Raw genomic sequence first — 58680 nt, 5'->3', positions numbered from 1 at the left:
ATAAACCCGAGTTGCGGAAATCTAGTTTGTCTACAAGAAAGGCAAACATCAGACATGGGGGCAAAAAAATCGCATTTGGGAGTCCGAAGGCAACGGAATAGGGGCTTCACCTCATCCGTACTATTGGAAGAAAATGGGTCTAACTTCGAGCTCCATTTTTGTTTTCTGGAATCGTTTTGTGTCATGAGAGGATCCCCAAAATTTTGTAGACTCTCTGGTAGCACACCCGCGCATTCTTCGGTTTTGAGCCATTCGTTTGCCTGCAAATTCTTCCATGCGTCTCCAAAAGATTGGTATTCCACCGTCCAGCAACACTGCCCTCTATATGGTATATTGTTTGATTCACCTTCTGTTGTTGCTGTTTCCCCCTTATCACTGTTCTGAATTGCAAGTTCTGAGACTTGATGGCTGGTGGCTGTGCTGGATTGAATCTCTGTGCAATTTTTTGCAAATAGACTGTATTCATCTTTCTGCATATCCTTATGATTTTCTTGCGCTTTCTCAGTGCTGAGCTCCATGCACGCATGCATTGATTGCCTGATGTGCTTTTGGGCACCAAACACATGTGATTGTTTTGCGGGAAAACCGCCGGAATTATACAGCCATTTGTCTGATTTCACTAGATAACGGCACAACGGCTCAGAAAAGAGAAACCCGCACTGCCTGCCATACCAACGAAAGAATTCCCCTTCAGTTTTTCGGCGTCCCTTTCTGATCTGTTGAGTTGTCCTGGCCTTGTGCTTGCTAATCAGTGGGCCCAACGCGGCTGATTTTGCTTTTTCTGTGTGAAAGAGGTAATGTGGAGAATTTGACTCCGGAGCGCAAGTGTCAAACCGATGTTTTATGTGGTAATTTTGGAGGCATGGTTCGACTGAGGCGACAACCGTACTGTCCTTGGAACAAGATAACAGACTGCAGATAGTCCTACTCTCAGCGCCTGTAGCAAGCCCGTCAGGATGCATAGTCTTGCTCGTACCAACCACTCTTCTGAAGTAAGCTTGGCTTCTCGATAGGCTGAGGTGCAGTAGAAAGGACAATGTACAGCTCGAAGCACGAGGTGCACGGGAGGCGGGCAATAAAGGAAGCGTAGAGTCTGCAACAGCCTAAGCTGGGCAAGTACTTTCACGCCTTGCACGAGTAGCAGCAGGCGCGTTAGTGTACGGGCACTTCAATAACTGATGCAAATTCTGTCTCCACCGTTCTAAGCCAGAAGACTTCCTCGATAATCCTTTCCAGTAGGTAGAGTGATATCTACAGTTATATAGAGCTGCCGCTGTACTGATTTATAACGCTCTACGGGCTGCCACTGATGATGCTGAAAGCAGGAGACAAGGTTTCTTGGAAGGGTTCCTCGCCCATTAGTGAAGGAAGTTTTTATTTCTTCTTGCATGGATTCGAGCTTTCTGAATGTTTAGTAATATCAGGACCCTGTGTTTTGCTGCTTCGACCAAATAGTTGCATATTTATACCATGCATACTGCGGTAGTGGGTGCTCGGGGGCAAGACATGGGAAAAAAACGCGACAAATTCTGCAAAGGCAAGCGGGAAAAATTATCCACGGCTCAGGGTCCTGATTTTTACAAGTAGGTTTAAAAAAGAGCAAAAGTTTGATAAGTGTGCTTTTGGGTCAAGTGGTTGCCGAGTGACAGCCGCCCTCCTTAGGTGCAGCTTATATCGCTTTGCATCAGCTGCTTGTTTAAATTGCAAATGATATGATTGAAACGTCAACTGCTTTTATCTTTTGGCGTCATATTTTTGACTGAGGGGTAATTGAAGCTTCCCGTACCATGCTTTCTCTACTTTCTTAGTTAGTTGGCAGTTAGTAGGAGAGCTAGTGGAGCCTTCATGCTCGATGAATTTACCTCGATGGCTTTGCGTGGAATCTTTATTTTTAGTAAAACCTCTGGTATTCAAATTTTTTTTAGGATTGTGGCGGCTGTGAAGAATTTTTTAATGAATGCGCTCTGTGTTTTTTGCCAACTTATGCGACAGTGCTGTGTTCATGAACCAGGTGCGTAGGCCGTTGAGACGCTCAAAATGCAACACTCCTTACACACGCTTTACTGGCCTAACTATTGCCGCTGCAAAAATACTGGAAGCGTATGCTAAGAGGTGCTGTAAAGCGTCCATGGGTTTATGAAGTGCACGCCTACGTTCAACACACAAGGAGTAAAATTCAAGTTGCTGTCTTACTTTACCTGTTAAATGTAAGCTTTCACCTCCTTGCATCATAAGCTTTAATCTTTCACTCTTCATATCTTCGAAGTGTTTTATTCTGCGTTTCGTTCATATGAAATGCAAAGCTTCATTTCTGAAAATAATCAAGTTCTCCTGTGCTTTTACCTTCTGTCTTCTGTCTTTCAGTTCTTTGTGCTGTCATTTCCTTTCACCCGTTTAATATGTTGCCGATTTCCGTTAAATCCTGGCATTCAACTTGCTCTGACTTCTTCTTTGAAGGCACTACTTACTTGTACGAGTCCGGGAGCCTACAATAATGTCTGAATTCTGAAATGGCAAATTTGGCCTCAGAATACAGCCCTATTTGCCAGTACATTTATGCTCAAAGCTGTTGAGGAAGCTCTGTAGTAGTTTAGATGATGGTACGGCATTGCTGTTTCTGCAAACACTGGTCCGCAAACTAAACGCCTACACGTGCAGAGCATCACCACAGAACAAGGTTTCCATATGTGTAATGAACACGGCCTCCACTCACTCCTACAAGACATTCTGCTCGTTGGTCAAGTGCTTCCAGACCCAAATTTGGTCGAGAAGCCCAAGTAGATTCTTAAAAAAGCAAAGAATTAAATCTGTCTCTCTTCGTTTCTCTCTGAGGCCTTAGGTGGCCCTCGGCATGCGTGTGTCCGGTTACGCCGCACCGGTGACACACGTAGCCCCTATCCCTGATAATCCAGCCAAACAACATAGACTGTTACAAGAGCTAATCATTCGTCACGGGTTGCAGTCTTACGTGTTGGGCTCGTGCGACAGTGTTGTGCCACGCACTACAATGTGCAACACTAGTATGAGGAATATTTTCATGGCCCAAATAAAGAGTGTAATGGGGACACTACAGCATGAGTATGAGGCACCGAGTGCGAGGACTCCAGTGGGCGTTACTGGCTGCAAGCAGAGATGGAGGAGGCACGTCTGCGCGGAAGCGCTTCAACTTAGTTCCAGGAATATCATAAGCATCATTCAATTCAGTATATGTCATAACTGACATAACTAGAAGCTGTTATTGTGCGAAGATTCCTACTCCTTGGACATTCAGCGCTAGTGCCCTGTAGTTGGGCCCCGGATTTGAGGCCGGCAATGGACGCTGAAGCTGCAGTGCGCAGTGCGGCTGCGCAGGGACTTCAAAAAAAATATCTATGTATTGACATAGGTACCTCTTCAGCTACTGGACCAGGCATAACGACCTTTCGACCCTTTCAATATAAAAATGGCGAGAGAAGTATCAGCCGAGCTGGGCGTAGCTCACTGCAATCTTGGGGCTGCTCCGGAGTAGAATCTTCCTAAATTGTGCTTGTAGACTTGAATGCTTTTAATAATTATTTCAATGGATATAGCAGTCCACCAGGTATAAACGCAGTTTACTGTAACATTTTGTGCTTTCATCTGTAATATTACGCATCTACATATGCGATTTCTGCCTCAACTGGCTCCAGAACGAACAACATATATATGATGCATTGGTGAGAATGGGGCCAAAACAGCCACAACGGCAAGTGCGCGCTGCTAAAGGTCTCGTTTTAGAGCAGCTATGCGAGAATTTTTGGGGGGGAAATATTGTTGTATTTCGTCGCAAAGGTGAGCACGCGAAATGCGCCGTAGAAAACGGCTTTAGAAAATGAATAGTCATCACATAATGCTGTGAGGTGCACTACTCACTTGTCGACGATGTTTGGAGTGCGAGATGACCCAGGATGCTCCATGCAAGGCAGAGTTGGGCGTTGGCGCACCTGGCTGAAAAGACGACTCAGCGATACACTAGTGGAGCTTTTCACACGCATATAAGACAACTACAGTGAAATTTACCAAATTCTGTTTGTTTTATGGTACGAACACCCAAAGCCCAACACCCAGTCAAGTGACAAATGGCTCATGATGCGTGAAAGGACTCGAAGGTTTCCCAAGTCTCAACAGTAGCGTTTTCCATGATTTTCATAGATGTTTAGAAGACGCAGTGTGCGTTATTCGAGCTCTTGAACTTCTTTGCATGATTTTATAAGCCCACTTGTGCGTGAGCCTCGCTGCCCAGCTCTTGTCATTTTTTACACAGGGGGGTCTGTACCGATAAAACAGCTGTCTGCGCCCGCATGCAGGATATATGTCACCAACCCTTGTCGACAGCAAGAAACAGCAACGCGTCTACAGAGGTAGAGATAGCAAATTGGCAGCTTTTGCTTTAGCTTTACCTCAGTAGACACGTTGCTGTTTCCCGTTCTATGACAAAGTTAGCAATTCATTTGCTGGCTCAGCCCACAAGATTACGACATGGACGCCTTCGTCGACAAGTTTTAGCGCTTCACACCTCATAAGAAACAAATTTAGACTAAAACGACTCTGAATAGCACTTGCAAGATATTCGTAATAAAACATTTAGTTTAATATGAGGATATTGAAATCAGAGCTAAATTACCGCGAGTCGTATCTCTCCCAGGTTGAGCATAGAAAGTGAAGTAGCAGTGTTCGCCCGCAAAGTCTACTGTGAGATAAGTATTTTAATCGTCAGCATCTAGTAGAGGCTCTGGAAATTTTCCAGGCGCCAAGCTTCGTACAAACCTCGCGGCTGGCTCACCATCAGGAATTTAATGGTGCTCTATCAGCGTCCACTGGGAGCGTTTGCTTCTGCACATAGTGTAGTGCACAGCGCCTACTGCTGCGACTACGCTGCTACCTGCCCCCTCGAGCAGGGCCTATGATCGGCACCTAACATTGGCCCATTTCCTTGAAACAGTAGCTTATATATATATCGAAATACAGTTATTCTTAAGTTTCCAAAATCTGTTGTTGTTCAATTCGCCCCACTCGGGGTGCTCGCCTCCTAGGCCCTGTGGGGAGGATGTCTGCTGTCGGCGCCTACTGCTGCGACTACGCTGCTTCCTGCCCCTCGAGCAGGTCTACAAACTACGTCTAGCGTAGCCCCATTTCTCGGACTCTGCAGCTTTATTCCATCGAAATACGACAATTCTTAAGTGTTTCAAATCTGTCTGGTCTGTTCGCACCCCTTCTGGGAGCTCACCTCCTAGGCCCTATGGGGAGGAGGTCCGCACTGGCGCCGGCGCTACCGCCAGCCCCAGTCTCCACACAACTTCCGCACATTTCACGTATTCATTAGAACTAACTGACAGTTTTTCTTATTTTTTCCCCTTGGGAGGGTCCTGTCCTCCTCCAGTGTTGCGACCCCTTGTAGGTCGCTAGCTAGCTATCATCTCTAGGACATTAGCCAGCCCCATTGTAGTGCCTGTGCACTACATCTGCCCTGGTGCCGGCGCTATCGCCAGCCCCAGTCTCCACGCATTTTCAGGCACCTCTAGTGTATGCACGTTAATTTGCAGACAAATTTCTTTACTGTGATCCTAGTAGGAGGGTCCTGTCCTCCTCCAGTGTTGCGACCCCTTGTAGGTCGTTAGCTAGCTATCTTCTGTAGGTCACCAGCAAGCCCTATTGTGGTGCCTGTGCACTACACATAGTCTTCAACGAGGGCCAACTTCATTCCTCCCAAGTCGGGGCCCTTGATTAGTCTCTCGTTCTGTTACAGGCTAGTCGTTCATAAAAAGCTCAGGCTACTGCTCCGCTAGCAATGAGTGAAGGCCTCTGCAAAACACTTTGCTGCACCTACTCATGCACCCTTGGAGCCACGGGACAGGACAACACCACGAAAAGTCAGGGTAGCGCGTTGGCAATTTTAGTAGTGCCAAGATGAACGAGCCAAGAGGAAAAAGCATAACTTAGTCAATGCTGCACTAGCAGGAATGCATGCCGATATCGGATCGAATTGACTTGAAGAAGCTCGCAACACCCAGGGTCGCCGGCGTGCATACAAGGGTGCTGTTGCGTCTTTGTGAAGAAGTTCACTATGCTGTTGACTTGGGGTGCTTTCGATAAGCTGCCGTAATGTACTCTAATATCGTCACAGTGCGATGCCGTTTTACAGGACCCACTTCCGTTCTTGTTTGTTTCACCATGCCGTATCACAGAGCTAAAGATTTAAACTTCTGCGTGCCAAAACCCATCTGTTTCCGCTGGCATCATTTTTGTGAGTTTGGGGACACTTCGTATCTGCGTTGTTGACGCCTCTGGCGGTTCCTCTACTGTTGGGAGATTGATTCCTGTGGTCTTCTTGCTGCATCGTGTTCCAATGATACGACACTATTTTTTAATACACTCGCTGGCACCTAGTAGGTAGCGGCAGTCTGTTTAAGCCGCTCCGTCCACCACTCTGCACATTTCAAATATCCAGATCAGACGGCTTCAGGCGCGATCATTCATCTCAGGGTTCACCTGGCAGACGCTTCTGACTGTGTCCCGGATCTGTTTGAAAACGGCAAAAATACGTGAACACTATTTACTAAAAAAGCATTGCGCAGCAGTGGAATGCAAATAAGAGCTGCTGGCGCTGTGGCCAAAGAACGTGGCCCTGAAAAGCTGATTCTACTTTCTGTAGGCGGGGCGCTTGAGGAAGCCATAAAGCGAATGGTGCAATGGCACCCTGTGCTAAGGGCTGAAGTCTGATTTCGATGAGTTCCTGGACCAAGTACGCTATAGCTACTTGCGTGCATCGACGGATAAGTACAGTCCAACATCACGGTCTAATAATTTTTACTACTTAAGCATTTATAGATGTACGCACAAGAACCCGAACGAATTCACAGCATAAAATGTCGAATTTTGGGGTGAAATTATGCCCAAGAGGCGCGTTGTTGGCAGAGGAACGCGCTTTCATGTCGCTCACATTTTTATTAGGCTCTTGTCCTAAAACTTTTTTTATTTCATAGCTGTAGTGTACATCGCCTACTGGTGCGACTACGTTGCTACCTGCCCTACGAGTAGGGGCCTATGATAACCGTCTGCGTGCCACGCATTTCCTTGAAACAGCAGTCCAGACATCACGAAATTCAGTTATTTTTGGTTTTTCAAAATCCGTTTTCTTGAAAATCCCTCCTACTCGGGGTTTTCGCCTCCTAGGCCCTGTGGGGAGGAGGCCTGGACCAGTGCCAGCGCTATCGCCAGCCCCAATCTTCAGGTATTTACAGACACGTCTAGTGTATTCATGCTAAATTCCCGATATATTGTCTTACTTTGATACTAGTAAGAAGGTCCTGTCCTCGTTCAGCGTTATGACCTCTTGTAGGTCGCCAGCTAGCTATCTTCTTACGGTTACCAGCAAGCCTTATTGTAGTGCCTGTGCAGTACAATAGCTTCATGCTCCTAAAGCTTCGAAGCTAGCAAGTGCCGTCTACGGAAATGTGTTGTAATGGTTACGGTAAATGGATTGAGCAGCTGATAGCGATTGCACTGCAATAAAGCCTAGGTTTTCAAAGAATAGAGCTTCATCATCTACGCTACTAAATGCAGAATATATCCTGCTTCCCACTCCTCATTCTCCTTCTGCGTAGTTTGACGCTCGATGGTATCGCCTGTCGTCAGGCCTCGTCGCCGTAACCCAATTTCGGGGCTATATGCAGTTCTCATCCCCCAATATCTACTTTTTACTCTTGGTTCAGTAGGCATTTATACTTCCCGATCGAGAAACGTACCATTCCTTCCATGAGTTACGTGAGGCAGAACTAATTGTTGGAAATTTGCAGCCCGTGCGCTCACGCCGAGAGCTCACGGAAATTTAAGGTAACTCTGTGCAGCTAGTACTGGCAAACGATTATCTGGCCTCTGCTGCTACGGCCTCAGCATTAGGCCGACGCAAAGCCCGCCAGAGGAGCCCTCCACTATAGCTCAAAAGCTCTCGCAACGTGCGCGTGGCATTGAACACAGCCAGAGTGGGAAGATCTTATCTCGCCATATGTAGGCTCTAGGCTGCAAGCTAGCACCAATAAAAGGGTCATGCGACGCTTTCTGCGTGAGCCGGGTCGAGTTTGGGGATAAGAGTCCCCTTTCGAGCGCCCCTGGTTGCGCTGTGTATGTGCAAAGACCAAACTGAATCCAGCAAAGTCAACACAAAGCGGATTAAAGAAAAGTGTGTTGGTTACCATTTAAAGAAGGGGGCTGATCTCCTCACGAAGGCCTTCGGTGCGCAATGAACCAAACTGCAGACACAGCGTCGTCAACCAGTGGTCCGGGGACTTCTGGTTTGTACTACATGTTGATCCGAGTCCAACAGTCAAATATTTGGATACCAGGGATATTTAATAACTTGTGTGGTCTCATGAAAAAATGTACTTGATAACGTATGTGGCCTTATGAAAAAATGTCAAGATCGCTACATGTTCTGAAGCAGGGACAACTGTCGGCTGCGCCTGCAGTGGATAACCCCACACATGGTGGTGTCCCGCTAGTGTTACCGTGAAAAACAGCAACTGGGTCCCGCATCTGTTGTGTGCACGTGTACTTCTCCAGCAGCAGGAGAGGGCTCCAAGAAACGTTGTGCAGTCTTGGGACTTCTACGTTTCTTTCGAATAGTGTTGAAGATGATGAAAGCTGCGCTGTTGAACGCAATTGTGCCCGATGAATTCAGTCGCTTTACCTAGCTGATGCGATCCGTTCGACCCGTTCGTCGTTCCATGCGAGCATGCATGTCACGAGTGATGCTGGCGACACTACAAATTCTGTAAAAAAGGCCTGATGACTTTTCTTGCTCCAAAGTAGCCCGATAACGCCGCTTTACTAGCATGTCTTCGAAGTGGCAGCGCAAACTTCAGATTCGGCGGCTCCCTTATGCCTCCGGGCACCACATGCGCTAATGGTATCCCTTATAGCAGCGCAGATCTCTTGTATGCAGTGTTTGATCATTTATGTTCCCCAGCTTGGGATCAGAGAGGTCAAGACTGACGACATAATTGCGATTATTTGTGATCATGGCTCTTCGGAAAACGCCAGCCTTGCCCTGTGCTTGATGCTTAACTTTTTCCATGTAAAATACCTCCACGCACGTGAGATTTCACACTTGTTGCCTGCTCAACACTGCGTCACAATTTATTCAGAACACCTAAGAGGATCTGCACGGTACGAGTCTCAGCTCCATTTGGCCTCACCTTCCCAATAACGAAAAAATAGTGGTATCGTCCTTATTTTCTGTTTTGTATTGCAGACTTTTTCGAGGTGCATTAGTGGAAATCCTTTTAGGCTAAGTTATTGCAGTTTTAGTAGCCAAAGTCGTAAGGCAGCGTAGATGTCTCCAGTCTTCCGGGCAGTGCTACATTTGGCAAGCGTGCCTTTGCTCGAATCTGCTGTAAAAACGTCTCTTGTTTATGAAGGAACTGTTTCTGTGTTGATCCAATTCCAAGACAGCCAAACCCCAGCATCCTTACAGCGGAAGCACGCAACCACCGCCGAAATCGTCACCACGCGTGTACGATCCGTTGTTGGTTGTTTGTCTTCACGCTACGTTGGGACAGTAAGCATTGTCGAACCTTAGGAGTCTACCCACAACATGTATACACATTTTTTTATAGCTTTCCTTTTCATAGCCGCATCGCGTCACTTCCTGCATAAATTTATGTTTTAGCTGCCCCCTCAGTATATGCACGGGCTGTACAGGGTAGAATCCTCACCATGCTTAGTGTGACACTCTGTGCCCAGGTCCGCCTTGCCTTACGGAACCCCAGAGATACGCGTAGCGCACGACCTCTCTGACTCTGAGTTAGCTGCATCTAAGAAGTATGCTTTCGCTTCAGCTTCTGATGATTACGTTTAAAATTGTTTAAACTTGACGATCGAAGCAAACAATATCTCGGCACAGCAGTACTCCAGCTCTGGGGCAGAGCTGGTTCACTAAACGGAGCTGAATTACTACAAGAAGGAAAGGACGCCTTTGGCCCGGAAGCGCAGTCGAGATCCCATCGGTAAATTCAGCCACAGCTATCATGTCAAAGCGTCACTGCTTTAGAACAGCAACTTAACAACTGCTTCGTGCTCAAGGGATCATACAGCCCGCAAATAACATCCACCACAAGGCCTCACAGGAAGTCCAACGCCGATTTGGGAACACTTTGGTGCTTCAGGTATGAATTGCTTTAAAAGATGGAATGTATTTTGGAAAGGCCTACAGGGATGCTACTATTACAGCAGATGGAAGTGGCGACGGCGAAACATCGCGCGGCGCCGCCCAGTATGAGCGCCCCACACACAAGTCCTCCTAGCCTACAACCATCATACCTACTACTGCAAAGTAACACAAACATAGTGGGAGACTAAATAATTCGACATGCGAGTGAAAAGCTGCAGCGTGCAGCCCGCAGTTCTCGCTGCACGCAAATATATGTGATGCGGCGTGTTCGTACAGGTGTAACGTTACCCTTCAAAACACGATTGACTGTTCTAGGCATTAAAAGTTATAGAAGGTACATGGAGGTGTAGTTATGTGGAAATTTTATCCAAAGGTTATTAACGGTTGAGGACGCAAGCCGACAGTTGCTGGTGCTCCGTGCACGCCGCACCTCCCCCACGCGTCTCCTCTCGCGGGCACCCCCTACTCCGGTGATGAGTAGCAGCAGCCAATGTGTGTGTGCACTCACAACAAGGATTCCCCTGTCGAGCTGACTGAAATCTTGTTGTGTATCGTTTAATCCTTGCCATTATCCTACTATTCGAAGATGGTGTGCCGCATGGGCATCAACGGCTTCGGCCGCATTGGGCGGTTGGTCTTCCGTGCCGCAATGGCCAACCCAAATGTGGTAAGACTCGGGACATAGTGCTGTTCGGTGTGTAGCTGCTGTCTTTTGTGATGTTCTCGCTCCAGTGGACAACTAGTCATATAGCATGGTCACTTGAGCACACTGTATATGCCTCGCGCTGCCCTATAAGAATTGCATGCACAGGGTCCTCTAGTACGGGAAGTACACGTGATTCTCATGCTTCCTATCTAGCTTACAGGATTAGTGTCGTGTCTGAGTGTTGTGTCTGACTTTCTGGGCTCAGGAGGTCGTTGCGCTGAACGATCCCTTCATGGATGTCCAGTATATGGCTTACCAGCTGAAGTTCGACTCCGTCCACGGCAGATATCCTGGAGAAGTGACAGTGAAGGACGGCAACCTGGTTGTTGAGGGCAAGACTATCCAGGTCTTTGCCGAGAAGGACCCTGCGGCCATTCCTTGGGGGAAGGTTGGTGCGCACTATATCTGCGAGTCAACTGGAGTCTTCACGAACAAGGAGAAGGCGGGACTTCACGTTAGCGGAGGTGCAAGGAAGGTAATTATTTCTGCGCCACCTAAGGACGATACTCCGATGTTTGTGATGGGTGTCAACCATGAAGAGTACACATCGTCTCACCAGGTGGTATCCAACGCATCTTGCACAACCAACTGCTTGGCTCCCTTGGCAAAGGTTGTGCACGAAAAGTTCGGCATCGTCGAGGGCCTGATGACAACAGTGCACGCGATGACTGCAAACCAGCTGACTGTTGATGGGCCGTCGAAGGGAGGGAAAGACTGGAGGGCAGGACGCTGCGCTGGCAGCAACATTATCCCAGCCAGCACCGGCGCGGCAAAGGCCGTGGGCAAAGTTATCCCCTCACTGAACGGCAAGCTTACTGGGATGGCTTTCCGCGTTCCTGTCCCCGATGTGTCAGTTGTTGATCTCACATGCAGACTGGCAAAGCCTGCAAAGTATGAGGACATTGTGGCTGCCATTCGAGCGGCTGCCGAGGGCCCACTAAAGGGTATTTTGGGGGTTACAGAGGATGAGGTTGTGTCCCAGGATTTCTGTGGCGACAAACGCTCTTCCATTTTCGATGTTAAGGCCGGCATCCAACTCAATGACAACTTCGTCAAGCTCGTTTCATGGTATGACAACGAGTGGGGTTATTCCAACCGTCTCGTTGACCTTGCAGTCTACATGTCCCAGAAAGACGGCAACTGAATTTGCCGGTTGTGAATGGTACTTTGTGTGTTACTGCGCGAAGCCCTGGCAGTCGCCCAATGGCTGGGTAGTGCTGCCGCCCGCTGCGTGACCCAAACTTTGCAGAGAACAATACTTTAAGTGACTGGAACGGCATCGTTCCGCTGGTAGCTCCTGCCAGGGTGCATAGTCGAGCCGCGTTGTACCTAGTTTGCCCCGCTGGGGATAGGAGCGGCGGGGAGGGGTGCGGCAGCGTTTGCTATGAGTACCGTTGCGTACGCTGATCATTATCAGCTGGCAATGTGGGAGGTGCTGCGGGGTATCGAAATTTATATTACACTTACGGAGCCTTCGCTGCAGTCGGCTTCGCATCCTTCCAGGTTGAGTAGCCACTAGCCCTCCAGCCCGTCGGACTGACAGGGCCACGTTACGGGACTGCACATTTGTCAGGCTCGCCGCAAAACAAAGTAGGGCGGCTCACTGTGCACGCTACGGACCTGCATCGGGCAATGCTTACTTGCCGGGGTTCTCATGATTGTAGTGGCAACCTCTCGTGTAGTGCTAGACACCGAACTGTAGTTAGAAGCTCCCTCTAATGTGCATCACTTCGTTAACCGCTCTTCAACTGTAAACAGTAACGATAGACCAGTTTAGCAAGCGAGTCCCGCAACGAGGAGAATAATGGTGGCACAGCTGCTGCAGTCAGGGGAACTGATGTCGGCTCCGCACCAATCGCAACACAAAAGTTCTGCCTTCGAGCTCTTCTGTGTGACTGGTATGTCCCCAAGGCCGGGGTCCAATACGGCCTGGAGCACGACTTTCACTGCGCGCCAGCTGGCTTAGCTGTAGTCCAGCGTCTGCATTTCATCAAGCGCGGTGGGCCCTACAGCCTTCTCCGGAACATTCCAGGGGAATGATTCTTCGTCAGCTGCGGTCTGTAAGTCGTCTCGTCGACCCTCAGCTATTCCCACATCGAGGTGCTGCGTGGGCTCTGGGCTCAAGTCCTCTGCCATGAGAGAAAAATCTGCGTTTACTTCATCTGCATCTACACTTTGCTGCACGTCATCTCCTGCACCAAAGTGCTGCGTAACACCTTCACTTGCATGCGCAACGTCACCAGAACTCAATGACGCCGTGTGATTGTGGAATGCTGCAGCCAAGTCATTAAAATAAGCCACTGCTGATACTGAGCGTGCCTCTGATGTCTCCAAGTAAGCAGCTGCCCTGAAGAATGGCTTTGAACGAGCGAAGTCCAGTAGGGACTGTGGCTGGATTTTCCCTGACACCAGGTCCACAAGCCTTCCTGCTGTCTTGCGTATAATTTCCAGTACTTGGAACATATAACGTAGGGATGAGTTGATGCGCGCACCAACAAGCGACCACAGCCTGAGGGCACCATGGGCGCCGTTTTTGGCGAAGAACGAGCACGTGGACAAAAAGGGAAGCATTGCACCAATAGCCGCACTAGACACCTGCGATCCAAGCTGATACACTTCTTTGCAATCCATCACACTTCCACTGAATTGCTGTACTGCGCGAGCAACGCTTGCTCTTGTCGCGGACGGAGCCCACACAGCATTTAGCAAATCCCTGAGCGCAAGCACTTGTGCCGTTACGCGCTGTGCATATTCTCTCGCCTGATTAATAAACGCATCCACTGGGAACCTTCCAGCGGAGCCATACTGCGAAGCTGGCAAATGCGCCGGGCTGAAACCCCCCTGCATCCCCTTCTGCATGCTTTCGGCTTCGCAGAAAGCCATAACGCTCTGGATAAATTTGCTGAGCTCCGTCAGAGCACTCGTAAGATTCTCCACGGGCACAACAACCTCCACAGTCTCGCCTCCCCAGCCAGAACCAGCTGAGGAGCGTTGCAACACGGCGCCGACATGTTGCTGTAGCTCCTGTACAGCTCGCCCTGTGTTCGACACCTTCCATAAGCCAGATGATGCGCTTGCTGTGAGCGTGGAACTGCTCGTATGACCCTCTACTTGCCCATTCTGTGTCGGGTGCACCCGCGCACGCTGCTGAACGAGTCCCCCAGCTGGAACTGCCAGAGAAGTGCTACGGGCAGCCACTGGAACCACGGAAGGCTGGGGCTGCAGCTGTGCAGATTGAGAAGCTGGCTGCGCTGAAGGAAGAGCTTGCCACCAAGCACCTTGTTGTAAATGCTGGCCTGAAAGAACCATACAACACGCACAGAGAGCCTGTCCCAAAACGTACGAGTCCAGCTTACCTGAACGGCGCTTGCGAAACCTAGAAATCAAATACGGCGCGACAAGTCATACAAGGCATCTACTACGCAGCATGCACACTCTTGAAGTGCAAACCGGACCGTTCTGCTGGGATGGTGTCCAATTAGGCCATGACTGCCCGGCGCTCTCAGCAGGGCAGAGGTGCACAAGCGCCCAAGAAGCTACTGCCGCTGCTAGTTTCATTGCCCAATTCGAGAAAAGCTTCTGCAATGGGAAAAGAAAAGGTCTCCACCGGAAGAAGCAGCCTATCAGCTTCGCTGGTTGCGGCAGTTGGAAAAAGCAACCCAGCCCATCACGGAATCAGAGTCAGAGAGCAACCTGGCGTGAATCACTTGGAATAAACAGATCGAAATTATTACAGTCAGGGGCAAACGTGCTCTATAGCCTCCAAAAGTATTTTGTCTCAAAAATTGGGCTCTGCGCACCCATAGGGATCGAGTGTCGAACAAGCAAACCCCACAAGGCCCTCGCATTCAACTAAGAGACCCTCTGAGACTGCTTCTCCCCTCATCCAACAGATAAATTATATACAGGCACTATTTGCAATAAAGCAAAAGCAACTCCAAGCTTGGGGAAGCAGTCGCGGAGGCAGCAGCACCGCACCATCTGCCATGGTGTGCTCCCCTCACCAGTGAGCCTGTGGGCAGCGCCCTCATGTCAACCGAACAGTAGAGCAGAATTCGACGGTTTAATCGCTCAACAACTTTGGTTGTTAAGGCATTGTCTGCAGTGCAATTGAGGAAAGAAGCAGGGAATTCGCCGCCGTGGCGGAATACAAACAGCACAATACTCCTCCACCGGTCCGATGCGAATGCGAAGCGATGTGAAGATTTGCAGCAACTGCTCCAGCATACATATCCTACTGTCAGACTGTAGTTTGTTTCGATAGGCAGCAATGTGATCCTGACAGTATTGGCCGTTTTGGAATTAAAACAGGTCGCAAGTGCGCTGATGTTCTGGAGAAGCCTTCCCCGGAAGCAGATAGTAGGCAATGCTTTACTCAGTTGTTTGATAGCTTGCTGCTCAGTTATTTGTAGTACGCTGAAAACACGAACTGTGTTGTGGACCTCTCGTACAGCTAGTGAATCTCTGCCTCGCAGGAGCACTTGAATGGATCAAAAGGATCACTATGCTTTTGTGCGCTTGAGGCGATCCAGTGGATCACTATCCTTTTGTACATTACCGCAAAAATCGTTTTGCGCGTGTGGACTACAGTATTTGCTCCCTCCTCTTTTTTGCCGGATGCTATCCGTTTGCCCTAGCCTCTAAAGAGTGGGAGTGCGGAGTGCAGCCTGCAATGCAAATGCTGCGGTTACGTGCATTTTATCAACTCCACTATCGAAGGGAAGGGACGCCAACATTGAGGTGCACTGTACCCACTTCAGCTAACTGCCGCTTGGCGGGCTGTTGTCTTCTTAGCTGCAGGTAGCTGATGTCACTTTCGGGACGCAGATGTGCCAGGAATTTTTATTGTGAAAGTACATCAAATACGCTGCTGGTGCTGGTGCTTCTGTTCACAGCTTTCTTCAAGAAATAGCCACTACACCAGTTGCCTCTGCTTGTGGTCTTTGCGTACGGTCCATCGGCTGCTGAAGTTGTTTTTACCGTGAGCACTATCATTTGCAAAGGAGGGAACTGAAGAACAAGCTGAAGCCCTGAGGGCTAGGGCGGCACTTTTCTTCAAAGGAAACTGGAGGTCTAAAGAGACATTTCTCGTGGACGGTTTGTTTGACATCATATTTTAAAATGAGGAATCCACCTCCAGCAGAGACGCAGGACGAATTCGAATATTCCTAGCAGTATGCAATGGATGTCTCATTGTGCATGTAGAGGGCACTCGGTGCTGCATCCACTACTGGCATAACTATCCAATCTGCGTTTTCCAGTGGCTCGTAACAAACTGGGCACGTGTGGGCGTGGCTCCGAAGCTGTTTGTAAATATATTCCTGAGCAGACAAAGCTCGTTCACATTAGAATAAAATTACTGGGGACTGACCTGCTTAATTGCTGCGAGGAAGGCAGGCGCTGAACCCCTTGGCTTTGCTTTTAGAGGAGCCTCTTCCATGGCTGTACTTACGTTTACTGGAAAGTGGCAAAAGGGACACACGGCGCAGTGATCGCCTGCGAGAAGAAGTCCCGAGGCTCCACAAATAGGTGCAAAACTCTGCAAACAGTTCATATTGTGTCATGAAAAGCTTCCGGTAGAACCGTTATTTCGTGCTACATGAAGCTTCATGCGGGTAGTTCTGTAGTAGGAATTTGGTAAAGCAGAAAACGTGTCATTCCCTTCAACGAACCTTGCAAGTGGAGCACTGCATTGCATCCTCGTTAATATCAGCATCGCACTTTAGGCAGGGCGTAGAACGCTTTCGTGTGGAGTCCGGTTGTTTCAGCCTTAGAATGCGCTCGACTGCTCTACGGTGGCAACCTGGTATTTGGGATTTAACTTCTGGGCGAAGTAATGATGCACCTGCGACGGAAGAAGCTGAGGCAGGAAATCCTGCAGCAGCCCCGGTGAGCAGGGTTGAAGTCAGGATCGACGCCGCCTGGTTTCCGAAACTGTCACACAAAATGCAGGGAAAACACTGCCATAAAATCGCAGGAGGAATGGAAGCAAAGGGTCAAATCATGGGTGAAAGCAGGACAGCACGCTCTTGCTGTCGCATTCTGTAAGCCTGTCCGCTTATGCAGAAGAACTGGCCGAGTTTCCTAACAGAACGACGCAGGCTGTCAGCCTGTGGAAAGAACAGGGCTTTTCCGTTTCGGTGTATATTCCCCTGTGTTGCTGGCAACTCGCAAGAGAAGCAAATACAGTTGGTCCGCAAAAAAGGGGCACTGAAGGTGACTCAGCTTATCAACTAGCTGGCAGCAAATAAACCAAAATAGAGGCAAAGTTTCGTAGGGCCGATATGAGAGTTCAATTCCATTTGTGGCAGCCAACGGACCCCAGAAATAGCCACAGAAGCAAAGCAGTGCTCCGAAACTTACTCTGTAATATACGCCGAAGCTCTCATAAGTAGCAATGCAGCGCCGTACTGATCCCCCTGCTTCAGTAGGCCAGGAACTAGCAAAAATGAATGAAGAAGTGCGAACTGGTGAAGAACGCAGAAGTAAGCTTGTTGCTGCTTCAACTTTGGACAGGTCTGTTTACCAACAAAAATATTCGATGCAATACTTGAAAAAAGGCCTCCGTTGGCTTTCCTGAGAATCTGTAATGCTTCAAATAGGCTTGCATGAGCTGCTCGAAAAAGTCCTTGCATCTGCTGATGCCGAGCTAGGGCCAAAGCGCTATGTGCCACCTCGCACGGCTCGCCCACATGGACAGCTAGCCTATTGAATAGCGTATGATGGGCAATGAGGAAGATCTTTTGTGTGCAAAAGAGGATATTTCTCACTTTGGCACCATGAATTTAACTTATGCTCCTAGCGCTTTATATTTTGGGTGGTTCAAGAACGTGTTTTCTTGCGGCGTACGCGGCAAGGTAACATTGGAGCTCACCGCCGGAGTGAGTCGAGTTTCCCAATAGAACTTTCCTTGTCCTCTGAAGATGGATATGATAACCATAGCACAGTCGAAAGCTCTCAAGCGCGCAGAAGGAGGACGTGAGCATTCGGCCACAAATAAAAAGGAAAACCCGAGGAATTCTAAATATTGAGGGGTGGACATACGAAGACCTTACTAGAAAGTTCTGCTTTCAGTCTCTCCAGGAGCTGCGAGTCTCCAGTCTTGGCAACAAGTTCCACAGCTTGTGGCCAAGCTAGTTCCCCAGCCTGAATGCTCGCCGTGACGAACATGTGCGCACACTTGTTTCCTTCTACAGCAGCTACAGAGAAAGCCAGCATTTCCAAAGTAGCCGTCAAAAAATGAGGCGCACTACATGCCTACGTGATCCCATATAAAGCACCTGAATGTACAACTCAAGGGCTTCCTGGGGTCGTTGAGCTAAGGCTCTGTGCGAAGCTGCTTCACTGAACAGTCCATGGCGCTCCAACAAAACAGATGCCCGCAAGTGCAGATCGACTGCACCCGTTTCGCCTAGAGCCTAAGTCATACGAAACTAGCACATAGCAGACCACCTTTAAAGCCAAGACTTCACATAAGCGGGAAGGTCCAACCGTGTACTTGATGCTGACCTCCGCAAAGCTCTCCAAGAGCTGAGCTAAAAGCTGGCAAGAACCAAAATGTCCCGTGGGAGTGTACGTGCTCCTGGTCTGATACGAACATGACGTACATGTGCCAAGGCAGAGATATGCTGGCTCTCTTCAGCAAGGGCTATTGCAGCTTCCACATTTCCGCTAACACAAAGCATTTCCACAGCCCCTTGGAAGTCAGTGCGTACCCTGCATATGCAACGATTTAATGATAGGCATTAGGAAGCCATCAAAATAACCGTCAATAGCTGAAACAAAGTTGCGGTTCTTTGGGGGCGCAGGCAAATGCTGCAGGCAAATGCTTATATTGTGCATTTGCCTGCGTCGCCCAAAGAACACTAACTTTGTTAAGCAGCCACAAGACTCAATTTCGAGGTCAGCTGCTTGCAAGCAAATTAGACGAAGGCAGATTGTGAAGCATTAAGGTCTGCAAAGGAAATGATTTCGCGGACCGGCAGCAATCTGCGAGGGCTGCAGCTGCTTCTTGGTCGCGAACTCTGCGAACAAGGGTCTTCGCTTCTTCCCATCGGCCGAGACGGAGACCCTGCTCGCAGAGCCATGCGCAGAATAAGAGGGCAGGGTATCACAATGAATATGCTGAAGGATCAGCAGAACGACCCTTTGACTTCGACCTGCATTTTCGTATCCTGGCTGGGTCCATGCCTCACACGCAATCCACTTTGGCAGAACACTACCAACGGCGGCTCTCGGCCAAATTCCTTGCTTACCAGTATTCTCACCATACTTTTGAATTCACCTGCCCTGGCGTATGCACGAAGCGCCTTAAGCGGCTCCTGCTGCTCGATGGCAATGGCATATGATTCTAAAAGACTGCCCGGTGTGCTAGTAGACCCCAGAAGGGGTGAAGCTAGGTCAAGCTCGCCGATCTGCAGGAAAACGCAAGCAGGGTCATGAGCAGAATGAGTCTATCACAAATAGCTTTTGTGCCTCACTAAGAAATTTGGGGGAGAAAAACTCACAGACAGATGAAAGCAGAAATGAGCTAAAGCTTCGATTTGGGTCGATAGTGGTGGGGCAGACAGGGGAAGTGATGATGCATCTAGTGAGCAGTGGCAGTTTGTGGTCTAACCGTAATATAGATTGATGCTGCCCGTTCAGGATCCCCTGCCCTGCTAAGCAACACAGCTGCGTGCCGGTGCTGCTGAATGCTCAGCAGCGATTCAGCGCACTGACGGTAAACGATAGGGCTGTCGAGGTCTACAGCAAGCTGCAAACCCTTCTGAAGTTCTCCCGCCTTAAAAGCGCAGCGGGCCATGCCACGGAAGCATTCTAACAATAGGAGATGCTTCTCTTGTCCTAGACGTGAGAGTTCTTCTGCAGGCTCTAGTTGAGAGAGAGCAGTTTTACATAATAAATGGACAGCATGGACACCGCTTAACGTGCCCTCTTGTCCCTCTTCAACCTGTTCATAGCTTGCCTTGTCAGTTTTCAACTGTAGCGCTATGTTAGCTGCTGCAGCTGAGAAAGAAGTTAGAGCTGTGGAAAATGCCTGTTTTCTTTCACAGCTCATGGCGTGGAACTGAAACAATTGTGGCACACTACTTGGCTTGAGCACCTGAACAGGAGTGGAAGTAAATCACGTGCACAAATATTGAAGTACGTGGTGATGCAATGTAAAGACACTCACGGGCGAACATTTAAGCTGTGCTAATGGAAAAGTGATATCTGTTTGATGGCATTAGCCGACTTTCGCGAGGTCGATAGCAGTATGCCACTCTTCCAGGTGGCATGCGATGTCTAATGCAGCTTCTGGGTCTGAGCTGCACAACAGCAACTCCACTGCCTCCCTCCAGTTGTGGTGAAGTGCTGTATATAATGCCCACATTCAAACCTTATCGCGCCGAAAGTGCTTCAAAAAGCCAAAATCGCGCTTACGCGACAGTGAACCGTTTAATCCCAGTAGTCACAAATTCTGCGCATCACAAGCATACTTTTAAAGCTCCTCCGAAGTTAGGAAGAAGGAAGGCAGAGAGCAACGCACCTTTCATGTGAGCTCCTAAAGCAACATCTTCTTCGACTTCTTCAAGTGTGCAGAGCCAAGGTACTAGATCACAGCGTTTAGCAGCTTTAAATGAGCGGCAGGCCGCATGTATGTCAAGTCTGTCAAGGGCATGCCAGCCAACAGCTTCGAAGCAATCCCGTGCCTTCACTGCACAAAGGCAAATGTACAAAAGTTCAAAGTGCCTTTAAGGAGCTAAGAAGCCATTACGGAAAATTCTAGTGGCTCTCGTAACAGGCAAATCTTTAGGTCGTGGGTTAAAACTTTTGCTGGTCTACACTGCGTAGTGTGCAGGCCGCAAAACGCTGGAGAGGCTCATTATCCAATGCTCCAGGGAACATTTGTAGTTTTGGAAAAAGTACACAAAGTGATGGCCTATCCACAGTGAAAACTCCGTCTTCACCTGACAGGTTACCGACGGGGCTAACGCCAAGCATGCCTTCTAGGGCCTGAAGAGCTTCTCCATCTCTTCCCAAGGCGAGCAGTTGCAAAATATGGCGGATTGTGAGGCTGCTGGGCTCTGCAGAGTTATTTAGTGACGTATGGTCTGCGCAGAACACTCATCAGGGCAACATCGGTTTGGCTAAGTGCCGAAAATTGTCTCCGTGGATTTTACGGTATTGTGCAGTATTACTTGTGGAGCAGCTGGGATACATAACGTATCACTCTAGAGCGATTACATTTCTCCAATAGCGTACAGTGCGGTGTCTGGTGCAGGCAAGAGAAGCAGTCCAAACACCATGATGTGAGGTTGCCGGAGGCCGAAATACTCAAAAGCACACCTGAGAAATCAATCACCACACAATGAAAGACCTCGCCAAGCGAGAAGGTAGACGCTATAAAAACGCTCCCAGTCTAAGGGGGTGCAAATGAAGTGAAATGCTTTGCATACTTTGGGCGTCCATAATTCTGTGCATGCACTCTGCCAGTGGTTGGATTACACTTCCCTACGACTTCTCAGCTGACGTAATTATACGGAAAAGTCAGCAATATCTAAACGCTGACTACAATCCTTGTGCTCAAATCAGTGTTCCGTTTGCAGCAGCTTACCATTAATTAACGCGATCGGAAATAGTAGGTCTTCTAGGTCAATGCAGCATAGTCCAACTTCTACTGCGTGTGACCCTTGGAGTTGCAGCACAGGTACCTGCTCATTCAGTTAGTCACACAACACAACTGTGTTTTCGAGTCTCGGTTCAAATGATTCGTGCAACGTGGAAAACATGTCTATGACATTATAGGCACCTGGAAAGCTCGCTCTTGAGAAAGCGAAGCATTATAACAACAGATAAAAGGCACAGCTTGGTGTAGCGAGGTAACAATGACGAGGACATCACTATGTTTGGCATCCCAGTGCACGTCGCGCGCTTCTCCTCCGAGGGAAAGGTCCAAGCTGAGGAAATACATTCGCGGAAATGAAGCGTTTCCAAGGAAACGACAGTGGGCGCAAGCAAGAGATTGTTGTAAAGCGTCTAAAGAGGACTGCTGGCCTGTCGCGCTACGGAACCACTGATATTCCGTGCACGCATTGGGCTGTGTGAAAGTGGTTGCAGACGCGTTGGAGCACTTAATTCTTTAACCAGGGCAGGTGCTGCTTTTTGCTTGCCAGGAAGAAGTGGAAGTCCCTGGGGAGTATACAAGAACTTGCCCATTGCAGTCGAGTACAGCCAGGCGAGTGGCATCGCAATTGGCACTTAAGGCTACTATTGGAACGGTGTGACAGAAGCCATCAAATGGAAGTCCGCTGTTTGTCATGTAAAGACAAACATTTCCAGCAGTGTCAGTAAGCGCACACCACCAACTTGCAGAGGCCACTGCGGCAACTTGGCCTTCTCGCAGCATTTCTGCTGCAAGAGCAGCTCCCTTCATTATTGCTGAAGCATTTCTGCGATGGAGTGGTCGCAAACAATTTATCTGGGCCCCATCGGGTTCCAAATGCATTATTGCTGCCTAGAAAAATCGCAATGAGACACCAAGAATGCTACATGCCCGCAGAGTTTCTTCAGGAAAAAAAGGAAGCTTTCAGAGTTAAATTATGGAGAGTACTTAGTTGTGCAAAAGGGCACTTAAGCCCTACCTGCCCTCCGGAAACTATAACGGCATACTCTAGCCCAAATGCCATGAGCTGAACTGGAGAGGGAAGACACAAAGTACCGAGAAGCGCCACCCCTCCCTGTCTCATCCACAAAGAAAAAGGCGCATCCCAGCAAATGGAATCCTCCTGTCTGTAGTCCTAGTCACATGCGTCGTGTTTCGAAGTATAAATCCATCGTGTCAGCTGCCATCCACCAAGGCAGCTTCAGTAGTGACGCGTACTTGCGATTTACGAGTATAAATGATCAACTCCCTGCCACAAATTGCTGCACAGTGCCTTGGACCTAGGAATACTTTGTCAGGTTCAGCGGAAAGGCTGAAAACGGCTTCTTCGCCGCTGGGCTCTGTGGGAGACAGGCAGCCAAAAATCATGCAATGAGCTTCACAACATGCGTGCGCTGTGCTAAAACGCGGAGCAGAACGCATGCGCAGCAATAACACTGAGCGAATATCGTGGTCTTCTACATACCGCAGAGGACAAGAGTATTAAGAGAACGGCTCATTAAAACTGATCCTTTGCAGGCGCTGAAGAGCAGGCGTCGTGGCCATGCAAATATAACAACAGACCCTGCGCAGACGAAGGTTGTCCTTGAGCGGTTCAGTAGTGCACTGCCTCCAATAATTTTAGAGAAGCCTACGCTTGAATTTGTCTTTCTACCCCAAAGCGTAATAACAGAGTAATTGTCCCACGTCAATTCTATGCTCGTTCCCTTTGTTGAATGATTCCCCACCATCGCGCAGTGCGACGGTGAGGAACTCATCGCAGGGGCTCCAAGCTAAAGCCGCAATTGGCTCATCTCTGGGATGCGGTCGAAGCTCAACAATGCGCTCGTTCACTGATGAGGTCCAAGGAAAAGCCAGCAATAGGATGCGCCCTCCATCTGACGAAAACGCCAGCACGGGGCAAAATGACAACAGCCGTCTCCCTTTTCCCATAATGGAAGATGAAAACCAACGACCTACGGGCAAGCTGAACCAAGACCAGGCAAAAAATGATGCTTAAAAGCAAAACAACAAAATCAAAAAACCATACATGCCACTGCTAGATTCTTTCCCGATGGAGAGAGAGATGCCCCTTGAAATGAAGCTGGTGGAATGCTTGGCAACTCTTGAAGCGTTTCAACCTTTCCAGCTGGCCAATGAATCTTCAGAAGACACATGCTTCCAAGACACAAGAAAGCTGCTAGAACGTCATGCTCTAGCCAGATGAGCTCGCACTCTCCTCCAACTGGATAATGTATCTCTTGTATGAGGCAGCGCAAGACAACAGCTACTCTTGATGAAGAAAAGAAGCAGCGCCTCTCCTAAGATGCAAAACTGGCTCATTCGGTGCAGGATAATCTAACGTATCCTATGCAACTATTTAGGCTAACAAGAAGTCCCACCGCTTACCTAAAGGTGATAAATTATTATCGGGGTGAAGCAGCAAAATTCGTTCCGCCGTGGTTGCAAGGGCCGCCTGCTGCATTGCGACAGCCATCGACATTACGTTCCCATTTAGCATAACATGCCGAAGCACAGTACCTACACAAGCATTCAAAAAAACAAAGAGAACTCATGTTAACAAATTGGCTGTTTAAAGGGCGACTCTTGAATAATCCAACTGCTAGAGCTCGTCGCTGAAAGAAGTACGGAACGGCAGCTATCTGCTATGCTTGGAAAGACAAGTGAAATCGCTTATTACGCTATTCATCGAGTCGCGTTGCTTTCGTTCGTAAGCAATATAGTTTAACAGTGCCCACGCCCAGGAACTCCCAGGTGTTTCACCCTTGTAGTCGATAACAGCGGCGGTTATGTCGTCGCTCGTTGTTAGAAGCCGTTTATCGTCGATCCATGCAATGCGCCGAATACATTTGCTGTGCACGTGGATCATACTGTCCTTCTTTGAGGTGAACGTTACCATGTCATGCAGAACAATATCTCCCTTTGCCGTTCCTAGAGCCAGCATGCCTTTTACTTTTCCCCAGGAAAAGCATGTCACATCTTTGTGAGGTATCTCTGTAAGCAGTTGACTGCAACTGCCAATCTGCCAGATCCACGTCTCTGCAACTCATAACGCGGTGGCTTATACACGCAATTTGCAACTGCCGAGCGTACTTGCGATGTCTCAGACAAGCGAGCGGCCCTATTTCGACATGAACCTAACAGCCATGAATATTCCTTGTGTCTCTGCATTGAAAGTACTTCAGCGCTGTAGGATAAAATCAGCTGCAGCACTTCCCCTTACTTGTTGCAGACTCGAAATCGCACAAAAAAGCTAAGTAGTCCCCACAAACACTCCACTCAAGATGTGTCAGGGCTGCTCCTAAGGGGAGAGATACACTCTGAGCCTGTTGCAACGCAGAATAACAAGGAAATGAGGGTCCGTCTCCGTAACCGAAACTTTCGAGTCGCCTCTAAATATTTGAATCGCTTGCACGTAACCTTCTTAAGCGCCGCAAACTTCGGCACTTTATAGGCGCCTGGGAACTTTGTCATCCTTTTACTGGCTGCAGATGCTGAAGCATGCATTGCGAAATCACTTCAAGCTACCTATTTGAGTACAAAATTGTTGCGTGCCTCATTTCCTGTCTCTTCGAAGATAGTAGCAACATTGCTTCCTGTCCAACCAAGAACAAACTGTTGCAAATGTTTCGAAGGTAAATGGTGCGACACAGGTCTCCACACGATTATCCCCACTGTCGCCAGTGGCGGCTGCGCTTGAAATTTTGCCGCTTTCCACATAGCAGTGCAGTAACCTTTGTGGTCTGCTACTGCGCAATCGTTTTGAGAAGTGCGCTGCGTCGGTGACACTGACTGTTCCTCAGCCCTTTTCTAGATCCATTAAGCAAGTACTATATAATGTGCAATCTTTGTAGCAGCATGTTTCTCCGTATCTCTGACAATGTTGCTGTGCGGCAGGTCTCTCTCGACGGAGTTCTGTTGAGTGGAAGCGATCCAAAACGTCAGTCCCTTTAGAGTCTTGAAAACCACAAAGCACGGAATTTTTATTTCCGAACTGAATGAGAGAGCTTTCGAAGAAAGTGAAGCTGTATCCTTGCAAGTGTGCTGGCCTGACTCAGTGGTTCGTGTCTTTCCACGACTCTCTACGCAATATTGATCATGCTGATCATGTTTCCCTCCTATGCATCCAGATACCCATTCGACATCTATGCAACTGCGCCCCTCTAGTACACTGCCGCATAGCACGCATATGTCGCGCAGCGCTGATGTGTAGAATCTTCCCTTTGTGGTGACTACGCAAAAGTGAGCTACCTAAACGGCATTTTGTTCAAGTGAATTCCGTTGAATTCCGTTTAAAAGATCTGTTAGCATGGCAGAGGGTCGGCGCCAAGAATTGATAAGCCTGGCTGGTGCATCTGCTGCATTCACCGCCTGTACTGCGTGGGGCAGCCTCCGAGACCCAGAACGAATCACAAGAAAAGCTGCAGCATACAAGATTAATTTTCACGTAACATGGCGAGAAGAAATTCATAAAAACTTGCATCATATTTGTGGTGCGTCTCGAAGGTTGATGAGAAGGCAAATTAAGCTGGGTTGGGGTATTGGCTTCCCTGCGGTGTCCGCACAGCTGTCCAGGAGGCACTACAAGCATCGAGACCACTGGAGCCACCTTCCTGGGACCTGCAAAATACAGATTCGGTTGATCTTTCGCTTTTTTGGAGTGGCCTTGGAATACAAACCACTTTCTATTCCTCGATGGGGGTTATGTTCGCTGCAGACATCTTCCATCCGCCACTCTTGGGGGTCACAAATGTAGTAACAAACTCGCATTAAACAGTCATAATAACTGCATATACGTATATGTGCTAAGAAGGCGTTCTAACTGAGTTTTTGCAACTTCTTGGACGTGCAGACAAGGGAGCTCGGTGCAGCTTCGAATGACCTTGCCTCAGAACAGGGGACCACGCGCGGCAAAAAACTACCGGCAGAGAAAACTTAGCCAAGAAGAAAGAACAAAGTCCATATTCCCCACTCCGGCGAAACACATTAGTGTGTAGGCTTGAGATTATTGTGTGGTGTACTGGCGTATATGGAAATTATTGACACAAAGTCTGCACCGCACATAGCTCAGCCGCGACAGTCAGTCCTAGTGCGCTTTGCAGTTCCAACACATATGTGCACTCTCTATTTTGAGTTTGCTTTTTCTATGATCCTGCGGGCTTCATGCCAAGCTGTAGTGCTGCGCAGAACAACTCAGTGTTCGTAAACCGGTCATCATAGACGTCACACCAGCTCCTTAACAGAGAACTCCGAGCGCCTGCTACCAGCAGGCTCCTGGACGTTCACCAGCGAAAGTCCTTTGAATAATGTGACGTGTCGAATTATTGATGTTGTTAAAGCTGTCAGAAACTAAGCTAGCCCCAGGAAAAAAAACATTCCAAATGTTGATGGGTGAGTCGGTGTTGCACCTCCATGAGCTGAACAACTGCCCGCTAAGTCTTGCATATATGATTTCCAATCTTGTTGTTCCATTAATGCATGGCACAAGGGACTTCTGAAGGAGTAAATTTATAGAGTTGAAACAAGAATGGAAATTATCTCGTTCGGAAAGAGAGAGTTGGTGAGTTCTGAAGGAATAAATTTGTGGAATTGAAACAATATTGGAAATCATCTATGCGAGACTTAGGGGACAGTTGTTCACCTCATGGAGGTGCCACACCAGCTTGTAGCTTGAACAGACTGTCTGTACGCAAGCACGCTGGAGCACAATGAACTCACTTTCCGAGCACCTTTTATTGTTTATTTATTGTGCACAATGCACGTCACACTGGCGAGCTAGGTGCAGTAGTTTCGGAGTAACTGCTGGGGAGAAACAGCAAGAAGCGGTCTACACTTTCCTCCGAGTGCGAGGAGTCTATCTAATCAGTTTCAATCAGTTCATAGTGCGAAACGGGGTACTGTCGGCCATTTTAGAGCTACAGAAACTCGGCCATTCCTCAATCCCGCCAGCATCCCCTGTCGACCTAGAGAGCGCAGGTGAGGCAACCTGAATTCGCTATGCAGTTCATATATGTCGCAAAACATTCAAGCTGCATCCTTTTGTGGGGCATGCGAATGTATGCTGACTAGGAATCGTTCGAATCGGTTAATAGCTCATATAAGGGATGGAGACGAGTTCTCACCCTGCTGAACTCCCGGACTCAGCAATTCTCATAGATTGTGACCAGCCATGTCTGAAGAAACCATTCGCCAACATTAACAACGCTACGCAGGTGGACTGCTCAGCATAACTGTTTCGCCATAGTTCCCATGTTTACTGTTGGGAGCAAGATTGCCCTCATTTATGAGACTTGCTAGACTAAACTTGTCCGGCTGCATGGCTTGGTATGGCGAGCGTCCTGTGACAAACACGTTGACAGTCTTCTGGAGAGCTGTAGAACCGGGCAAGTGGGCGATTTGACTATGCACTGAGCTTGAGCCAATGCCAGATAGACCAAGCCAGAAAACAAATTAAACAGCCGTGGGAACAAGAAATTATGAATACGTTCGCCAGGTTCGGAACTTCTCAGAAGCGCTCAGTGCATCGTGAGAGAAGTTGGACAATGTGATGATTGCAACTATGGTGTTAGAACTCACGATTATCTAGCTGTTACCATAGTAAGAGAAAACAAAAATAATAGTTGGAAAGGATTGCTAGAAGAAGAGGAAACACCCGAATGGCAAATCTTAACATACAGCGAAGACGATGAGATAGTACACAGCTTCAACAGAGGGGCTCAGGCTATCTAACAGCATGTGAAAAAGCGCACAGTTTTACGAAGATACCCTGAATACGACATTAAGGAACATTTCAGGTTCCACTGGACAAGGCACCGAGCTGAGGACTGTCTTACGCTTTATGCACGAGTGCACAGCCGGAAGCTGTTGCCCAGAATAGAATTAGGCACACGACAAATGTATCCTACAAATTGACTGTAGTAGCAAGCAGCAACCACAAGCGTCGGAATATTCTGCGTTCTAGCGCACAGTGGTAACCCACGGAAACAACAGTGGTAGAACGGCACTCTCAGTGCCATTACGCCAGTAGCATTCCGCGCACTTGACTTCAAGATGACTGGTATTCCTGTCGAAGTCCCAGACTCTCTTTATACGCTTATTTCGCATGAGAAGCTCTACAGGATAAGGTCGCCCCACGCAGGGAACTACGGGCTACCGCCGCCTGCATGCATGCACATATTAGTGGTGGGCCGTGGGGCAGGCCGGTTGTTTTCCATTTAGGTATAGGGCTCCAAATTATGTAACTATCTAAGATGATACAGTGTTTTGACTTACTGGCATAGTGCTCATATAGGCGCGAAAGAACAACGCGCTGTAGATCGTAGCGCAGGGCGAGTGAGAATGCCGCTAGGCGTCTCGCAGCTGCCCATAGAGTCCCGTACGCCTGCTTAGCACATTTTTCTTGTATAGAAAAAATGCTGAATTCTTTTTTGCTACCATATATCAACACGGCGCTTTCTGCTGTGTTTGAGGACCTGGAGCCTAACCAACTAAATACGTCAATCCTGAAGGGTAGCGTGGTCCTGCGGAACTTGAGGATTAAAGTAGATGCCTTGTCGGCATTTTCGCTACCGGTAGATGTTACATACGGACACATAGGAAAGCTCGAGATTAAAGTATGGCTCATTCGAATTGTTGCAAGCCACAGTGGCCAGAAGGCGGTCAACCGATAGGGTTGACGTTTTGTGCTTTTCGATGTAGCGCATATCCAAGTACTGGTTTCGTTGTTATCGGAATGTTTTGCACGGTCCTACGTACTAGTTTCGTTATTATTGGGTTGTTTCGCACGGCACTAGGGAATCACCTAGTGTTGCGGAAGTCTCTTAATGTGTGTGTTACTTCCTCCACAGCTCAATTTGTTGCGCCTACTTTCAGCGCCCATACTTCTGTCTGCTGAGGATGTAATGGTAATAGGCACCACGCAGCCTCCATCAGCCTGGAGCGTCGAGAGGGAGCAAGCCCTGCGTGATCAACAGCGAAGCCTTATCCTTTTGACGGACGAGTGCTTGACCTATGCGCGAGAGGAATCAGGTCTTCCCTCTCTGCTCCAAAGAGCAACCTATGCAATTATTCAAAGGATACGACTATCAGTGGCTAAGCTAGAAGTGAGACTCGAAGATACAGAAACAGCCTCGAAACAGCATTTTGCTTTTGGTTTGCGCACAACACGCTTGTACAACGTCCGGTGTGACTCCAAGTGGGAGGAGCAGCCGCAGCACTCCAACAAGAATGGCGCATCCTGCAACAGCGATGTAACTTCTCCACTGGCCTCACAAGATGCATGCCCTAAGAGCTGGTTTGATTGGCTAAGAAAACTTCGCAATCATCAAGAAATTAGGGGCACTGTTGAGAAGATACCTGAATGTTTCCACTTGAAAACGGTCATAGAGCAAGCATGTCTTTACCTTGAGCCTATCAACGATGGGCACGAACATGCGTCGTGGGTACCATACCCAGCTGCATACAGGGCATCGATCCTTCAAGATGTAGAAAAGGTGTTACTTGGGAATGACCCTTCCCTTAAGCTAACTGAAGCTACGCTTTCGTCTCATTTGCGCAAGCCAGGCCAAAATGCAGGGCTCGGCATCGCTAGAGCTTTGCCGCTTGCTGCCTTGAGCCACGCGTTGCTCAGTAAAAGGCTGCGTGGTACTTCCATATCTGAAAGACGCAAGCCCATACCAGAGGATACTGACAAGGACCAACAGCCAACAAGCTTTCCTACGGCAAGGGGTGAAGCAGTGCTCTCGAAAAGACGCTTGGCAGAAACAACGCTGGGCCTTCAACACAGCTCAGAAGAGGACTCTAGTGTTCGGCCTGTTGCGACTTCGGGAAAAGCAAAAGACACGAGGACACATTTATCAAATGCAGAAGCACGTCACGAGGACAATGCATCTGGACTGTTGCGTTTTAGTGACCTGTACTGCCCGACAGAGTTGTGGCGGATTGCAAATCAGACAGGCTCACATCACCTGTACATCTTCAAGCCAAGCGAGGTAGAGCTCAGGGTGAGATGCGTGCAGCGTCCCACAGCTCCCTCTCCAGAAACTGAAAGGACGTTCCCGCGTCCTTTCCCGGTTGCCTCTTATTCAGACTCAGGAGGCAATGAGACTGTTGGGGGGTCGCAGAACACACGAGAACCCAAGGGAAGAGCAGCACTTACATTGGATTCGGATGAGGAGCCACTCCCTGCGATAACAATCACTGTCCTATCAAGGAAGAGTCTCCTGCAATTCACGCCGTTTCAGGTAGCATGTATCTTTCGTTGGGCCCACTATGCAATTATTTTGTACCAGGAATTTGTTTCTGGAGTTTATGCGGAATGCCTGTAAGTAACTCAGCGTTGAGTGCTTTCATTTATCTCCCCTTTTACCCATCCTTCCACAAGATGCGCCGAAGTAGAGATGTGTGCGGCTTTGCATAGGGAGCGCATCCCGACTGCGGAGGAGATGATGACCTACCAGTCTGCCTGGCGTCGACGCCTCCTAGCTCACGTGCTGGCAGCCAGGAACAGTGGAAGGACACTTGACATGGAACAACCTGAAGGCTGTATGGACGCGATGTTTCACGGCTCTGCCGTTGCAGGCGGCAGCGAACGGGCTGCCCAAATGGCCCTTGATGAGCATTTCATTCAACAATTTGAGACTACGTATTGGCCAACTGTCATTCTTCCCATACGACAGCTCGTGCTTCAGGATTTGAAGCAAGAGACTCGATCCCGCCACGCTTTTGGGGTAACGCACTGCGAGCAACGATTCCCAGTGGCTACAGGTATGACCGTGGTTTCCGAGAACTCCTCAGAAGATAACTCAAACAGCACAGACGAGAGTGGCAACGCTGACGCTCTTGAATTCAATATTTTCCCGTTGAAGCGCCAGGCACAGGTGGACTCAGTGCAAGGACTTATGGAAGAAGTGGCAGAAGAAGTATCTGCAGCTTCGGAGGCAGAGCTTCTGATGGCAAAGTGCATACAACAAATGCAGCCACAGCGGTTTTCCAAAAGCATGCAGTTTGCCGTCCAGCTCGACGACCTCGAGGTGACTTTAGCAGCTGCTTATGAAGCCCCTGCCTGCATACGTGTGACATTAGATGAGCTTTACACTCATATCGCAATGTATTACGATCTCCGAATGTCGGTGGTCGCCGCTTTTGAGGGGGTAAAAGTAATTGACAACCTTATGCCAGAATTGTCTCATCGTCGTATTATAGCCAGTAGTTCGCATACGAAACTTAACACTGAAGGTCCAACAGAACCCTGCAAAGGCCGGCACAAAGGAAATTACGCAGATATATATCTCTCACCTTGCAGTCATCCGCGCTGCCTATCCAAGCATGGTCTGGACAACCCTCCAGTATCGCCACTGCAACCTGGCACCAGTGCATGCATCTTAGACTGGAGCACAAATTGCACATGGCGAGGAGGCTGCCCGTTTGAGCCCCTGAAGAAGACTTCCAATGCGTACAGAAATAACAAACGCGGTAATAATGAATCTGCAGCAGGCGGGTGGCTACGGTTTGATAAAGTTTACGTGCCTCTTGACGGTATCCCGGATATGCGCCTCTACGTCCAAACTCATGGTTCGCTCTTATGCACGGTCACGCCCGCTGCAGTAGCATTTGTAGTGCAGTCCCTACAGGAGCCAGTGCATCTTGTCGAGGGAAGCAGCCTCCTAGAAGCTGCCAGCAAAGAAGTTCAAGAGGCATTACATCGGAACGAATTGTTTCTTGCCAGGCTTCTTGTAGGGGAAGTCGACCATCCAACAGTCGATATATGCGTTGATATTCCCGTCCCTCAGAAATTGCTCCTTCCATTTAGTCATAAGGATATGCACTGTCGGGGACTTCTCTTTCACTCTGGTGCCGTTTCTGTTGACAGCAGCCTACAGCTTTGGCACAAGGAGCCGCCAGTAACCTCTCCAGCAGCGTTCCACAAAGCATACGACAGATACACGATGGCTGTCACAGGAGCATGTGCGCGGCGGGTGATCGATTGTCAGCAAGTTGAGTGGGGACTCTCTGCCTGCCATGTGAGCTTCTGCTCTCTTTCACCGGAAACGAAGGCAGAATTCCCACGAAGCAGCTCTGCTTTTGTGAGATCAGATGCTGCTGAATCTGGTCTTCCGGGAGTTGAGTCATCCTCACGAAGTCGATGCAGACGCTGTGATTCCCCTGAAGTACGCTCTGCTGCAAAGAGTCGCCGAGGCATGGTGCTTGAGGGCAGAGAATATCAGGTAGAAGAAGCTGCAGAGAGGCCCATTAAACCAGCCACTGAAGATATGGATACTCTTGGGTGTTCCATTTGCCTTGCGAAGAGGACCAATGAGTTTATTTTATGGCCAACAGGCATGACTGCAAATTTCGACGTCTGTTATAGTATTCACAGTCAGACAGGTCTTCCTGCATTTCGAATCACTCTTCAGGATCAAGGTTTCAGGTAAACTAGACTCTAGACACCATACCCTGCACAAGAAAATCAGTTCTTCTTTCATGTTGGTCACCTCTGATTGGATGTATTTTCCATAGTGTGTGTCTGATGGCGTTACGCTACTATTTCGTGGCTCCGCAGCTTTCCGGTCTTTGCGTTCAGCGGAGTTTGTATTGGTTTGACGGATAAGGATATCACGGCTCTTGTTGGGCTCTTCTCCCAGGTGAACGCCCTGCAACAAGCTTTCCTGTCATTGTGGAATGAGCGACCAGTTTCTGATATTGACTCACACGTTGTGCCCATCTCTAGCTCACAAAGTTCCATACGAACGCCGCCCCAGAAGGATATGGAAGTTCCAAGTTCTGAAATACCGCGGCGAGAGTCCTGTGTCAGAAACAAGAAGGTGTGTCTACTCATTTTCCCGTGCAGACTCGAGCCACGGATTGCACTGTGCTTTCACAAAACAGAAGTGCTCTAATGCCATACTCTGGTACCCGTGGCTGGCTGCTCTTTGTGCCATACTGCAACCTTCGTTATATTCGCTCAGCCATAGGCATATACATACCGTGTTCTGTCGTACAGCTCATTTCACTTCAAAGATTCCGTCCTAGAATGCTAGCCACAGCCATCCCCAACATGAGCGTACCTGCTTCAGGACAAAAAAAACCGCAGGAGGCGAACAATTGATATTGTTCGAGCTTACAGCACTCGAGCACGCTGGAAGACATTAGTTGATGGAGATTCTGGAGGCCTGAACGATGCCTCGACGAAGGGGAGCTTGGACTCCCTGCAAAATATTGAGAAAGGCTCTGCTCTACAACGAGTTGCCCTGTATCTTCATCGCAGTCTCCGTTGCTCTGGTTTGCCTGTGCCAGACCAAGTAGCACCTAATAGAAGCACTGATCGAATGCTTCCTAGTTGTGGGGTGCAGTCAGCTATCTTGCCAGCTGAAGATCCTGCGGAATCGGGAGCTTGTAACGGCGCAGCGCTTTCTCCAGATTTTCCAGAGGGCTCTTCAACATTGTTAGTGCCCTCTCTTTCCGAGGACTCGAAGAGAAAGGCCGTTGAAAGCTTCCAGACGGCGGAAAACTCCAGCAAGGAACCACTTGATGTTGATGGCAGCAATGCTAACGTCCCCGCAGCACAGCACAGTCCTCAACAAAGCCCAACGAACGGCTTAGTTGGATTTGACATAAGGCTGAGCCTCTCGATTTTTGAATTTCGACTGTATAAAGAGAGCAAGGCGAGCAAATGCAGTTTTGTACGTGGAAACGAAGCTGAACATGCAGTGACCTTGGAGCACCTTCACACGAAGAACCTTAAGAGCCTCGTCAATAACAGTCTTCTGGTGAAATTCGGGGTCAATAGCTCGCGTATCCGGCTGGGCAGTACGTCTCGAAGCACGAAGACAACGGGAAGGGCAAGCTTCGACGAAATATATGTAGCTCTGGGTCGGCGTGAAGCGAATGACTGTATGTGTCTTGAACCACCCGAAGCAACGGAAGAAAGCCGCGGCTGGCCCACATTACTTAAAGAGAGCGCAGTTGAACACAGAAAACGAGAAGCTAGACTTGCTGATGTGCGCTCTTTATCTTCGAAAGACTACCCAGCGACTGGGTTTGCGTATTTAGACCATACTGTCAACGATGCAGCTTCTTCAGCCTTTCTGCCTACGCTGCCTACAGCGAAGCAAGGCAAGCTTACTCCATTACTTCAGTTTACACTAACGCATACACCCAACAGTATTGATGCTGAAGACGATGAGGGTGATATAGCGGCTGCATTAGTTCAGGCTGCAGCTTCTCACAATAGTTCCTCTTCTAAGGAAAAGCTTCATCCTTCCGAAATATTGGCTTTACAAAAGGCATTACACAGCGAAAGGGTGAGGCTAACTACCCGGTGGATGTTCCCACCCGCCTTCCCCGGAATGGAAACTCCGGAAGCAAGTCCGCCTTACGCAAATCAGTTGCCTTCTAAGGTACACACGCAAGCTTCCGGATACGAGTCTGAAGCTGGCAACGCGGCTACCCGTGCTAGAACCCTGTCACAGCTATGGAAGCAACCAGTTGAAGAAACTGAAGGAGATTCATACTATAGCCGTAATTCATCCTCTTCTGATGTCCATAGCAGTGACGCTGCAGAAGAAGAAGTCTTGGTTGAAGATTTGTGTGGAGGACGATGCTTTCTTGTGCCAGCACATTTGCATGCTGCACTAGCGTCGACGAGGACATGGAAGGCGCTCAGTGCCAAAGGTCCTGCTGTTTCTGTTGAGGCTTCGCTATGCCTGAAAGCGCTACTGTGTTCTGTCGATATCCGCTGCAGCCCGCTCAGGCTAACGCTGGATTGGGAGGTGCTCTCAGAACTACTTGGTAGGTGAAAACGATGGGGAGAAGGCACAACTCTTTACTTTTGCTTCAATTCCACTTTATATGGCAACGGAAATGTTGTTCTGTATAACTCAGGCATTATTGGAGAAATGATTAGTCAAGCCAGTGAAGCCTATACAGCTTCTCTTTCGTCCGGATCATCAGCGCCACCCAGAGACATATCCCCAGTTTCAGCATGTGAAAATCATGTTCAGCAGTTCCCTCAAACTTCTGCAGAGGAGGGTAAAACCATCGCTGGTCCAAGGCGTAAGAAAGAGACCGAAGCAGGCACTAGGTGGGATGGCGGTAGCTTGGACGCCACCCTGATTAGGCAAAACGGTGATGAACTACCATGGAGAGCCCGTGTTAGTATTATCCTAAGTCACTGTGAATTGATCCTTCCCGTGAGTACGCCTTCGCCATTTCCCGACGTTTCCTTAGCACAGGTGTACTGTAGTGATGATGGCTTGGCTTGGACTGAACGGACCCCAAGTTTTTCGCAGCGGCACGGTACGGCTACGAAGCGTTTTGGGGAGGACTCTGAAGTAAAGAAAAAGACGCAGGCTCATCCCCCAGATAAGCCAGAGCGACTTTTAAGTTTCACTGCACCAGATCCTTTCAAAAGCATGGCTATTTCGGCCACCGCATTCAAGAAAAGCAGGATGAACGGAAAACTTGGAACGGACAGAGCATTAAGGCCAGGGATGGTGGATTTACTCGAAACGTTAGTAGCTTTAGCCCCCCCCATTTGCGTCGTTTCATGCTCAACGGCGGTCTCGTTTTATTCAGAATGCCGCTTGGTAGGCTTGCCTAAAGAAGGTTCCTGCTTAGAAAACGCTGAAGGTCCTCAAGACAAGGTAGCCGGAACAGCGGGAGAAAAACAATGCATGAGGCTTGTTGGAAGCATCTACCAAATCCGTGCAGAGATGCTGCTAGGACAAGGTGATATCCAGAGCCAAAAGGGGTTTTCTGAGCTAGTTGAGAGCTGGAAGAAGACGAAGTGCTTCTCAGAATTGGAGATTCAAGGTTTTCCTGCCCGGGGAGGTTGCTTGAGACCTTCTGGATTCGCCAATCAGGAGGCTTCCCCGCCAACACTTCTCGACAGCCAGCAAATTACGAAGAGCTTGTACGACAAAAACAGAGAGGGGTGGTCTGCCGCTTCAACTGTATCTCAAATGATCACGAATTCCGTGCTGGAGCTCCCGACAACAAACACCACGTACCAAAGCAGGGGCTTCCGAGCCACTCTGGAATTTCGCCGTAAAGGCAGAGCCTCTGCCTACAGTCAGTTACTTGTGCGCAAACAAAGCATTGTTGATGGCTGTCGTTGCGTAATAACAGCGTCCTACAAATCTTTTGAAACGTCCAGCAGCAAAAATGACGCCGCCGTGCAAAGCCATGTACGGCAGCATGCAGCGGACTGCATGGCTAACGATATGCCTGAGAGATATGTTAATAGTCTGCAGTCAGCCTCCTCCAAAGTGCGGTGCACACCTCGCCAGTTACGGACAGCAGAGCGTTCCGAAAGTGCAGGGGATTTGCTGTTGGAGCTCGACCCGCTGATAGTAAGTACGGCCATTAGCAACAAATAGACGACGTTATCGAAAAAGTAAACTTTTAAAAGCTGCAGCAAACGAAATGAGCTTCACATGGCATATATACTAGTGACACCCTGGAAGCTGAAGATTATGATTCTATGTGCTGTCTAATCACAGGTAAACTTGGAGCCTTCCGTAGTCGTCGGTGGAGTCTCTTTGTTTCAGTTGTTACAGAAGTACTTTCTCCCAAATTCTACGGACGTTCCAGAAGCGAAAGAACCCAAACGCTGTTTAAAAGACTCGCAAAGTGGTGGTACAATGAAACAATCAGGTGGTGTTTCCCGAATCGGTGGGTCTCCTGCTGACTTCGCGACGCCAGCAGTCAATGGAGAAGAGTATTACCCCAATATTCATCGCCTTGCTTCTCACGCAAATTGCTTGATCCCTGGAAACAGCTATTTTCTTGTGGATTCATTGCCCTCGTGTGATGGAAGCCTCCAGCTGTCTTTCAAAACAGCGGAATCTGGGAGCAGCCTCCCCACTAGTTTATTTGACAGGAAAGTACCAGGAGATACCAGGAACGGCTTTAACTGCAGGCCCGTAGGTGGCTTAAGAGATTTACCAATTAAGGAAACCAATTGCACGAGCAAAGAACAACTCAATGAAGCACCCCTTGAATATACCACAGGAGATAACAAAGAAACAACGAATGTCTTGACATGGATTTGGGAATCACTAAACAAACTGAATGCTGCTCTGAATGTGAAGCTTAAGATGGAATGCATTCAGCTGGAAAGCCCATCTCTACATTTCACAGTGGAGGACATGGAAATATATTCTGCTCTGGAGTGAGTCCTGCAATATCCCCTACCTACTATGCACTTTTCACTTTACGTTCAGCCGCCATCTGTAATGGCAAATCCTTTGGCAACTGCCCTCCTTAACTGCTTGCTTGGGGTGAGTCAGTCTTCTATTGTGGTTGCAACTTCTGCAATCAAGGACAAAAATTCAAAACTTCCTATTAATTCCGCCCTTCAACCTGCTGCAGGCGTCTATCCTCTCCAAGGCTCCACTACAATAAATCAAAACTGGAAAAGCCAGCCCACTTGAATGGCGCTATAGCAAAACAACTCCAGAAAAACTCACTGGGTGGCCGATTTGTCGTGAAAGCTTCCTCTTCCGACGCGGTTGCTCCAGGTAACTATAGGCGGCCACAAATAAGGAAGTCCCGTGACTTAACATTTTCCAGTATTTCGTGTGGGACTCCTCTCCCTTCTTTAGAAGCACGTCGGACAGTTTTGGAGGACCAAAAAGGCTTCTCTTTTGGCATTAGTCTTATTCTCTCCGCGGAGGCACTGCACAAGGAACGAATAGCTCTGGAGTCTGTCCTAGAACCGTGGCTGTGCACTTTGAAAATTCGATACGTACGTCTTCATACTTAGCAATGCCAACAAAGGGAATTTACCTTGTGGCTTGATGCGTGGCTTGTGAGAGTCCATGAGTCATGTTTGCTACTACTGCGCAGACTCCAGCAGATCTTTTGCTGAAGCTGTTACCAGCGTGTCCTCCTGAAGGGAGAAGCACACTCTCTTGTACTGATAAGCCTACAGTGCTGCACCGAACACGATCTGGATGGACTTCTAGAACCCAGAAGAAGTCTCCCACAGTGGAGAAAAGACGGCTGCGTAGCTCTCATTTTGGGAGGAACACCAAGCCAAGCAGCACGCAAAACAGAAAATCCCCATTGTTTCTTATGGACGTTCCCGTTAATTCTGAGACTGTGGATGGTCACCTTACACAAGCTCCCTATTATCAACATGCAAGTGACCGCATCGAGAACCTCCAGAAGCTCGCCAAAATTTGGGGCAAATACGGAACGGAACTCTGCGCAGAAGTGGGTTGCACCTGGATAAATGTGACTACGGCTCCTTTTCTTATGGATTCAATCTTGGATACTGCAAATCTCATAGAGGCAGCTCAACGTGCTCTCCAGGAGCAACTTAACAAGTAAGGCGCACTCGTAAACCAGTGCTCAGTCTCGTTGATTTTCTTCTTCAGCTCGTTACGTGTTTGCTGAAATCTGCAATGTGGTATCATCCAATCATGCTGTCCCTTCTTCCCTGAACAGGCAGCAACGTCTGCGTGCCGCTCTTGAAGACAGTGCCTCTTCTAGTAAGTTCGCAATATTCGCTGGCGAACTACCAACAACTCGAGCACCTGATTTTGAGTCCTGCTAGCGTGGCGATTGCCGCATCGAAGTTTACTCACTTCACCAACTTCACTCACTTTTATCATTATGCTTGCTAGTTTGTTTGCTCTGCTCAATCACGTTCCAGTTCAGCATGGGACGAGCACGCTCGTCCAGACACAATTTGGCTTTTACCAACAGGCTTTCTTCTGCATTCCAAAAGTGACACAAAAAGTACGGATTTTCCTACAAGGAGCGTAGGACCAGCTGGCGCTGACTTCCTCTCGAATACGCAGATCATGCAAACAATAATTGAACCTAGCAGCGGAGGTGAAACAGGCGCCAGTCAAGAACACAGTGAGAACTGCCAATCTTCTGTCAGAACCTGTAGCCCTGCAAATTCCGCTTTGCCACAGCTTGATGATAATGAATCAACAAACAAGTTCAAAAATGACCTGGAAAAAACGGAGGCTGACAACGGTAGAGGCAGGCTTGCTCATTTTCGCGAAGCTATCCGGTACCCCTCGAAGACCCCGCGAAATCATTCCCACGATACAATCCTCGCGGAAGATCAGTCTTTACCCTTACTGTAGGTTTCACTACTATTCATGACCTTTCATACTGCCGAGAAGATGCTGACAACGCTTTGCCTGCCTGCTGCCTAGTAATGATGGTATCCGAGCAACCTTGCTGATTGCTGCTCTCCAGAGTAAACCTCACTGGGTTGCCTCTATTTGTTCATGTAACGAGTCGGGAAAAGCGTACAGTAGAAGTACAGGGAGAAAATAGCAACTCTCTGACATTGGCTAATCGCCTTGTAACGGATGACTTTGCTGTTCATCGTCGGAAAGCTCTGGCGGGACTTGTAGAAACGGCATCCAATCCTACTAATGGGCCCAAAGAAGGAGCATTGGCATACGCTGGAGACTGTTTTGTCCCCAAAGACCGCAGTTTCTGCACTTCTGTGGCCTCTCCTGATAGCAAAGGTGCCTTGCTCGCATCCCCAGCAATGGTGGACGAAGGAACTCGAGGCTGGAGACTTCTACGCCATGAGGAAAGCTTCCATGTGCCTTTAGACGACCATGTAAGTTCCCCTTGTTTCCGCAGCTTTCGTTAAGAAGCATGTCGCAGCTGATGTGCCCTACACTCGTTCAGCACAAGCCTCGGCAGAAACCTTTTCCGTGTTGTGCCTCCAGGGCCAGACGAGGAAGGTGGTCGTTCGCGTTGTCATTATGGGATCAGCATTTGAAATAGACGATTTTAACCTCGACGGCAGCCAAGTTTCCATCCGCGAACTACCGCTAACGATACCGGCGCCTTTAAATCACCCAATTCCTAGGGATGCACGGAAAAAGATACGTCACGAGTTGCTGCACTCTTCCGTTCGCATTCTTATCAAAACAGTATTTATACAAAGCAGCAGGACCTTTAATACGTATTTCTCATCGACAATCTCCATTCGAAATAACCTACCTACACCCGTCCTGGTGCGTTCGTTGTCAAAAGGCATTCTCCTAATACACATGCTTTTCAGCCGGACCACCTTCCCGCTGCCCAACCCTATTCGCCAGTCGGTTTGCAAATAAACAGAGTCACACTGTCACCTCAACCACAGGCCCATCTGATATAAACAGCATTTGCACGTTCATATCATTAGAGAGTAATTCACAATAAAGACTTCGAAGGAAACGCCATTGCAGTGCATGGTGACTATAATCGTGTTGCAGGTCTTCCCCCATCCAGCTGTAGCGGTCCTCGAAACGCCTACCGGGAGCTTATCTGCTGGCTTCTCGTGCTGCTCTACTGATACACTACGAAGCGTTAGAACAAGAGATGATCCCTCAGCATCTACAAGTTCACCTCCTTGTACTAGTAGCAACAAGCATCTCCTAGTTCCTGGGAGTTCGTCGGTGAAAATTGATTCTCTACCACTTGATCAATCTGAAAAGTCTACCATGCATGAAATAGCTTATCACTTAAATTCAGAAGCTAGCTGTGGCAGCGCCTCGAGATCTCCACCTTCGCCTGATGGAAAGGCTGTACGCGAAGTTATACGGATTCCTGCATGTTCCCCCTTATTCATTCAAGCTCACGGAGGTGTTGGGAACATTCCCGTATCATGGATTTTACCAAGGGCAGCTGTTGCTCACGGTCTTCTCTCGCTGGGGCTAGATAAACTGCTTGCCAACATTTTCCCGGAACCACACTTCTACTCAGTAAAGGGTCCTCAATTGTCTTCTTCTCCCAAAACCGCAGTCATGCAAGAGGATTACTCGTACAGCAACAGGCCAGAAACCACGACTTCTTCGTTCTTCTGGAGGCACAAAAACCTGGCGGAGCAAGCGAAGCGCGCCACCACTGCGATGACCGCGCTATCAGCAAGCGTCAAGACAAACGGAGTGATTTCAGGGACTCGCGGCTTACAGCAGCCGCTGTCGGATGAAGCCCAAGCTACAACAAATTTGTACACAGGAATAACGGAAAGATGGATGGACGACATGGCTGTTGAGCCCCTGCTTGTGATCCCTTCACCTTGCCTCATTGCTGCATCCTCTACAGTAGACAATTATCAAAATGACAAATGCAGTGGTGTCTGCGAATCTCACAAATGCAGTGAAACGCTGCGACGAGCGACAGCTTTCAACACTGAAGGTTGCACGGTGAGATCGCAAAAGCAACATTTCCTTCCTCGGCCTAATTCCAACGGGCAGCCGAGTGCCCCAGACAATGATGCGGATGGAATGGAAGCTCATGTAAGCAAAAAAGCAAAAACTGGGCAGTGCATATTTTCTTATTAATGCACGTACTGCACCTTGGCTTCTGCGTCGCAGCGAGTGACCCCTGACTGATGCTTACACAATTTACATTCGCACTTTACATCTATATTAACTCCCTCGCCGATTTCGTCTTTCCCTCGTTGGTGTTACTAGCGCTCTTGCTTTGCCTTTTAGCACTTGTGGGCATTCGTTTTTCGCTTTTGTTGGAGCACGCTAGAGCCTGTAAAGCACTGAGACTTATTCAAGAAAACCGAAAGACTTTTGCCGGGATATTCTTCTGGGATCAAAGCCGTTTTCTTTCAACTACCCTTTTTGCTCAGAGCTACCACCAGTTCTACACACTCGCTGTATCTCTAGGAGCCCAACCGCTTCTGCACCAAGCCACCCTTCAACAAATTGCACTGTCAGCGAGTCACAGCGTTACTTCCTATGACTGCCGGCCCCAGGTACTGGAGTTTTTGCACACAGCTATGCCAGCAGGAAAAGCGGATGCGGATTCTTCTAGCGAGACCAACAGAGGGAAATGGGATAATTCCAACCAAGCTGATACCAATGGCGAAGACGTCAATTACCCTGTCTCCACTGCTATTGCCGTGACTGTCTATGGCCAATCACGGGATTTAATGTCTGAAACAGACCCTCTTTTCTTTGAAGTGGCCTTGAATATGCCTATTAGCGTGAGTCTTTCACCTCTTCATGGCACAGCAAATAAATGACCTTCAAGCTACGAATGCATTTTTAAACTACGGAGCAATACAATTTGCATATGTTTGCTGAGCAGCTAGGAAATCGCCTTTTCGAGAGTCTTCGCGTGTCCATCATCCCGAGCATTAGTTATAAGCTTCAGCGCCAGCCCGTCTCTCCCGCCGGGATTGCGATCCCTGACAATCAAGAACGGCTCCTGTCTTCTACAGAAATCGCTGCTGGAGGAGATATTGACGTCCAGTGTGCTGCTAGAGGCTTTGTCTTCGAGCTCGAGACTACGTCAGGCGAAGGAGAGTACCGGCATATTTATGTTTCCAAACCCCTCCTGATAGACTACCTTGCAGCTGCCCCTGCCAGCGCGTTGGATCTTACAATATGTTTTGCGCGAACGCGCATACTTGACAGTTCAGGAAGCAGAATTCAGCAGCACTCAGCTATGTACCGTCACCTCTCTAGGCACCAACCACCAGAGTTTTGTGTCCAGGCTGAAGTGGTTGGTTGGGCTCAGCAGAGCATCACTTCTTTAGGGACGGCTTCGTGCGAAGGAGCCTCACTAGCATGTGAGCATGGAGCTCTGACAAATATAAAAAGGCACATGTGGAGCACATGCGTTAGAACTGTTCGAATTTTCGCACCCTTTTGGCTGGTCAATCGACAACCAGAAGCCCTTTTTGTATCTTATTGCCACCGTCCTATTCAGTTCATGTCCCCTTTCGACTGGAGGCTTTTGGGAGTACCTTCAGAGGGAAAGGCATACCTTGCCCTTGGTGTCGCTCCTGATGACGAAGCTACTAACTTTTCTTCGCATAAAGACTTCAGCAGTGGCGCTCTGGCTGAAGATATACGAGCTGCGCGTTCAAGGAAGGCGCCAGTTGCAAAACTGTGTTCAGCATTTCGTGCGGATATTGTCGGGCGTCCGACTGCTGTTTCCGTACCAACACAAGTTCCAAAGAAGGCGCTGTTCAAGCAGAAAGGAAAAAAGTGTCTTCACTTTGGTGTCACAGCGGCTCTGGCTCCTCCTCCGTTCTCTCGCTCCAGAGTAATTAGCATCCATAGCCGTTTTGTGTTGAAGAATTGCCTCCCATGCGACATTTGGGTTCGAGAGAGCAGTGGCTCCACAAGGCCCCTTCGGCTTTCACCGGGGTTCCAAATCGCATTTCACCCTGAGGTACTAGGACCCCGCGGCGAAGCTCTTATATGCATCACGAAAACTGACCCTGTTGCAATTGAATCCCTTGTGCGGAGAGCAGCAACTTCAGAAGTGGCAAACTCACCTCGTGACGGGGAGTCGAAGGCACAGACCATAGAAAAGGCTGTGTGGTCGGCTCAACTGACAGTAGCCCGCAGCGCGTCCTTTCAAATTCGAGTCAAGAAACCGATGCAGACTGCTCCAAACTCCTTCAGAATCACCGGTTCGCACGCAGGTCAACGATTACTTGTCAAAGAAGGCAGGGCACTATCGTGGGAATATCACAACATTCAGGTACAGATCCGGTCACTAGAGAGCGCTTCATTCGTGGTGGTATTCAGTGAGCCCGCTGCATCCGAATATCTGCTCGTGAACAATACCAATCATATAATTGCTTTTGCCCAAAGCGGTCTTCGCAGTAAAAGCGTATGGGAGATTCTTGAGAGAGGGCAGCAACTAGAGTACGCATGGACTGAGCCACAACGAGAAAGAAAATATCTAAGGTTTTCCTTTCGAGATCATGGTCAGAAGGTGGTAAAGACGTGTGACATAGCACGAGTTCGCGCCCATCGTCCACTCACCTTACTGAACTCGAAGGAAAAAATATATTTCGTTACAGAAGTCTCCGGCAGCCGAAGGAGGGTGACTATTACACATGATGCTCCGCAAGGCACAATAGACACATCTTCAGCTGCGCGTAATGTATGGAGAAGTCTTCAACACGATATTTTTAGAATTCGGCGAAACAGAAAAAAACAAAGAATCGGGAAAGACGCGGACACGAGAGGGCCAGGTTTACCCAGGAAGAAAGCCTTTCTCCCTTCGCACGTTGTGCCGGCAGAGATCCCAAGGCAAGACCAATCGTTTACTGCGGTCTCACATCGGCCTTCACAGGCTGCCGTTCTGAAATCGCAATATAGCGCTGAAAGCGCCAATCATCCGTGTGGAAAAACAGAAGTTACAGCACTCGCGACACAACAAAGGACAAGACATCTGGAAAACACTTCAAATAGGGCAAAAAACAGTTCAAAAATGACCCACAAGGGCACACTGTCTCCCAAAAAAAAATTGAGATTCCAGCAGATGGGGACAAAAGAGTCAAACTTTAGCGTTTCAAGCGACAGTCCAGCTTCTAGTGGAGAGAGCTCTTTAGCATCTTCTCTCTTTGAAGATATTGACGGTCGTGTGCAGACAAATGCAGTGGACGAATCCGGAATGCCTCAAAGTACTGAAGAAAATGAAAGAATTAGGAGGCGTGGTAAAAAAATTTTTCATTTAAGAGCTAGAAGCACTGGTGAAAGCTCGACAAGTCGTGGCGTCCGAAACGCTATCAAGGGTACTGCGAAGGGCAGACGCGGCCATGGCATGACGCATGAACCTTTAGGCTCATCATCTTCCAGTGAAATGAACCAGAGGGCAGTGCCCTCCGGAAAGAGCAGCTTTGCGGAGATTGGATTCTACGTCGGAGTCTTTTTTCGAGGTGTAGGTATCTCGCTGGTTGACTCAACTCCCCAGGAACTTGCCTTTTTCGGCTGTACGGGCATTTCTGTTGAGTTAAGGCGGCTCCACAAGGCTTCTATGCAGGATTTCCGTATGTCAGTAGAGGTCCTTCAGGTAGACAATGGCGTTCCTGGTGCTCAGCATCGAACGATCCTGAGGCATGCCACTCCTGAAGAGAGAGTTGAGCTGCACGGCGAAGGCAGTTCAAGTCACACAGCAGATGGCTCAGTTGCCACTGGGGCATCTGAAGGCTTGCTTCATTCCGTTATTAAGCCCTCTATAACTTGGAACTCATTCGAAGAGAGCGAAAAGAAAGAGCCGAATTTTTTTTTTCGGCTCCAGCTTGGTGGCCAGTGGAAAGAAGAGGCAACTCTCTTGGATTATCTTGATATAGAACTTGCGCCGATAGCAGTACATGTAGAAGCGGATACCACCTACGTGCTCATGCGCTTTCTTATGCAGCTTCTCCAAAATCGTACTTTTTTCATTGTGTCACTACAGGAACGCAACGTGCAGTTAGTGCGAGAGGCAGCTGCCAATAGACCAGACACCTCTGGCTATCAACAGCTCCGGGCATTTCCAGAAGCAAGAGTTCCCATAGCTAGCTGCATGAAACCACTCTACATTCGTGCACTTGTCATTCGGCCCATTCTCCTCATTTTGTCAACTCGCTCTCAGCGAGTGCAACAGGGACATATAACCAGCGGTCATGAAGACTTCATAGCTATGCGCCAATTCGAAGTTGTTGGGGACCGGATGACCGACATTACAAACTTCCCATTGAAAGCCCGCCTTTTTGTCCAGCAGTGTGTTTTTACCAATGGGGAGCAGCTAGCTGCTGACATAGCATATTCTTATATTCAGCAGTGCATTTGGCAGCTTCACAAACTTGTGGCGTCAATAGACGTCATTGGGAATCCTCTGCGGCTTATCACTGGAGTGTCTTCCAGCTTAAGGATCGCCACTGCACATCACTCCGAAGGTACGCTTATTGCTTGACCAGATATATGCAGACAGGTGGATAAAGAGAGTTTATATATTTTGTACGACAAGGGGAAATTCCTTACAGCGCGTTCAGTGGGGCAATAGCATGCGAATGCAGAAACATTGCATGATGTGCAATAACTGCTTGATTGTGCCCGTTAAAAATAGTGTTTCGTTGTTTTTTACTTCTTTCTGCGCCAAGGTCGTGGCAGAAATACAAATGTCGTGCCTTCAGAGATTTCAAGCTTCGATGGAAAGACATGGAAGGTTGTCCACTGTCTATCAACGCTAGTACTGAACTTCGCTAGCGAATTTTTCGCTTCCATCAGCAACATAGCTGCAGGCTTTATAAAACTTTCAAAATTGCTAGGTATTACGGATGTCACAGCTATTCTGTCTGCTTGGCCCGAGTCCGTGAGAGTGCCTCGGTCGCGCATTGAACGTCCAGAATCATTTCTCGACGGCATTTCGGCTGGCTTTTTCGGGTCACTCCAGCTCATTGGAGGAGCCGTACTAACGCTGAAACATTTCATCACGCAACGAGAAGTCGAATCTGGTATAGGGGGATTCTTAAGGGGCGTCATTCAACGATTAGCGTTTCTTTTTGGATCGCCCGCAGTAGCTACGCTTATTTTTGTCACAGCTGCAGCTGCAGGGGTTAGCTGTGCTCTTCGTCACAAGCCAATCATAGAGAAAATTCGGCCACGTCGCGTGTTTCCCCCGCACATGACAGTTTTGCAGTACGGACCCCACACAGCCCGTGCAATGACTTTGCTGGAGACAGGCACCGAGAAAAATCTTGTGGAAGCGACGTTACAACCGGGAATTGCAGCTTTCCCGCTCCCCCAAGGCAGAATAACACATTCCCGGAGGCGAAGCCATTTTGAGGAAGGCGCAAAAGCTCAAGCGAAGGACTACTTGCTGGTTACATCTGATTTGCTGGTATGCCTATGTGATGGACACCCACAGTGGGTATGCCGTAAAGAAGACATCCAGGAATGTTCAGTCAAGATGCCAGCTTTTCTGCTGGGTGCTTTACTTGCCCAGAAAGATTTATTTTTAAGGTATAGGGGGAAAAAGGAAGCTTCTTATGCCAATGAGCGCACTGACAATCCCGCAGCGAAGCCTCAGAAGCCACTCAACGAGCAAACGAGCCTTTGTGTTGTACAAATAAAAGTTGCTAATAAACTCAGACTGCCTGACAATGTCCTTCGTAACTTTTCGGCGGCTTATAAGGCGTACCTTTCCCACGCTACTTCGAAACAAAGCGTCGTCCAGGCTTTAAAAGATAGTCCAGGACTTCACTGCGACAATAGCGGATACAGCATCCTTCTGGGTCTTCCCTCCGTCCAGGCATGTCATTCACATGACCAGAATGCAATTAGGCTCGATGAGATCATCTCAGTTGCCGAAGTAGAAAAAGCTTGCACCCGACTAGATGCACCTTCCGGGCGAAGGCATAGGAAGCATTGTAAGAAAGGCAAGTTGGCAAGAGAAATTACGAACTTTCAGAGCTCACTTCGACGCAGCGACCGCAGTGAACATTCCTTTCCTTGGTTCCCGCTGCGCTGTCAAGCTTGCTGTCGACGACGGGCTTTCGTAAGCCAAAGGAATTCTGTGGATGCGAATTCACGGCTTTCTTCAAGATTACAGTGCAACTGGCTTCGTTCTCCGTGGTTGACTAACCCTCCTCACGAGCCACATGAAGTTATATTTACTATTGGTGCACCAGATGGTGACACTGCCCTACAGATCTTTGATGTCCTCTGCAGCACTCTTGAATCGTACTTAATGGCCAAGCAAAGCGGGGAGGCTGCTGCGACGCAGCATCTCGCGCACTCAAGCAAATAAAGGCATGCAGGGCTGCACCAAATTCTGGCGCTAGCCAGAACCGATTATTCTGCGCATCCTCCCAGTGGCCCTTACTTTAAGGCAACCAGCAAGCCACTGAGATACCCCACGATCCTTTTCAGCGCCTTTTAATACCACTCCATTGAACAGTTGCGCGTTGTCAAACTGACACTGGAACGCTTAACTAACCCATGAATCAAGAGGAAGCAGAACAAATCAAATATACTGCACGGGCCGATAGAGATGAGCGTTGTCACCAGTCTACGCAGGCTAGCGCAGTCGAAGAAAGCAAAAACACCAGACCATGGGTCTGGCACGCACCGCTCGTGCTGGACAATTAAGGGTTTTGACTGCGATGTGGATGAATGGGACAGCATCATCTTCGTTGCCATTTGCCATTCTGGCTAAGAGTCCATGCCAGCTCCCTCCTGAATCGCAAGTAGCGGACTTTGTAAGTAAAATTTTACACTTTGTGTTTTGACAACGCCGCAAAGCTTACCCAAAAGGTAATTTTTCGACTCTGCGGCGGTTACGTCTGCAGCAGCTGTTATCAATAGAGTCAGTTTAGGCTCCGCTAAGGTTCATGAAATACAACCAAGCACTTGTTGGCATGTAACGGTATCACTGAAAGAGTAAACGTCTGCAAAAGTATCTTGGCACTTCCAACCGTTTGAAATGTGGCTATAAACCCCCGTTAATTGAACTGCATCGCAAATGCTACTTCGCTTTCTGTGACGCTGAGGATGCTGCTAGGCGGCAATCCTCTGTTTATTCCATTATGGTAATATTACCGCTTGCCGCAATTAGCTCCGTCACCTTCTTCTCCAGCCACCACCTCGACGCTCTGGTAAGGTTCCACGCTCCTGGTGTGTACGAAGGACGGTATGGACAGATTGGAAGAGGTATCGCCAGACTGCAGAGACGACGGTACGGAGTTCACATAAAATTTCATCGCACATTGGCGCAACGTAGTACCCTTGCTTTTCATGGTTCCTAGCGAACGGATTATTTTGCAAATCCTTATTAGTTTACAATCCATTTATACCTGGAAATACCGGTTTCATGAGTTAGCTAAAGCACGTCCACAAACCCTTCTGGCCAACAGCAATCCCTCTTAATTCTTCATCAGTTCAAGCTACCAGGCTGACTAAATTTACTTTGAATGGGGACGCAACACCTTTTTCCTTACGCATATTTCTGTCGTCTCATATAACCAGTCCGGCAAGGGTCTACCGACATGCCATTGCGGTGCGCTAGCGTCGTCACAGCGCCGCATCTCGGCATCTCGTTCATACCCTATAATAGGCCATATTCCACGCAACGTGGAGCCTTTGCTGGATAGGTAGTCTCCAGCTCAATGAGCCAAGCAGAGTGAGCCTTCGACTTACGCCAGGATACACTAAGAAGCAGCTTTGTAGCTTGCGCTGGAATAGGAAATGACTGGCCTACATGCTCCTGCTTCAAACCGCCCTGTGCCTCCGCATTACATTGTAAACATATTCCTGCTGTATTCATAATCGCGGAAATGCCGGGGATAGCAGTGCACACAAGTACTGATGCATCGAATATCACAGCTTTTGTGCCGCATGCGGCACCGTGTCAGCGTCGCTCTTTTTGCATGCGATCTCATAAATGTTGACTTTTGTAGATTGGTTAAGGCAGCCACTCTGCTTGATGATTGCTTCTTTCAGTAACGTGTGAGTATGTGCCAAATCTCTCTGTGCTGACGGTACTGCACACGGCTGGCAAATTCGGTTTCGCTGTGAGCCGATGCAGGGACCATCTTTTTACCTGGCCGGTCGGCACATGGGTTCCAGTAACGATAGCGTAGCGGACGCACAGGCCGAATAGTAAAGTGACAAGCCAGTTTCTGTCTGCCTGAGGCGCGAGTTTCGCAGAAGAAAGCTATGATAGAATCACGGCAAGACCTATGCAGGTGGACGTTCAGCGTTTTTCTTCCGGCCCAAAAGGAGGTAATTCGCTACTACACAATCAGCTCAGTGAACTTTAAATGCTGGAATCAGAAGCTGGTCTTTGCAGTAACGGAGCTGTGGCTGTGAACTGCTGAAGCGTTGCATGTTCGGTGCGTTTTTCCACCACGGCCCTTTTCACGTGTATGTCTTTGTTTATTACAGTGCCTTCTTTCCTTTGGCTGTATGGACCTCATAGATTTGTGTGTTTGTGTGTGCGTTACGGTATTTATTCTTGGTCTTTTGTTTAGTATGCCCCGTGATCATTAGTAATGACGTTCATAGTCGCTGGCTACGCCGCTTCACGGCATAGTAGTCTTGAGTCCACGAGCTTAGCAAGCGAATAGTGCCGACAATGAGCGGGCGTTCCGGTTTCCATTTCCGAGCTAAGATTACAAACTTGGCTAATAAACCTTGCCTGCTTGCCTGCAACTGCAAAATTTCAAGAAACAATAGATGAGAGACGCGAAAGCACATAATGTAGTCTCCAAGAGATTCGAAAGCAGCCTGCACCGCTGCCAGTCCTTTATTACGACTACTCAGCAGGTCGTCCTTGAAAAAAGCAGCTGTGTGCACTTATCCCAGTGAGTGCACCTTTACTTAGCAAGATTGACGCACAATCAGTCTTCAGCATCCGCGATAGATGCGAACAGACCCCACGCAAATTAGTGGGCCGGCACAGAGCAAACCCGTAACGAACATCAGCAGAGGCACGGGGAAACTCGACTTCTATGTGATCGAGTTCCTAAATGGAGGCCTCGGGCAACAGTTTGTCGCCTTAGTATTAAAACCACCAAGGAACTGCATTGGATCGAAGCACCGCCTTCCAGTCAAGCTAAGAAGCGCTCTCAAAAAGGCTTTTGCTTTCTTCTGAAGGCCAGTTCGGTCCTGAATATTTGTAGTACACTTCCAGGGGCAGTACTCAAAAAAGAAATATTGCGATAACTGTTTGCCGTAGCGTCACCAAGTGCCTCCCTACTTGTGCAGCACTGTACTTACTACAACTACAGAGTCGCGGTAATAATCAACTTCACAAAAGTCACTTGTGAGAGGTGCCACATCTACTCGTCCTGTAGAAACACAAAGACGCTCTCAAGTGAAACAAAGCGTTCTTCTAGCGCAAAGAATTCTTTGCTAAGAGCATTTGGTTAATTGTATTTAATTAAAGCAAGTGAACCTAGGCTTTTTCACAGAATATGTATGAGAGCTGTATTGTATAATATAGGAATTTCTTGGAAGACACTGGAATCAATGTGCTGCGGGCAACGTGGCAGCAATGCCATGTGCGCTGAAAAATTTGATCAATGAGAAGTTTGATCGTCCACTCAGATATGCAATTGACAATGCGTCTCTTATTTTGTTGCGTCCTTTATTCACTTGTGAGCCCACACATTTGCTGTTCGAGGTTCTTCAACAGATGGGATTTTCTTTTTTTGCCCCAACGCAGCTTAAGATCTATTTCGTAGTCAGCAAATCCTTTCCTAAGGCATACACGTTGCCGCAGAGACACAAAGCACACGTAGTACACATGGACACGCCCACTAGTGCTTGGGCGTGTGTGTGGTGAGTCGCCCCCTGACCAGCGGTGACCGGGCTCTCCAAAACCACTCCAGGACACCGCTATGCATGGAGGGTTCCCGCAAGATATTGACTGAAACTTGATCAGACGAACCAGCGGACGTGCGCCCATTACACACCTGTCATTCTCCTATGCAACTATTCCTTTTGAGAGCCAAGCATTTTATTTATCTTCTGCAAAACAGGTAAATCGTTGTTGAAGATATTAGCAGTTTCATACATTGCGATGTGAATCTATATACATCCCATTCAGCACCAGAGCAAGCATTTCCACACATGAAACCGCCGAGGTCATACATACAAAGCTCATGAAAGGCAACTTATAACCTGTACTATCTGTGCCTACAGGCCTAAAAATTGTGAGGACGATACATAGTCAGCTTCATGTACGGAAAACGTTTTCCTTTTGCATCGTTTAAAGAGCTCCATGTACCCAACATTCCTACCAAGCCGACAAAACTCGGCATTTTTCTCTGATGAAGACTGTGCGATTGGTTGCAGCAACGGTGCGGTGCGTGCAAGACAGAAACTTGATCAGCGCAGCCAGCAGACTTCCGCCCATGAGACAGATGTCATTAAATGTCCATGATTGGAATAATCTGTCCACAAAAAGGTTGACGCTCAAGAAAGCACATAGATTTTCTGGCGAAGCTTGACACTTGTTGCACCCATTGGTGCTCCACCACTGCCCACGGGAACACCGCGACCGCTTACACAAGCAAACACGATTTGAGGGTTCCTCCGCTGGTGTGTCTGTGCGCTGCACTCATGTGCGAGTATTTGTGCATCAGTATCGGATGAACCTTTCGCAGACTCTAGCAGCGAGGAATTCTGCCGCACTGGAGAGAAAAGGGCTGCGTGCGGCCACTCTCCGCTGGAGCACAGTCGCGCTCTGCCCCTATCAACGAGTCGCCCGAGAATGCCTGTAGCACAGGAGAGAACAACTATGATTTCAGGTATGTTATTTCTGTTTAACGTACCGCGGAGCAGTGTTTTACACTGAAATCCACCCCTGCGAAAGGGTGCTGCAATTCTTAAGATTTGCAGAAACGTCTGCAAAGGCCGCAGCGTCCGACAATAATGTAGGTCCGTCGGAAGACATTTTCTATCTCGTAGCTGTTTGTTTCCGAACCTTCCTCCAGATTGACTGATACACGCCGGAATGAGAAAATACAGGGAGTTTCTCGCCGAAACAGGACATACTACTAGTGCCTAGAGAACTCACAGTGGCCCTTCAATGCACTCAACTTTGATGATCCAGCAACGTTGTCTAGAGATGTTTGCTTCTCGACTCCGTCTTCCTATTGTATTCGGCTTTTTCACAAATCCAGCGCGTCTTTCCGTCAGGGCGGCGTTAGAAGAGGAACCAATGTTTAATTTTTGCGCGGTTGTCATCTATGCGTTATATTTATTGTCTTCCTAGTGGCAACACGGAGTGACCGGAATTGGATTGGCGTTCTCCCAGTGCCTAGCAATGCAACTCCTGCCAATTTCACAATACTCTCTCTGACTACTATCAATTCATGCATAAAACGTGATCAGACAGTTTTATTCCTGCGCGCCACACACAGGTCAAGAGAAAAAACTGAGAACAGAGACGAATTAGCAAGCAGAATACATAACTGTACGTTAGCTTGCGTACATAATGACGCCCACCTATATCTATCCTCGGCTGAGGTTGTATTCAAATCGTTTTATTAAGCTCGAGAAAGTACAAGGAGCCATCTACTAGACGTGGGAATTATTCTAACATCATCGGAACTAACTTGAACATTTTCGGAATTTATTCGCGTGCAAACAATATGCCAAATTAGAGTTGGCATTTCCATGAAGTGCATTATGCTGCACTACTACGCTTCAGTACTATGCACCTAGACTCTCCCCGAGGTTGAAGTAAACGGCGATTGGGGGGATTGGACGAAATCCAGCGCGCGAAGCACTGAAAATACAATAAAAAGGCAGAGGCCACAGGAATACATAGCCTGCAAACCGTTAAAACCAGTTGCTTGTTGAGAAAGTCTTGCAGGGCTCGTCAACGTGATCGCGATATCCACTCAAGGGGAAATGTGCCCAGCGTCCCTCAGCAAGTGTTTGTTTGCTGGCTATGAACATTCTCGTACGGAAATTCTCCATTATCCTTGCCGAGATAGATTTATGTACGTCATATTTGGGCAACATTTTCCGGCGTCGCGATCATTATGCTGATACCATTAATGCAGGACGCCATTCGCCTTAATGAACACAGTTCTTGTTACATATGTTTAGCTTGGGAAGTGAAATGCTATTAGGCATAGCGCCACGATGCTGGTATCCCAGTCTTACACAGTTAGGTTGCGTTAAAGCCACTCTGGCTTGGGGTGAACTCACGGTGGCTCAGCTTTTAATCGGGCAACGTAGTGTATAGTACGCACAAAAAGCAAAACCTCTCAAATATGCAGGCCTGGGACACATGAACTCAGAAACACTCCATCATTCAGAGGAGTAGAGCGACCGCCTAATGTCATAATATTTACGACGAAAAAGAACAGTCTAGGTGCGAAAAGGTTTAGTGAGAAGGCCAACAAATCGTATTGGAATACACTGTTTGTAATTTATTCTCCTACTGCTCTTACAGCAACAGAAAAGACAATGACCGTGCTGTCTCAATGGAGACGTCGGCTCATTGAAGATGAGTTATGTTGTTCCACCCGAAAGCTGCAAGAAAGCAGGCAAGTGACACAGACTGTTGCGCTATGTATTGCACCCAGTATCTGAAGCAGAGTGGCGGCTTCTGAGTCAGCACCACGGCTGTAGACTGTCTGTTCGCTTTGTAAGAATGGCATCATAGTAGCGTTCACGGGCAGGAAATTGCCGGCCGGCTGCCATTGGAAAGAACGTGACAGCCTCGGCACTCGAGCGTTATCGGCAGCAACCGGCTGCTGAACGAAGCAATAAAGTGCAGGGAAGGAGAGCTACACTAGGCCTAAACGACAGAGTTACCTAGTTCTCTCGAATCAAAGGTAAGATTTCAAGTGGAGAAACGTGCGTGAGTGTGTTGTGTTGCGAGCCTAGTTACTAGCGAGGTAAAGCAGCCTGTATTTCGAATCTTCCTGGCTACGTAGATCCTGAATATTTACACCACGCGAAATCCCTGGCGCAGAAACTGAAATACCAGACGGGTGATACAGGTGGCATGTTTAGTATAAAAGTAACGACTCCTTTTCCTGCTAGTTGACCTGCTGCAGGCCCATTCTTCAAGATGGGCAGTAGAACCGTCTTTGCCAGCTATGAGTCCCGGGTTCGGCGGGTGCCGATGTCAAAAGGTCTAATTCATTTTCTTGAAGAACGTAAATATTTTTTGCCGTGCTGTTATGAACTAATCTAGAAGATTCCCCCTTGCGCTGCGCTGTCCTTCAGCAGGATTAATATCAGTATTCATCATTAGTGAAGATCCTCCCAGAATTGCATCCGGCAATGCCAGAAAAAACGATGACGGTACAGGCAGAGCTGCTATTTGTTGGTCTTCTCATATTGAAAGAGTGAGATAAGAATGCACCCATTTGCCCCCCAAAGGCTATTTGAGTGCCTCATGAGAGCAACTAAATGTCAGCGTTTTCCTAGCATCAGGACTACATCAGCTGTAAAGAAATTCGGGCCAATGGGGTTCCCGTGTGGAGGTTAACTAAAGGTTACTGAGCCGGCGATCAGTGTTCTGTTTAACGAAGCCCCGCGTTCTTCTCAAGGCACATATGGTATAAGAGCGGGACCTTAAATTAAAACATTTCCGGCGGCGCAACTCTGTTTTTTCCTGGAGTCCGTCCAACGCAAATTCACGGTAAAAAAGACACAGAAGGATTGCGCAATGGTGCCGTAAGGCTAGAGCAGGAGCGCTTAATAGTCAACTATTTGTTGCCTCTGTAATATATTGGCTGTCATCGCCTAGCAAACATTGTGTAATTGACCCTATTATCTGGAAGCGTCTTGTGAGAGGCAGCCAGATGCATGGATTCGATGTTTACGAGAAATCATGATTGGATAGCACCAGTGTGACGGCGAAAAGACAAGTATTCCAGCCCGGCGGCGAGTGGGGAAGAAGTCCAGTGGACAGCAACAAATGGAGTGCATGGTAGTGTTCCCAAAGCTATTGGAGATGGCGTCACTGTAGCAGTTATTTTAATACAATCCTACTTAGGAGGGACCGCCAGGCTCGTTGAGACGACATTCGTCTACGTAAAGACCGTATGTTTTCCCCTGGGTAGCAATCAATCAATAATGCAAATCACATTTCGCCTAAAAGTGTATTCCCAGCGCAACGGCGAGCGCGCTATTGGGAGTGAATGAGTTATAAACTGAGGTGCCAGAAGCGGTGTACTGCAAAAGCAAGAGTGCGCGTGATGCTGAGGACAAGAGTGATGACAAAAAAGCCTTCTAAAGGGTCTACGTATCTAGCATTATAGACGGAAAACCTGTCTGTGGCGATTGAGGAGCTGTTTATGGAAATAACAGTGCCTCCTGAACAGCCACTGGTAATGAGCAAACGCCAGGCCTGTAGTTTGCAGCGTTCTCTTCTTCTGCCACGCTGCTACTTGGCCCACGAATAGGGCTGCTATTAACCATGCGTCTGGATTGGACGCTCATCCCATGAAACGAAGACAAGATTATCAATGAAAATATTGATCTCCCAGTTTCGTGATACTACTTTTTCCTCAAAGTCGTAGACTCATTGCTTCCTTAGCAGGGTGGGGCGGTCAGCCGCAGCAGTTGCTGCTTTGTCGCCATACCCATTCCTAAGGTGTTTACGCACACTTCTAGCTTGTACAGGATAGTTTGCTAATAAATGCCATTACTTCGCTAGCAGCGCTAATGTTTGAAAAGCACTACAACTGCCGTAAGAGTGTGGACCATGTTTACTTGAATTATGAGCGCATTTTATGCCTAAAGGTCACATGAATAGTGGAAATTAAGAATGCAACTAGACCTATGGGCTGATTTTCAAGGTTCGCCGTCCTGTTGATATCTTTGTTTCGTTGCACATATACATAATTGACACTGGGACTGCTGCACAACGTCTCCCAGTGCTGTTCTACAAGTGCAGGAAGTCTTTTCGATTTCAAACAGCTCTTCCAGTGGAGACAGTTCCTTTCGGCATCTCCAGAAAATGCAGTTCTCCTGCTGTTACATTGTTCCAGCGTTCGTTTGATGTGGCTATTCGTTCCAGGCGTTGCACCCAGTTAACCGTTAACGTGGCTCCTCAGGATGAGCTCAGGGTCGTGCATTCTCATGTGGGCAAATACAGCTTTTTAGCGTTCGCTTTGGTTTCCTAAAGGGGCAGATTCATACTAAAGCTTGGACTTGGCAATGCGTAATTCGTAGGCATTGCAAGTCTGCCCTCAGGGGGCAATAAAAGGCATTACTCCTGCATGCTCTACCGTTATTCCTGGCCTTTTATACTAGGCCATTGTCGAGTTCTCACTGGCAATCGTTAGACTTTGCAAAGTACTCTGAACCAAACGACTCGTGACGCGGGCAGGCAATGGTTCCGCCCAGATTTCAGTCGTTAAGAGATTTTTCACGTTTTGTTTCTGTCGGACTGAAAGTAGAGGGTGCTACTTTTGTGCGTGATGTGGCGCTTTCTCCAGTTGCCGCTGTAATCTCAAAAAGTTGGCAAGTTCGGAGTGCTGGCGAATTTGTTACCTGCAGGTGCGTTTCTGCTTTCCATGCCGCGGCGTTTTGCATGCCTGAGAACCATAAGACAAAACTGCTGATAAGGTTGAGAGTCTGCTTTCCATGCCACGGCGTTTGGCATGCCTGATAATTATAAGACAAAACTCCTGATAAGGTTAACAGGTTGGAATGTAGTCGAAACGAGATATACGCATTATCCTCTTTGCTTTGGAAGGGTTATCATGTGGTGTCTTTCTGCAGTCGCTCCGTTTGTGGCAGTAGCTCAGAAAATGCGTGAAATTGAATGTCTAGCAATAGCTGTCCTCGGCCGTTGCACAGGAGGCGCCCTTAAAAAGACGGCACGTCATATACCGGTGATGACTTTGTAGCCTCACACTACAAGGATGGCCCTGCTATTGCCAAGGGTCGGCATAGGCGATCCTTGGAATTACAGCATTATGTCGTCCTGGTCGCAACATGAAAATGTTGCGCGTAGACAGGTCCAAATGGTTTGTTCAAAGGTATGTTTGTACCATTCATGGAGTTGCGTTAGTGCAGGCTGATCGCAGACCCCGGGTGCGAATGAGCTGCTTCAAAAACATCCGGAATTTCCATTTTGTGCTTTGTTGCTTATTTCCTTCGCTCGCCGAGATCTTTGCTTTACCAACCACTTGCGTAGCTCCGGCGTGCCAGAGTCTCTCTGCGTCAGTGTAGTATCTTGATTAATGTCAGAGGTCATTGCTGTACTTACTAGCCAGGATAGTGTTAATTGAGGAAGCCAGAAGACAGAGTGCTCACGCAGCTGCATACCCCTCGTCCGACAACGGGTGTTATCCCAAGCCTCACAACAGCAAGGCCGATGGAATTATATTGGGGTGTTGAATTTGCGTAGGTGCAACGCGTTGAACCCCACCTCTGCCTGAAGAAAGAATCGCTAACGTTTCTATGCGTTCAATAGATTTCGAGTGTCCTGAGAATCTGCATTCGACGGCGTGCGCTTCATTAACCATAGGGGTGGTACTCAGGTGGAAGTGTCCACTGAGCGCAAGTCAGAATTTCCTTCCAGATTCGCTACAGATTTGCCTAGTGCTGGAATGACAAACACGACTTTCCTATTTTAGAAATGGCTTCTTAGCTCTCTCGTCGAATGTTGTTTACTATTCTAATAACTGACGCAGAGTGGTTGACCTAGAATACAGCCGTTGATGAGTACATCTAATCAAAGGAAGTTTTATATCACCACTGGGAAGTGCGGATGCAATATTCTTGAGAGTCTACGAAAACCAAGAAATGATATAGCGGTTCATTTGAATGATGGAATGCTTTGATATTAAGCAAGAAATCATTAGCCACTGACATACACAATGTCCCATGCTCGTTTCACGGGTTCAACTTTATCAGTAAAGTGTGTGTGCTTGCTATTGCTGTGTGACGA

The 58680-nt window shown here is 48.3% G+C and overlaps 9 protein-coding genes across 9 annotated transcripts; 6 read left to right on the top strand and 3 right to left on the bottom strand.

Moving 5' to 3' along the window:
• Window positions 1-10772: 10772 nt before the first annotated feature.
• On the top strand, window positions 10773-12036 carry ETH_00008865 (glyceraldehyde-3-phosphate dehydrogenase; the record flags this gene model as incomplete). The annotated part of the gene is made up of 2 exons (XM_013378585.1): window positions 10773-10853; window positions 11098-12036. 2 exons carry the CDS (start codon window positions 10773-10775, stop codon window positions 12034-12036), a joined length of 1020 nt encoding a protein of 339 aa, XP_013234039.1.
• Window positions 12037-12854: 818 nt separating this feature from the next.
• Window positions 12855-14201, bottom strand: ETH_00008860 (uncharacterized protein; the record flags this gene model as incomplete). Its single annotated transcript, XM_013378584.1, has 1 exon — window positions 12855-14201. One exon carries the CDS (start codon window positions 14199-14201, stop codon window positions 12855-12857), a length of 1347 nt encoding a protein of 448 aa, XP_013234038.1.
• Window positions 14202-17762: 3561 nt separating this feature from the next.
• Window positions 17763-18062, bottom strand: ETH_00008855 (uncharacterized protein; the record flags this gene model as incomplete). The annotated part of the gene is made up of 2 exons (XM_013378583.1): window positions 17763-17809; window positions 17948-18062. 2 exons carry the CDS (start codon window positions 18060-18062, stop codon window positions 17763-17765), a joined length of 162 nt encoding a protein of 53 aa, XP_013234037.1.
• Window positions 18063-19479: 1417 nt separating this feature from the next.
• ETH_00008850 (uncharacterized protein) lies at window positions 19480-19950 on the bottom strand (the record flags this gene model as incomplete). Its single annotated transcript, XM_013378582.1, has 1 exon — window positions 19480-19950. One exon carries the CDS (start codon window positions 19948-19950, stop codon window positions 19480-19482), a length of 471 nt encoding a protein of 156 aa, XP_013234036.1.
• A 9488-nt stretch (window positions 19951-29438) lies between these two features.
• On the top strand, window positions 29439-30863 carry ETH_00008845 (uncharacterized protein; the record flags this gene model as incomplete). Its single annotated transcript, XM_013378581.1, has 1 exon — window positions 29439-30863. The coding sequence occupies one exon, from the start codon at window positions 29439-29441 to the stop codon at window positions 30861-30863; it is 1425 nt and encodes a 474-aa protein (XP_013234035.1).
• Window positions 30864-30935: 72 nt separating this feature from the next.
• ETH_00008840 (AGAP005082-PA, related, related) lies at window positions 30936-37712 on the top strand (the record flags this gene model as incomplete). Its single annotated transcript, XM_013378580.1, has 5 exons — window positions 30936-32965; window positions 33119-33359; window positions 33612-35325; window positions 35419-36887; window positions 37038-37712. The coding sequence occupies 5 exons, from the start codon at window positions 30936-30938 to the stop codon at window positions 37710-37712; spliced, it is 6129 nt and encodes a 2042-aa protein (XP_013234034.1).
• Window positions 37713-38613: 901 nt separating this feature from the next.
• On the top strand, window positions 38614-38871 carry ETH_00008835 (uncharacterized protein; the record flags this gene model as incomplete). Its single annotated transcript, XM_013378579.1, has 1 exon — window positions 38614-38871. The coding sequence occupies one exon, from the start codon at window positions 38614-38616 to the stop codon at window positions 38869-38871; it is 258 nt and encodes an 85-aa protein (XP_013234033.1).
• Window positions 38872-39347: 476 nt separating this feature from the next.
• On the top strand, window positions 39348-40634 carry ETH_00008830 (uncharacterized protein; the record flags this gene model as incomplete). The annotated part of the gene is made up of 3 exons (XM_013378578.1): window positions 39348-39637; window positions 39757-40132; window positions 40167-40634. 3 exons carry the CDS (start codon window positions 39348-39350, stop codon window positions 40632-40634), a joined length of 1134 nt encoding a protein of 377 aa, XP_013234032.1.
• Window positions 40635-41003: 369 nt separating this feature from the next.
• Window positions 41004-46218, top strand: ETH_00008825 (uncharacterized protein; the record flags this gene model as incomplete). The annotated part of the gene is made up of 3 exons (XM_013378577.1): window positions 41004-41801; window positions 42035-42502; window positions 42607-46218. 3 exons carry the CDS (start codon window positions 41004-41006, stop codon window positions 46216-46218), a joined length of 4878 nt encoding a protein of 1625 aa, XP_013234031.1.
• Window positions 46219-58680: the final 12462 nt, after the last annotated feature.

The sequence above is a fragment of the Eimeria tenella genome, genomic scaffold (assembly GCF_000499545.2).
Source record: "Eimeria tenella Houghton genomic scaffold, Eth_scaff9, whole genome shotgun sequence".
Taxonomy (NCBI): Eukaryota; Apicomplexa; class Conoidasida; order Eucoccidiorida; family Eimeriidae; genus Eimeria; species Eimeria tenella.
This window is presented reverse-complemented; position numbering and strand designations above follow the sequence as displayed.